Source organism: Lampris incognitus, chromosome 13 (genome assembly GCF_029633865.1).
Source record: "Lampris incognitus isolate fLamInc1 chromosome 13, fLamInc1.hap2, whole genome shotgun sequence".
Classification (NCBI taxonomy): Eukaryota; Metazoa; Chordata; class Actinopteri; order Lampriformes; family Lampridae; genus Lampris; species Lampris incognitus.
Window position 1 is genome coordinate 37,840,261 of NC_079223.1, and position 60,948 is coordinate 37,901,208.

General features: G+C 45.2%; 3 protein-coding genes across 3 annotated transcripts; all 3 read left to right on the plus strand.

The window, feature by feature from the left end:
• The first annotated feature begins 3,831 nt into the window (after positions 1-3,831).
• Positions 3,832-43,241, plus strand: ablim1a (actin binding LIM protein 1a). Its single transcript, XM_056291966.1, has 24 exons — positions 3,832-4,042; positions 12,158-12,301; positions 17,440-17,623; positions 18,004-18,113; positions 21,215-21,341; positions 21,466-21,559; positions 25,075-25,162; positions 25,557-25,621; positions 26,875-26,952; positions 27,258-27,416; positions 28,197-28,241; positions 29,235-29,270; positions 29,413-29,542; positions 30,504-30,623; positions 31,495-31,599; positions 33,233-33,280; positions 36,180-36,265; positions 38,354-38,477; positions 38,894-38,955; positions 39,682-39,742; positions 39,988-39,995; positions 40,543-40,617; positions 41,763-41,843; positions 42,044-43,241. The coding sequence occupies exons 1-24, from the start codon at positions 4,021-4,023 to the stop codon at positions 42,155-42,157; spliced, it is 2,166 nt and encodes a 721-aa protein (XP_056147941.1). The 5' UTR covers positions 3,832-4,020; the 3' UTR covers positions 42,158-43,241.
• A 1,306-nt stretch (positions 43,242-44,547) lies between these two features.
• Positions 44,548-46,983, plus strand: LOC130123225 (E3 ubiquitin-protein ligase TRIM39). The gene is made up of 5 exons (XM_056292359.1): positions 44,548-44,630; positions 45,331-45,564; positions 45,700-45,722; positions 45,836-45,978; positions 46,086-46,983. The coding sequence occupies exons 2-5, from the start codon at positions 45,346-45,348 to the stop codon at positions 46,658-46,660; spliced, it is 960 nt and encodes a 319-aa protein (XP_056148334.1). The 5' UTR covers positions 44,548-44,630; positions 45,331-45,345; the 3' UTR covers positions 46,661-46,983.
• Positions 46,984-47,228: 245 nt separating this feature from the next.
• On the plus strand, positions 47,229-53,625 carry LOC130122910 (hyaluronan-binding protein 2-like). Its single transcript, XM_056291977.1, has 14 exons — positions 47,229-47,703; positions 47,782-47,864; positions 48,215-48,323; positions 48,569-48,661; positions 48,829-48,939; positions 49,070-49,186; positions 49,333-49,443; positions 49,527-49,698; positions 49,796-49,893; positions 49,981-50,350; positions 50,912-51,054; positions 51,689-51,823; positions 52,331-52,476; positions 53,128-53,625. Exons 2-14 carry the CDS (start codon positions 47,805-47,807, stop codon positions 53,293-53,295), a joined length of 1,833 nt encoding a protein of 610 aa, XP_056147952.1. The 5' UTR covers positions 47,229-47,703; positions 47,782-47,804; the 3' UTR covers positions 53,296-53,625.
• The last annotated feature ends 7,323 nt before the right edge of the window (positions 53,626-60,948 follow it).

Genomic DNA, 60,948 nt, shown 5'->3' on the forward strand with positions numbered 1-60,948 from the left:
TGATATTTGATGCTTATCTTAGCATCAGTTCCAGTTTATATAACGGTTAAGGATTTACTCTGGTTAAAAAAAAAGCTATTATATGAATACCCCAAAGTTAGAGTGAGGAATACAAATGAGAAATTGTGCTTTTTAATTCTGTACAGTGGTCAAGTGAATTGTTCTGAATAATTATAATAGCAAATAGAATACATTTAAAATCAAATTAATGTGTTACCGGGCTCAAAGCTGCATTAAAAGACTTGGTCAGAATAGTTTATACGGTATTTTACATTACCGATAAACATGGATGAAATACACTTGAAACACTGGATTCACTGCAGTTGCTCAACACTTTCTTTTCTAAAGAAACTCGCTGTTTTATAACCGACTTTAAAATAGCAACAAGCCGGTCGAGTGCTTGTCATTATCCAAAGACAGAAAGGCTGGTCTGTCCACGCTCTGCTGTAACACGTCCCACTTTATGTTTTGTTACTCTACTGCTATCTGTCTATAGGACTCGGTGTGTGTGTGTGTGTGTGTGTGTGTGTGTGTGGGTGGGTGGGTGGGTGGGTGTGTGTGTGTGGGTGGGTGGGTGTGTGTGTGTGTGTGTCTAGCCGCCTGCACCTATAATGCTCTGTTATTTCAAACCAACTGAAGAAATTTCATGCACAGACTATTGTTACTAAGATAACATTTGACCTTTTGTACTGCTGAAGGTCCATTTACCCGGGCCACTATCTTCAGCTTACATTTACATTACTTGTATTATATGTATCGTACACAGTCTGCGATGATGGTGCCTGAACTGCATTTGCTGGTCAGTTTGGCACGGACAAACGCATGTATTACCCCAGCCAGGTTATTAAGGGACGCACAGACATGGATCATCCTAGCTTTAGGTGAACCATATAGCAACCTTTCATCCATGGATAATAGGCTTTGGTGCTCAGGAACTGCTCTTGGCATGCCCCATGTAGATAAAATGCCCAACTACTCTAGAGAGATTATAAAGGTAGACGAGAGAACAAAGGTCATCGTGAAGAAACAGTTGTCTTGTTGCCACAGTATCGGCCTCTGGATTTCGTCGGGGGGGGGGGGGTTCACCAACCTACGTGGGAAAACGATTTCCACAGAAAAGCCATGCCAAGGATAGGTCATCACAGACATATTACATATTTTGCCACACTTTAAATAAAATAGGGTGGAGCGCAGAAGGAACAGCCACAATCTATTTTTACTGGTTGCTTTACTGGCAGGCCTCCGTTGGCCTACGCGGAAAACTCCCCCCTTCAAACATTGGTGCACGGTCCAGAGTTTCCAGCAGGTGGAGTAGTTGACCTTGCAAGAGATGGATGCCTCTGGGACGCATAATGGACTGTCCATCAGCATTTATAAAGGTGGTGTTAATGCGTAACTATTCTTACCCCTCAGCTGCAGAAACATAAAGTAAGTCCACAGAATGGATGGATTAGTGTATGTGGGACCCTGATTGGTAGAAGTGTGACAGAGGTAAATTGCTTCTCAAATCCTATTTTCTCTGGCCATGTATTTAAAGGGCTCCAGATACTGGACTGGATGTCCACCACAACTCTGTTGGGCCCTCATTGTTGGTGGTTTGTTTTGCCAGAGAACCAGGGTCTTGATACACCATACCATATAGTGAACTAGTTTATCTGAGACCTGAGGGGGGAAAAGGGTATATGCACGTAATTATATAACTGATTACTTTAGTATGTCTGTAATGTAAAACCGGGTGAAACTACAAAACAACATACTAGCAGATAGTAGAGAGATATGTTGTCTGTCACATGAAAGATATATTAACTTTCAAAAAGTCTTAAAGCTGCTATGATGAGCTTCTCATCTCTCATCATCAGCCGCTTCTCCAGGGTTGGATCGCGGTGGCAGCAAGCTAAGTAGGGCACTCCAGATGTCCCTCTCCCCAGCAACGCCCTCCAGCTCCTCCTGGAGGATCCCAAGGCGTTCCCAGACCAGAATGGACATGTAGTCCCTCCAGTGAGTTCTGGGTCTACCCCGGGGTCTCCTCCCATTTGGTCCTCCTGGACCAGTCTGGAAGTTGGCACGCCCCGGTTCCCAACTTTGCCTGCCGCCTGGCCTGCATTGCACCCTACCCCAGTGCTCATCCCCGCGGGTGGTGGGTCCACGGGGTGATGATGAGCTTTTCACTAATGATTTCTTAGTCTCAGTTTCATTTTGATGCCTCTATATGGCTATAACCAAATGAGCCCATCAGCAAGAAGATGTTGCTATGTAATGAGAGCAGATGCTTGTCCCGAGGTTGGATTCCCCACAAAATCTGAACAAAACCATTTATGGCACACAGATGGGTAACATCGCCACAATTAGAGATACATTTCTTCATTGCTGTATATTTTGCAAAACACCGCTACGTCAACAAAAACACAAAACCCCTGATTGCAGCTATAATGTTACTCATTGCATTTTCTTATGCGGCAAACCCCGCCCTCGTTGTCTTCCGAGGAGGCTAAAACAGATGTTAAATGTTAATTAGCATTTTCAATAACTATTTTGACCAGGTTTTAGATCTACATTTAAATTTCGTTTTCTATATGTCATCTTGTTTTGCCATTATTTTTTTCCTCCTAGTGTGTAAAATCCTTGCACGCTGTCTACAGTGACTACAAGATTTGGGCACAAGCCTTTTTGTCAGGCAACATACCTGACAAAAAGGCTTGTGGCCTTGGTTCTTATCATCAGGTTTTTGTACTCAGTGTAGTGTAGTGTTCAGTAGTGTAAATTCAGCTTTCTAAATGAGCACAGACAGTCCATATGACTCAAAGTAACTGGTATTGTCATCATAAGTGTTGTCGAGTTAGGCAGGAGGAAGCACAGCGAGGGCTCGGGAGACGAGTATAATACATCAAAGTGCCGAACCACGGCACAAACCAGCATCTCCCGTCTAACACCAGATGCTTATATTCACTGTTTACTTTTCATAGGTGTGTTCCAGAGTGGTCGGTTTGTCCACCTTTTGTGATTGCTAGGGTCAGCCAAGTACCTGCTCTACCGTGATCTCTGTAATTGGATTCCAGAGGATCCACCAGAGTTGTTAATGCAGGGCTTAGGCCAGAGATCACGGTAAGTCTGACCCTTCACCTTACGTTACCCCAAGTCGTCCTCCCACATCTGCGTCAGCTGTCTGAGGGAATGTGATCGTTGACAGATCAGGGCATCAGTTCAGGTGAGCCTGGCTGGGTTCAGCTCAAGGTTATCCGGACCACGGCCTCCGAGGACTGGTCATAGTGAATGCTTCCTCCGCCGTGGACCCCACCGTTTGGATGTATACATAAAGCATTATGTGGCTCTCCTCCGGTTGCGTAAGATCAAGCTCAAGATCTTTCCAGTTTAGCGAACCAGGAATAAGTCTCGGGTGATTTTAAGTTCTGTATAATCCTCGGCTATCGACAACTGAGCTAAACTAGCAGCAATTAGTTCGTTCACATAATGATCTAACCAAATCAATTGCTGTTGTGCTTGGCTTAGGAGTGTGTTTGCCTGTGGTTATGGGTGGCGTGTGCACGTGCGCGTGCGTGTGTGTGTGTGTGTTTGTGTGTGTGTGTGAGGTGGACATGTGGGGGCCTAGATGAAGGGCTAGTTTTGGAGGGTCTAGTCTAGGGGTTCTGTGTTTGGTCACAAGGCAGGTTACTGCAATGAGGAGGCGGCTGACACAACAGAGGGGCTGAGAGGGGGAGGGGAGGAGGAGAGGGAGGGAGAGAGGGAGGGAGGGAGGGATGGATGGGAGGAAGGCAGGCAGTCAGGAGGCATACCCTACGCTTGTCGCGTTGGTTTCGGGAAGAGAGCCTGCTGCCTACACTCCTCTCTCGCTCTCTCTCGCTCTCTCTCTCTCTCTCTCTCTCTCCCCCTCTGTCTGTCTGTCTCTCTTTCTCTCAGCTCTCTTTCCGACGTTCGTTTGTCTTTTGAAAGGATTTGGCAGCACCCAGGATACCCGTGATCTTCACAAAGAGACATTTCTGGTCAGAATAACCTTGGATACCAATGGTCATGGTCAAAGAAAAAGGTATTGTTACAGTCCCGGGTGGGAGAGTGTGTGTGTGTGTGTCTCTCTGGGATTTGTTTTGCTTGTCACATTCACTCTCCGTAGTCTGGGCAGATGTGCTGCATATGTTTGTGTTTGTTGTGGGGTTTTTTGTGTGTGTGTTGGGATTGGAGTTATCCTGATTTATTACCAAGTATCTCCTTTGATTTGTTGCGGAGGTTTGTAAGTGTGAAATTGGTTGTGATTTCTGCATGTGTGTGTGTGTGTGTGTGTGTGTGAGTGTGTGTGAGTGTGTCCAGCATGGTGAAGCACGATGAGCGGCATGTTACAAAGTGTATTCTCTTATCTTCTGAGGAATCATATCAAGCGTGAACACATGGCAGTTAGCAACACCGCACGTTATGTGACGCTCGGGGTTGATTTGGCTTCGCCTGGCTTTTATACCGATGTGTCCGCAGAACAAATAAACCCTGATACAAAACGTCAAATGGGGAATTTAGCGGTGTTTGGATAGTTGGACGACTTCGAACTGTGATTTTCACCGTGTCTTAGCTATATCCACTGATCACATGTACTGTACTGTTACCGTGTGGCGAGGAGAAGTAGAGCACCGGTGTAGAGATCCACACTGCGCAGAGCAGTAGCAGACATGCAGTCGCTCTCTCTCTCTCCCTCATGCTGTCTCTCTCGCTCCTCCTCAGTCTGCAGCCGTTACCATAGCAACCAGCTAAAAGGTACACTCCATTGTTGTGAGCCGTGGCCTCGTTCACAGTGTCACATATAGACATGTATGTAAAAAGGTCGATTCATCGTGTGACCTGAAGCGACGTGGCTGTGTTGACGGCAATGACGCGTGGAGTCAACAGGCGTATTTCAGCCAAATTCACATTCCAGGGACTTACAACGGCATGTCGCTGTGAGCTCAGTCATTGTTTTATCAGCATGACTCACAGCAACCAGCACAACTACACACAATTGTCTTTTCTTTTTTAATAAAGACAACTACTATTGTATCAAAAAACACAGAAAAACCCCCCCACAAGAGTTAACCTGTTTGAGTTTACCAATTTAAAGGGGAAAATGTCGATGGAAATTAGTTTTAAACTCTTCAGTATCTCTGTTGCCTAAATCTTCGGACTAGAAATGGATGATGATGTTATTCGATGTTTGACTTGTTTCAGTGGCTCGGCGCTGGTTGTTGGAATCGGTTGACAGGCGGAACATATATGCGGCACGCTTTGTGTGCGTTTGCTTCATGTCCGTTTAGTGTGTTGTGTCCTTCAGATATTTATCAATGGATGTGTGTTTCGCTCAGAATCGGGGTACAGCATAGGAAGAGGTTTGCATTACACGCAGTACAGATTCGGGCACCAATTAATTCTGATCACATGTTCTAATCATACGTAATCGTATGTTCAGGTGGGAATGTGTGGGCCCTGTGATGGACGTGCGGCCTGTCCAGGGTGTCTCCCCGCCTGCCGCCCAACGACTGCTGAGATAGGCTCCAGCATCCCCGCGACCCCAGTTGGGATAAGCGGCTCAGATAATGGATGGATCGATGTATGTTTCCAATTTTTTGCAGATGTGATAACACGCAGATGCCTGAATATTTTGTGGATGCGGATTTCTGTTGCCACTGAAATGGCTGGCAGAAAAACCTCCGGCTCTCAGTTTTCCCCTGTAACTTTCACCCGCTATCTCCTCACCGACTCTGTTATCTGTCAATGATCAGAGTATCCCCATGTCCCCAGTATGAGCATTTACAGATTTGAACCTGTGAAAGTTAAATATACCAGTGCAGAGGCTCCCTAGTCTACATTCGGTGCTCGATTTCCCCTGGTTACGGTATTCTCTTGACCCAGAGGAGGGCCAGAGGTCAATAAACGGGTGTGGTGCAGGTAATAAGTCCGTCACGTGGCCTGCCTTAGACCAGGTGTGCTTCACACACCTGAGCTGCCGAGTGCAGGCGACACAGTCACGTACGCCGACCAAACACTGGGTAATAACGCACGCTGCAGAGAATGAATCACAACCCAGGGATCGCTGTGTTAGCGTTTGTCTGCTTGCCCTCGATGCACTTCGCAATTTACAGGAGACGTGTGTGTACCTATGGCAGCGTGGCGTTTTCATCTCGGTCCGCTTGTTCACTAATGAGTTCACAAATGAATGGCCTCCATCCCTTCCTTTCTCCCTCCTCTCGCCGCACATGTTTCCCGTCGATGTCAGCTTGTGATTACTCTCGGCGCATTCTTTGTATGTTGTGCAAGTACTTTATCAGCGCGGACTCTGGAAACTCAGATAATCTTGGTCACGTGTGCATCCCTCCCTCACGCCAGGGAAACACTGGCCCGCGCGGACGTACCGCCTGCTGCCGGGCTCGTCGCGCCGCGTGCAGCCGGGCTCGTGGAGGTACGGCGTCATGTGCCTCTCGCGATTTCGGATTTCGCAGAGTGCTGCAGACAACTGCAGTGGTGCCTCATCTCTGGGAGCGCGGCTGTCTCCAGCCCCTGAATGAGGAGCTAAACCCTTTCACAGACATCAATGCGCGCAGGCCCTCCCTCGTGCTCTCACAGACGCTCGCTGTTTGTACAGCTGGCACACAGGACCAGAATATACAGATGAGATAAGTGGTCGGATGGGAAGAGACTGCCACCGGCCTTTAAACACACAGCCTAAAACAACAAGACTGGCATGAGAACCCCCGTGCCATGAAAAAAAAAAGAAGACGTATGAATCCATACGTTGTTTCAGCGAACAAACCCGCTTGGTCGACGTGTCACAGCCGGTTTGACGTGCACAGGAAATAGGACACAAGGTCCAGCCTCTGAATATGCAGTATCATAGCTTATCGTTTCAGAGGCGAAGAGCCAAGGCTTTTATTGGCTCCACTTACACCAAGACAAAGCCTTGTGCAGTTCATGAGGCCAGCATTGTCTCCTTTCAAGCGGGCCGGACAGAACATCTCTCTCTCTCTTGTCTCTTTAGCGGGGTCGTGCTCTTATTTACCTGCTCCGGCTGGTGAAGTCCAAAAGACTTCCTTTTCTGTGGCGTTCAACCACTTAGAGGAGATCATTATTTTCAGTCCGGGTCCCCAAGGATTAGTTATTCTGGTTGGGGGGGCCTGGTGGAGGAAGATAGGGCCCCCCCCACCCCTCTGCAATTTGTGCCCACGTTTGAAGTGCTTTGTCTGGGATGCGGGTGCCGCGGTAGAGGGGCGGAGAGTCTGTGAATAGGCCCCATCCATATTTATAAGAGGGAGGGTTACGGGTTCCTTGTTATGCCTCTGTAATGCAAAGCTCTGCCTGCCCTCCCTCAAACACACTCACAGACACACACACACAGACACACACACAGACACACACACACACACACACACACACACACACACACACACACACACACACACACACACCCATCCTCTACAGGATGGAGGCTTAAACCTTGTGTGTGAGTGTGTGTGTGTGTGTGTGTGTGTGTGTCCCAGATATGTCTGCTTCACACACGCACACCAGAAACTTTTCTGTCTGTGAGTCCTACAGTGACTAACTAACATAGTGGGTATTTCTCGTCTTTTGTTTCGTTGAATTCCCCCTTTCCCAAAGCTTTTTCCACATTTCTACTATGTTGTTCTCTTTGCTTTGTTTTTGTTCCTATCCCTCGTCGTTCATTAACAGAGTGGAAATCAAACTAGCGAAATCTGAAGAGTACGCCTCCTCAGCAAAATGTGCCCAACTAGCCGTCGATGGCACATTCTATTGTTATTTACCAGCAAGGTCGGGACACGTGTGATGGCGAAATCTGTCCCTGGGGGGGAATCCAAGCTGGCCCTCTTCTGTTCCCCCTCTGTATCATCTGCAGCCTTTATTATTGCTAACGCAGCAGGGTTTCCCTGAAATGGGTGGGGGTGGGTTGGATATGGGGGTAGAGAGCAGCCCCCTTCCCCTGCATCAAGCATAGGGGTGTGCTACTGATTATTGTTCCCTCAGCACATTGTGTGACCGTGATTTGTGTGACCGTGATTTGTGTGCGTGTGTGTGTGTGTGTGTGTGTGTGTGTGTGTGTGTGTGTGTGTGTGTGTGTATGTGCGTGTGTGTGTGTGTACACATGCATGTTTATTGTTTGCTCTGGCTCATATTAGTTTCTCTATGCAGTGATGAATGAGGTACGACTGATAACGCAGTCAGCAAACACATCCAGCCACAGAAGTGGAAAAAATGGCCGCAGCAGTCTGAAAATTGTACTACTATAAAAGGTATTTCACAGTTGGCTGCACACTGCTGAGACTGCTTAATGTACTGCGTGCTTACTTATTCATAGGGTTATGTAATATACATCCGGAAGATCCGGCACCATTTTGCCCCTACCAGAAACCCTAAGCAAGGCTTGCATGTAGGTTCCACAGTTTTAGGTACAATAACATTTGGAGGCGTGAAATTGTTACATAGAAACTTCCAGTGGTTTTGAAACACACCTCCCTAACCGGTTTTAGACAGACTCCAAGGCCCTTTTTTATCCATCCATCCATCCTTTATCCAAACCGCTTATCCTACTCAGGGCTGTGGGGATGCTGGAGCCTATCCCAGCAGTCATTGGGCGGCAGGCGGGGAGACACCCTGGACAGGCTGCCAGGCCATCACAGGGCCAACACGCACACACACACACACACACACACACACACACACACACACACACACACACACACACACACACACACACACACACACACACACACACACCTAGGGACAATTTAGTACAGCCGATTCACCTGACCTACATGTCTTTGGACTGTGGGAGGAAACCAGGGCACCCGGAAGAAACCCACGCAGACACGGAGAGAACATGCCAACTCCACACAGAGGATGACCCCGGACAACCCCCAAGGTTGGACTACCCCGGGGCTCGAACCCAGGACCTTCTTGCTGTGGTGAGGCGACTGTGCTAACCACTGCTCCACCCTTTTTTTATGTTGAAACTAAAAAGCTGTTGAGGCACGGACTAGGTGACAACAAAAAAAAACAAAAAAAACAAAACAGTAACTTTGTGTATGGTATTCATCTCCTGCTTGTAGATTCCCATTTAAACCACACAAAAAAAGGACTGCATTTATACAGCGCTTTTCTAGTCTACTGAGCACTCAAAGCGCCTTACAGTGTACGCCTCACATTCACCCATTCACACACACATTCATACACTGATGGTGGAGGCTGCCATGCAAGGCGCCAACCTGCCCATCAGGAGAAGTTAAGGGTTCAGTGTCTTGCTCAAGGGCACTTCGACACACTCTCTAGAGGAGCCAGGGCAGCCACCTTCCGATTATTAGATGACCCAGTCTACCTCCTGACCCATGCCGCCCTGTCCCCCAAATTACAGGGTTTTTTTTGTCAATGGTGATTTAAAGCCAGCGGCACAGTGGCACAGTGGTTAGCATGGTCGCCTCACAGCAAGATGATCCTGGGGTCAAGCCCTGGGATAGTCCAACCTTGGGGGTCATCCTCTGTGTGGAGTTTGCACGTTCTACCCGTGTCTGCGTGGGTTTCCTCCCACAGTCCAAAGACATGTAAGTCAGGTGAATCGGAAATTGTTACTAGGTGTGAATGTGTGTGTGTGTGTGTGTGTGTGTGTGTGTGTGGGTCCTGTAATGGACTGTCGGCCTGTACAGGGTGTCTCCCCTCCTGCCGCCCAATGACCGCTGGGATAGGCTCCAGCATCCCATGACCCAGTTGGGACAAGTGGCTGGGATAATGGATGGATGGATGGATTTAAAACCAAATATCTATTTATCTTTTGGCTGCGTCTGCTGCTGGTACCAGCACGGTGTAAAGTAGTTAAAGATCGATAAACTTGTCACGGAGACGAGTCCTAGGAGAGACAGACCGGTAGCGACACCAGCAAGTAAGCTGCCCTTTACTCGGCACCTTCCCAAACGGCTCATGTGTACTTCCTCTGGATGCTGAACGTCACACAGCTTCAGCTCTCTGCCACTCTCGTGTGATTCACCAGATGACTCGGTGCCCCGCTGAGCGTGATCACACTGGAGGAAACGTGCAGAGAGGTTCTCTGCTCCCACCTCTCTCTTCCTCCGCCGCCACTGCATGTCCTAACCAACTTGCTCCTGGGCCGATACCTATGTACAGAGGATTTGTGTGATGGATATGCTGCGCCTGTCTGATAGCCACAAGAAATGCACTACAACGCTGGAAGACTCTTGCGGAGAGCGTAAAGAGGGGGTCCGCTCGATGCAGACGTTAGCCCCCTCCTGAATAGTGTTTCCTAAATAATGTAAGCTCTGTGTCTGCATGCAGCGGATTGGGTTTTGGTGTTTTCTGCTACCATATTCTCCCTGGATGGATGATCCGAACAGGGAAATCAGAGGCAGAGGTAGCACACGCGATAGGCCAAGTCATCAATAATGCAGAGTAATGTCTCTTTTTCTAGACCATCGATTGGTCACGATGCTATTTTTAGCACCCTCGGTTAACGTCTTATTTTAGCCTTGCAGTCTAATGATCCATCACTGTGGAGACAGAGCACCGATCCTTTCCAACCGGATCCTTTCACACATATGTATGCTAAATATGTGTGTCTATGGCACATAAAAACGTGTGTGTGCATGTGTGTGTGTGTGTGTGTGTGTGTGTGTGTGTGTGTGTGTGTGTGTGTGTGTGTGTGTGTGTGTGTGTGTGTGTGTGTGTGTGTGTGTGACAGACAGTGAGAAGGGGAAGGGAGCGACGCTTGCTAACGTAACTGACGGTGAAGTAATCTACCGTGTCAGAGCAGCTGGTAAGCTGTGTGCAGTGCGACACTGCAGCAGCAGGGTGTACTTACTGTAAGGTGGTGCTGGGTAACACTCCCATCTTTTTCACTGGTGCCCCACCGTGTTTGCCCCGGCGCCCACGGTGCAGATTCGTCTTGTGCAAAGGGCGACTGACTGGTCGACTGAGATCACGAGGTATTTGCTTTGTATCGGTGAAACAAGTACATCATCAACTTGGCTGTGGAAACATCCCATAATAACCAAGCATCTCTCCTCAGACATAAGTGCTTCGTATCAACATAGACTACATTTAGTATGTTGCTGTTGTTTTAAGAGCTGTCACATGGGTTAAAAAGAGGGGAGGGGGCCTCTGGGTGGTGTAGCGGTCCATTCTGTTGCCTACCAATACGGGGATCGCCTGTTCGAATCCCCGTGTTACCTCCGGCTTGGTTGGGTGTCCCTATAGACACAATTGGCTGCGTCTGTGGGTGAGAAGCCGGATGTGGGTATGTGTCCTGGTCACTGCACTAGCGCCTCCTCTGGTCAGTCGGGGCGCCTGTTTGGGGAGAGGGGGAACTGAGTGATCTTCCCATGTGCTACGTCGACCTGGCAAAACTCATTGTCAGGCGAAAAGAAGCGGCTGGCGACAGCGCTATATAAAGTGCAACTTGATTGATTGACTGATTGACTCCACGTGTATTGGAGGAGGCATGTGGGAGTCTGCAGCCCTCCCCAGATCAGCAGAGGGGGTGGAGCAGCGACCGGGACTGCTTGGGAGAGTGTGGTAGTATGCCAAGTACAATTGGGGAGAAAAGGGGGGGAAAATCCCCCCCCCAACCCCAAAAATGATCACAGTTTAGGCTTTTATCGCGTTTCTTCTTTTAGTTGTATCTATTCATATTTACTTTTTTGCTGCCTTTTCATCTCTTTCAATGTCTTTATCGTTCAACACCCTTCTGTTTTCTCTCTACCGCGTTTTAGCATCGTTGGTCTTCTTGTTTTAACTTTATCTCGACTTTACCTTAGTTTTGTCTCACTTTTGTTTGGCCTTGCTGTTGTTATATTGCTTTCTGAGTATTCTGCTTTTGCTGTGTCTGTGTGTTTTTTAAAGGCGCTGCATAAATAAAGTTAAATGTTATCATTATTAATATTGTTATGATAGTTTAGTTTTTGGGCCCCACGTTGTTGGGTTCTGCTATGTGCTGTTCTCCTTTGTCCCTCCAGGGGGGGGGGCAGTTGCTTCCTGTCACACAGCACACGTGCTCAAAGAAATGCAAGTAAAGTCAACAGGCCAGCCGTAATACCCCCCCCCCCATTCCCCACAGCTCAACAACGGTAATGGCTCAGCAGTGACCCGTATCTCTCTCCTCTCTCCCTTGCAGTGGCTCATGCGCAGGACACACACACACACCACCACTCCACAGAGAAGCCCCTGATCCAGTGCTACAAGTGCGGAGAGCCATGTAAGGGGGAGGTCCTACGGGTGCAGAATAAACACTTCCATCTCAAGTGCTTCACCTGCAAAGGTACGCTGCTGCAACCACACTCTCAGATGAGATGCCCATGTCCTCTGCGCTTTGGGTGTTGAATGAGATTTATGACTCCATACAGGACAATTTAAGACCCCTCATTTCATGTGGAAAAAAAACTTAAAACGGGGCGCCCGGGTGGTGTGGTGGTCTATCCCGTTGCCTACCAGCACTCCCCCGTCGCTCAGAGGCCCCTGCTGCCGATCGACCCGGTCACGGCTCTTTTCTGTCCTGGCCCCACAGTGGTGGAATGAACTCCCCACTGATGTCAGGACAGCGGAGTTGCTGCCCATCTTTCGGCGCAGATTGAAAACTCACCTCTTCAAGAACTACTACCCTGTTACTTGCTCTTAGCACTTATTGTATTCACTCATTTAAAAAAAATAATAAAAAAATCTCATTCTTGCACTTTTACTTTAGCACTGGTTTTGCTCTTAGATGCTTGTTTAGATGCACTTATGACCTCTGATGACTAGTAGTTCTCCTGATTTCCTACGTTAAATTATGCACTTATTGTAAGTCGCTTTGGATAAAAGCGTCGGCTAAATGACTGTAATGTAATGTAATGTAACACGGGGATTGCCGGTTCGAATCCCCGTGTTACCTTCGGCTTGGTCAGGCATCGCTACAGATACAACTGGCCATGTCTGCGGGTGGGAAGCTGGATGTGGGTGTGTCCTGGCTGCTGCACTAGCGCCTCCTCTGGTCGGTCAGGGCACCTGTTCGGGGGAGAGGGGGAACTAGGGGGAATAGTGTGATCCTCTCACACGCTACATCCCCCTGGCAAAACTCCGCACTGTCAGGTGAAAAGAAGCGGCTGGTGACGCCACATGTATCGGAGCAGGCATGTGGTAGTCTGCAGCCCTCCCCGGGTCGGTGCAGCAGTGTAAAAACCCGGTCCAGAAAGTAAAAATCCTAACCATGTATTTGATTCACCCAAGTACTTAACCAGCAGATCGCACTGACTAGTTTCCCAAGTCAACTGATTTAATACATGGATGGAGTCAAGACACGGTTAGGGTTTTTATTTTCTGGACCTGGTTTTTACACCCCTGGGAGGGGGTAGAGCAGTGACCAGGACGTCTCAGAAGAGTGGGGTAAATGGCCAAGTACAACTGGGGAGAAAAAGGGGGAAAAGCCTACAAAAAAATAAATAAAAATCATTAGGTTTTTTCCTGGCAAGCCACCCAACAGGCCTGAAGGTCACTGCACCCTTCCCATTCTCCTCTATGTGGTGTCACCCAGGGATATACGTAAGGCATTTTTATCAAATCCAAACTGCTTAGCCATGCATACCTCAATTAAAGTGGCATCCAGACTGCTATGTGGACATTTCACAAGACTAAACTCGTTGACGGCGCAGATCCTGGTGTGCTAAGTCTTACTGTTGATGGATTTCTCACATTCTGGCGTGATTAGGCCTCTGCCGCCCACGGCCAGCCAAGCAGTCTGACTCCCGTAGGCTGAACCTGTACTGCTTAGGTCCTTATTGTTAATCTGTGACCAGAGTAGTGCTTTAGAGCTGGCATGGTGCAACAAGGGCCTAGAATAACACCAGCACACATTGAGATTACTATCTAATTCTGTCTCTGGCAAGTGCATGCCTCTGTGTGTGTGTGTGTGTGTGTGTTTGTGTGTAAATGCTCGCATGCTTGCAGTTGCCAATTGAAGATGTGGGAAAGGCTCTGAAAGCTAAAAGAGACATTGTCCCAGTCCTTGGTCTAAATTTATTTATGCTGTTGTTATTCTGGTCTGCAGCCTCTAGGCCCACTAGTGATTATTGTCAGGGCCAATCGTGCCAGGTTGACTGAGCTATATCGTCTTATTAACGCAAAGGTCCTTAACAGATGTCCCTGGTCGGACAGTTGTCACATATTGCCGCGATGGATGCGCTCAGAGGAAAAAAAGTCTCCTTGCATGCCATGTTCAAGGAAGACCTGAATCACAGTTCGTCCTTCATTTTTAAACCAGAACATAAATAAGTCTTCTTGATGGAAAAAGTTCTGGAAAAAAAAGAAGAAATTTTTGTGTAACCTAGACTAATATATTTCTCTGTCCATAAGCTAAGATGGAGTTAACAGAGGTGACTGAAGCCAGAAGAGCTGGAGGCCGACGATACCTCCAGTGTTGGTTTCTCTCAACTCGATTATGTCAAGAACTAATCTCATCATCCCTGAGCCCTAATGCAATTAAATCTGATTCTCTCCATTGTTCGGTCTCATTCATCCCCAGGATTGAGTGTGGCTCATTGCATAAGAATGATTAGAAGCTGTTGTCCTAAACATCAAAATATTCCCTCACTTAGCTGGGATTTTTCCAGCGTACCATCACCTTGCCAGGTTTACATTCCTTCTGCTGCTGGCACAACAGACTGCATGTCCAGTAGGGTATCTGTGGATAGGGCACATGTGATGTACCCAATCACTGAACACTGCTCAGCTAAACACCAAAAAATAATGGGGGACTGTAATTTCCAGTTAGTTTCAATATGACAGTCAGTGAGACTATATTCACTGTACTGTAAAACTTCATGTTGTGGAAATGCATCAGCGATACCTGCTAAGTGGGTTGCTGGTGTCGTGATTCCTGCCTCTCTGATAGGTTTCTTCAGAACTTGCCATCTTAAAATTAAATTATCATGCAGCAGTGCAGCAATGTTTTTAACAAGAGGTTTAACAGATGCAATGTTGAGCATCAGTACGACTCTTAGTAAGGAAGATGGGGGCAACGGGGTAGCGTAGCGGTCTATTCCGTTGCCTACAAACACGGGGATCCTGGTTTGAATCCCCGTGTTGCCTCCAGCTTGGTTGGGCATCCCTACAGACACAATTGGCTGTGTCTGCGGGTGGGAAGCCGGATGTGGGCATGTGTCCTGGTCACTGCACTAGCGCCTCCTCTGGTCGGTGATCCTCCCACGCGCTACATCCCCCTGGTGAAAGGCCTCACTGTCAGGTGAAAAGAAGTGGCTGGTGACTCCACATGTATCGGAGGAGGCGTGTGGTAGGTCGGCAGAGGGGGTGGAGCAGCGACTGGGACGGCGTGGAAGAGTGGGGTAATTGGATGGGTACAATTGAGGAAAAAAAGGGGAGAAAAGCCAAAAAAAAAAAAACCCAAAAAAACTTAATATTTTTGGAAATGTAGATGCATCAGCGAAACCTGCTAATTGCGTTGCTGGTGTTGTGATTCCTGCCCCTCTGATTGGTTTCCCAGAACGTGCCATCTTAAGATTATCTTCTCATGCTGCAGTGCAGGGACGTTCTTTAACAAGAGGTTTATCAGATGCAATGTTGAGCATCAGTACGACTCTTAGTAAGGATCATTAGTAGAGGAGGACGTTTTGATCTGAACTGGCTGAGACCATGTAAAGCAGGGGCGCTAATACATCATGTTATGACCCCCAGCCCCTTTTGGGAAACAAAGCAAAGAAAAAAAAATGATGGTCAAAGGTGAACATGTAAAGAGGTCAGAAGTTAATAACCGGCTCCTTACTGAAGAGCCAAAAAGTTAAAGGTCACATGTGTGGTCGTCCTAGTAGTATTTACTTTTTTTGTGTGACTACTTTATTGATCCCCGTCGGGAAATTATACTCTGCATTTAGCCCATCCTAGCTGTGTAGCTAGGAGCAGTGAGCAGCCGCCGTGCAGCACCTGGGGACCACCTCCAGTTCATCTAGCCATGCCTCAGCCAGGGGTACGGACAGGAGTACTAACCCTAACATGTATGTTTTTTTGATGGTGGGGGAAACCGGAGCACCCGGAGAAAACCCACCGCATATACAGGGAGAACATGCAAACTCCACACAGAAAGGACCTGGCATGACCCCGAAGGTTGGACAACCACCGGGTTCGAACCAAGGGGCTAACCACTGGGCCACTGTGCCTCCCGTTACCCGTTCCTAGATAACACAAAGGACAAAGCTGGCCCAATATAGCTTCAAGATGTAGTTTTTAGCATTCAAATCTAAGAATGGTGCACTTCTTCCAACAAAATCAATCCATCATCTTCAGTATTAAATATGAACCTGGCCCCACCAACATTATAGCAAAACCTCTCAATTGTTCTCCGTATTAGTTCGTACTTCTCTGTCATCCAGTACTTTATGTCTCTGTGGATGACAAGGTGATGTTTGAATTGAAGGAAGCCAGACAGGGCAATGGGGACTATTTAAAACCAGTTATCAGCACCAACAGAGAAAGGCTATTTCCTGGGCAAGACAATTGTAAAATTGTTATTGCGCTGAGCAATCAGTTTCCACGCTGACAATGAAAAGGCCTTGAAGTTCTGTCTTCAATCAGTGTATAAAACCTTTTCACAAGGCCAACACTACCTTTAACTGATGAAGACTGGTTACCAGACTTTTTACCTGTTAAAAGGATTTACCAGAACACCTTTTTTTCCTCTTTTTGGATCCCCCCCTTTTTTTCTCCTCAATTGTATCTGGCCAATTACCCCACTCTTCCGACCCATCCGGGTCACTGCTCCACCCCCTCTGCCAATCCGGGGAGGCTGCAGACTACCACATGTCTCCTTCGATATATGTGGAGTCACCAGCCACTTCTTTTCATCTGACAGTGAGGAGTTTCACCAGGGGGACGATGCATGTGGGAGGATCACGTTATTCCCTTCAGCCCTGACAACCAGAGGAGGCGCTAGTGCAGTGACCAGGACATATACTCACATCCAGCTTCTCACCCGCAGACACGGCCAACTGTGTTGGTAGGGACGCCCAACCAAGCCGGAGGTAACATGGGGATTCGAACCGGTGATCCCCGTGTTGGTAGGCAATGGAATAGACCGCCACGCTACCCGGATGTCCGTGTTAAAATTATTTACCATAACATCTTATTACACACAACTATGAAGAACTGCTCTGAGATCTTTTCACTTTCCTGATTTCACTCAGCACCCATCTCATGTGTTCAGTGAACCATCCAGCTCCGCCCAGATTAACAAGTCTTAACAAATGCGTTGATGCATGGAGGAACGGGTGACCTGATGGCGGGGGGGGGGGGACGCTTTAAGTGCAAAATGAAAAATATGTGCTACATGAAAAGAGTGCTAAATGGCCAGACTTGGACAGTGTTGATTATGTGTGTGTGTGTGTGTGTGTGTGTGTGTGTGTCCCATAATAACAGCATGCGGCTGTGACCTGGCCCAGGGGGGCTTCTTCATGAAGAATGGAGACTATCTGTGCACCCTGGACTACCAGCGCATGCACGGCACCCGCTGTAATGGCTGTGGGGACTTTGTAGAGGGGGAAGTGGTCACCGCCCTGGGCAAGACTTACCACCCTGCCTGTTTCGTCTGCACCATCTGCAAGTAAGACCCCCACCGGTACCCCAACCCCTCATTCCTTATCAGCCACTTCTTCACCTGTTCTCAAATAAAATTATTCCAGTCATTTATTTATGCTATGTATCATTAATCAGTACAAGAGCAAATGTTTTCTTTGTAAACTTCAACTATGTAGCCCGTGTTGTTGAACTTGTGCATTAGCATCAATGGGGGGGGGGCTATATTGTAGTGCACATTTTATCTCTGAATCATCCTACTGAATGAGTTCCTTGATCACACAATGCATATACACACAGTATGTTATTATGCGCTGTTGTGTCCACGGTGCATCAGCGTATGAGCTCTCCCTGCTGGGCTATGGTGTATGTGTCACTGCTGACTTGCTGTGATGTTCCACCCTGCAGAAGACCCTTCCCTGCTGGAGACAGAGTGACCTTCAATGGGAAGGACTGTCTGTGTCAGTATTGTGTACAGCCAATGTCTCCGGGACCCAAGGACATCCTGGGCTCCAGCAGTGAGTATGACCCATTGTTCCATGAGGCCATTACACAGAAGCTGTGTTCTTACACATTGCAAGGCATTAATGGCTTGGATATGCTTAAAGGAAAATTCAAACATTTATTTATTTATTTATGTTACAACCTAGTTCTTATTTTCTTAGTTTTTGCCATTGTGCAAAGGACAGGTTTAAGTCTCATGTTTAGTTGCTCCATAAGGTGTCATTGTAAAGCTGAATACTAGGCTGGTGCCATATGTAAAATCTCCATAATGATGCTGGTGATGAAAATGACATCATAACCCATATGGATGATGGCAAAAGTTACAAAAATAAGACCCAGGTTGTAAAAGAACAGAAATTTCCTTTAAGATCAGGGTTTCAACATGGATCTAGGAAGTGTTCAAAATGAACAAATCCCTTGATTTCCAGGTTTTCTGAAAAGATTAAGCAATATATATATATATATATATATATATATATATATGTTTTTCAGACTTTTTTTTTTCAATAACAATCCACGCATGACTATGTAGCTCATGTTACTGTAGACCAATTGTCGTTTCAACTGTATTCTGTAAATAATGATTGTCACTAATGTTAGCATGCATTAGACCAAACACTTCACAAAAATCTTTTCGTCTTGTCAAGAAATCAGTGGCTGGTTTAAGAATGGGATATTGAGATAGAAATCAGTGGCTGGTTTAAGGATGGGATATTGAGGTAGAAATCAGTGGCTGGTTTAAGGATGGGATATTGAGGTAGAAATCAGTGGCTGGTTTAAGGATGGGATATTGAGGTAGAAATCAGTGGCTGGTTAAGGATCGGATATTGAGGTAGAAATCAGTGGCTGGTTTAAGGATGGGATATTGAGGTAGAAATCAGTGGCTGGTTTAAGGATGGGATATTGAGATAGAAAATGGAGGAATCCTTTCAGGCTTGTGCATTCTGGGACACCAATATCTGGCCTGCTATTTTTCTGTTTACCTTGCATCTCTGTGAGTACTCATACCCCCTGTGCAGTCACAAACTGTGTTTTGTGAGGGGTACTCGTCTATCCCATGCTTATGGACTGAATCGTGGTCGGCCATCACTCAGGGAGTCGCCCCGCCCCACCCCTCTCCTCCTCTACCCAAGTAGGGACCAGCCATGCTCCTTTATGAATAACACAAGGACAAGTCCCGCTAAATTATGCATGACAGTGCATTTCCTTTCTTCCAGAGCAGGGAATGGGCAGCCCTCCTCCTCCTTCTCCCCTCATCCTTTCCCATCCTCACTCCTCTCTCTTCTCCTTCAAACTCACTTTTGCTCCCTCACTCGCTCTCACACACTCTCCCTTTCGCCCTTCCCTGTGTTCTCCTGGATGGTGACTGAGGAGCTTTTTAGACTAGGTCACCTATAAATAAGGCATGCTGATTTTCCTGGCGCCATCATGTCATCCTCGTTACGCCTTGCGTAGTTATCATCCCCGGCAGGCACAGCGGGCTCTGTTAATATCATCCTCTGGGGGATGACAGAAAGACTTAAAAACCAGCCTCCTGTGCCTGTAGAGCCTTAGCATGCCACTTGGATATGGATGATGCTTTTAGAGCCATCGCCAGGTTAGAATGGGGCAGGGTCACCGGTTACCCATTATTGCCATCTAGTGTCTTGGAAGTGAATTGTCACGTTGTCCACTCCCTTAGTGGCTTTGTGTGTGCAGGAAATGTCACTCAACCGTGCTCTGCATTAGGTGTGCCAAGTAAGACTAGCCATAACCGCATTTAATCGAAATGATGACTGAATAATTTTTGCTGGTATGTACACTACCGTTCAAAAGTTTGGGATCACCCAAACAATTTTGTGTTTTCCATGAAAAGTCACACTTATTCACCACCATATGTTGTGAAATGAATAGAAAATAGAGTCAAGACATTGACAAGGTTAGAAATAATGATTTGTATTTGAAATAAGATTTTTTTTACATCAAACTTTGCTTTCGTCAAAGAATCCTCCATTTGCAGCAATTACAGCATTGCAGACCTTTGGCATTCTAGCTGTTAATTTGTTGAGGTAATCTGGAGAAATTGCACCCCACGCTTCCAGAAGCAGCTCCCACAAGTTGGATTGGTTGGATGGGCACTTCTTTGAGCAGATTGAGTTTCTGGAGCATCACATTTGTGGGGTCAATTAAACGCTCAAAATGGCCAGAAAAAGAGAACTTTCATCTGAAACTCGACAGTCTATTCTTGTTCTTAGAAATGAAGGCTATTCCATGCGAGAAATTGCTAAGAAATTGAAGATTTCCTACACCGGTGTGTACTACTCCCTTCGGAGGACAGCACAAACAGGCTCTAACCAGAGTAGAAAAAGAAGTGGGAGGCCGCGTTGCACAACTGAGCAAGAAGATAAGTACATTAGAGTCTCTAGTTTGAGAAACAGACGCCTCACAGGTCCCCAACTGGCATCTTCATTAAATAGTACCTGTTAGAGCCTGTTTGTGCTGTCCTCTGAAGGGAGTAGTACACACCGGTGTAGGAAATCTTCAATTTCTTAGCAATTTCTCGCATGGAATAGCCTTCATTTCTAAGAACAAAAATAGACTGTCGAGTTTCAGATGAAAGTTCTCTTTTTCTGGCCATTTTGAGCGTTTAATTGACCCCACAAATGTGATGCTCCAGAAACTCAATCTGCTCAAAGAAGTGCCCATCCAACCAATCCAACTTGTGGGAGCTGCTTCTGGAAGCGTGGGGTGCAATTTCTCCAGATTACCTCAACAAATTAACAGCTAGAATGCCAAAGGTCTGCAATGCTGTAATTGCTGCAAATGGAGGATTCTTTGACGAAAGCAAAGTTTGATGTAAAAAAAATCTTATTTCAAATACAAATCATTATTTCTAACCTTGTCAATGTCTTGACTCTATTTTCTATTCATTTCACAACATATGGTGGTGAATAAGTGTGACTTTTCATGGAAAACACGAAATTGTTTGGGTGATCCCAAACTTTTGAACGGTAGTGTAGGTATTTTCCAGCCCGCTTGTTCATATATATATATATATATATATATATATATATATATATATATATATATATATGTGTATGTGTGTGTGTGTGTGTGTGTGTGTGTACACTTGCAGATTGTGCGGGCTGTGGTCGAGACATTAAGAATGGACAGGCACTCCTAGCCTTAGACCGACAGTGGCATCTGGGTTGCTTTAAGTGTAAGGCTTGCGGCAAAGTCCTGACTGGGGAGTACATCAGCAAGTAAGTAATATATTTACTGCAGCATCTGTCTTCTTTGTCAGATTCATGTGGAATTAAGAAAGGCAGACCCTGATATTTCATTGTAAACCCATCAGTATTTTGGTCTCGTCTCATCTTACTGTAGGGACGGCGCACCCTACTGTGAGAAAGACTACCAGATCCATTTTGGCGTCCAGTGTGAGGCGTGTCATCAGTTCATCACGGGGAAGGTGCTAGAGGTGAGCCAATCACCACACACAGAGATCACATTCGTATCCCCCCCCCCCCCCCCCCCACACACACACACACACCCAGCCAATGCAGTTCTCCGACTGGCTCTCTGTCATACAGGGCTTCCTCTCTATAACCAAATGCATATTGAAAAGATTTTAAAATTTATCTTTTAGAAAGACAAACAAATTTAAACACCTTCACTTAATGTGAATGCTGTGCATGGTAAGTCATACTTGAGGAAGAGGGCTAGACGAGCAATAGTTTTCATTTAAATGCTCATCGAAGTCTATTGCTTATGTTCTTCTAGATACAGTCACAAGAGATAATAATGATAATAATAATAATAATAATAATAATAATAATAGAATCTGTGGAATCTGTGGAATGGATCTGCAGAATGTGTGGCATGTATGAAGAAACCATTGGCCACATTGTCTCAGGCTGCCCGGAACTGGCAAAGACCGAGTACATATACAGGCACAACAAGGCAGCAGCATACCTGCACTGGAAGATCTGCAAGAGTTACGAGAGCAAGACAACTGAGAAGTGGTACGAACATCAGCCAAAAACGGTCACTGAGAACAATGACGTCTCCATCTTCTGGGACATGCTCATCCACACTGACAGAGAGATAAAAGCCAACAAGCCCGGCATCGTTATCAAGGACAGGAAGCAAAAGAGGTGCAAGCTCATGGACATGGCAATACCATCTGAAAAAAAACGCCTCAGTGAAAGTCACAGAGAAGCTGACCAAGTACCAAGACCTGGAGACTGAAATCAACAGGCTGTGGGGTATGAAGGCTGAAACAACACCAGTGGTCATCGGAGCTCTAGGACTCATGAAGAAGGGAATGGAAAAGTTCACCAACCGTATCCCAGGCAACATCAACATCCATGCAGTCCAGATGATCGCCCTACTCGGAACAGCTCACATATTACGACGAGTACTGTCAATCAAGTGACATCTGCCCTACATCTGCCTCAATCAAGTGACATCTGCCCTCAGGTTCATAGTTTGGACTCGGCTCTACATGATGTAAAACAGGAAACATGAAAGAAATAATAATAATAACAACAGTTTATTTATATAGCACTTTTCAAAACAAAGTTACAAAGTAATATACAAGACAAAGAAAACAATGGTAGACAATCAATGATAGAAAGAAATTAAAAACAGTTTAAAAGTTGAACGGCTTTGGGAAAGGACATGTAAAAGCAAAAGGAGCCACACATGAGGGAAATAAGATATGTAAAATAAAACAATGAAAGCAGTGGCAAGCGTGTACATTTTAAGCCATTATATTAACTTTCTTTTTCTACCGTGCATTAAAGCTCAAAATAAACAAATGTTACTGACGTAATATTTGAATTCGGCTCCCGACAGAGACACAGGATGCTGTTATACAGTGAAATTGTGAAATGTAGTTTGATAATCTGCTGTAATCTCTTTAGTTCAGAGCCAGATAGACTCAAATGGACTGAACATGAATTTATTCAACTAAAAAGATTACTTCCTAGCCACAAATAACCATAACTCTCTTTCCAAGTCTCCCTACCCTGCTGAAATATACATGCCTGCATACACCAATACAAGCTCGCCTTCGCAAATTGCAGAAATATTACACAAGATGCTCATTCATGTTGACGTAAGGACTTAATCATTATTCATGCATGTTCTGTGTAGCTGTTACGAAACCCTGCTTCAAATAATTTATTATGACATACACCAGAGTTTACAGAAGTGTTACCCACACTTCTGCCCTTGGTACAGAGTAGAGACCCTCTTCCCACAAACACACACACACACACACACACACACACACACAGACACACACAGAAATTGCTGCGATACAAATACTTGACGGTCTGCAGACAGTGATCTAATCAGACACAGAGTTATGTGTCCTTTAACCATACGATAATGTCAGTGCTGGCCAGTCAGGCTCACAGTAATCCAACACTAAGGCAGGTCTTTATGACAATAGGAAAAGGACTTGGCATATCACCCCTGAGTTGTAGCCAATGGATCAGCGGGGCTAAAGCCATCACGGTCTTTCTAATCACTGACCCAAGACCCAGGTCAAACACCCACTCTGTCCATCGCTGGCTTTGCATGTTGTCTGGTTGGGGTGTTGTTAACGTGGAGGTGTTGGAAATTTCAGCTTTTAGAGTGGGAGAAAAATAGCTAGCGAGTGTGTGTGGTCAACGACACACTTTGCATGCAGAAACAGACATCCGCTATGTCCAAGTCAAGACCCCCCTTTTCAGCCCTCGGAGGAAATTTCACTTTGTGATCATCTGTATCGAGAGCGTTTGGCATCAGGAGGTACAAGGACACTCTCTCTATGATCCGTGCATTGACATTTTGACATAGTAAAATGTGAAATGCAAATGTTAGACTGTGGTACATATCGCTGAGTGGCCACTTGTCAGCTGGAATGGAAGAGAGGACTGTAGGGTAGGCAGGATGATTTGGCTATTTATCAACCGCCCCAGTCTTAAAAGCCTTTATTTGATGGAGCACTCTGCATGCAAAGTACCAGCTTTAATGTAGATGGTAATTCAAGCACTCCAGATCTCTCTTCGTTTTCTGGTTCAGCGCTGTGCAAGAGAAATGCTTGAATATGCGAAGGCGGGTAGCCGACCGTATCAAAATGGCTTCATAGTGACCGCATTGGTGTTCATAGGAATGTCCAGTGTCGTATAGTTTGTGAAGTTTGCAATATTTGATCTGGAAGCACAGTCTGTATGTAGTGCACATGTTTCTTTCAACTTTTTCCCCTCTTTTTCTCCCCAATTGTACTTGGCCAATTAAACCTATTTTCTGAGCCATCCCAGTCTCTGCTCCACCCCCATCTGCCGACCTGGGGAGAGCTGCAGACTACCACATGCCTCCTCCGATACATGTGGAGTCGCCAGCCGCTTCTTTTCACCTGACAGTGAGGAGTTTCACCAGTAGCGCGTGGGAGGATCACGTTATTCCCTTCAGTCCCCCCCGAACAGGTGCCCCGACTGACCAGAGGAGACGCTAGTGCAGCGACCAGGACACTCACCCACATCCGGCTTCCCACCTGCAGACACGGCCAATTGTGTCTGTAGGGCACCTGACCAAGCCGGAGGTAACATGGGGATTCAAACCGGCAATCCCTGTGTTGGTAGGCAACGCAATAGACCACTACATTACCCGGACATCCCCAGTGCATGTATTTCTATCAGTGAAGAAGGAGATGCCCGATTTTGCTCACTATTTTAGAATAGTCGTCGATCTCAGCTTGAGACACGTAACTGTTATAGGTGTACACCTAGTCGTCGCTCAGTAAAAACTCCCTAAACCAAGGGAGCGTCAGCAATGGTTCTTGTTTTAGGGGGAAACGCCAGTCTTATTCATTCCCACCTCTAAGATTTGCCCACTTATCAGGAAAATTGAACTAATAAACTACAGGAAACAGTTTGGCTTCCTTATGCATTAGGCAACCATTGCCGTCGCGGTCACCATGATGTTGATTTTGCTGTTTTCTAGGCGGGTGATAAGCATTACCACCCTAGCTGTGCACGATGCAGCAGGTGCAACCAAATGTTCACGGAGGGAGAGGAGATGTACCTGCAAGGTGAGCAGCTCTGCACAGTGAAATATATTTCATACTCGTGTTTAAGAAAAAATACCCAACATGTATTTGCATGTGTTACTTTTAATTAAAGTGTATATATATATATTTAATTATGTATTACTTGCATATAACTCTTTAATTTTGAGCTAATTTCTGAATATATTTTTTTAACTTGACACGTATTCAAAATGACTAACTTAAAAAAAACTACATAAGAAATATTTTAGATGATATGTTGTAGTTTATTTTACTGTTTTGTAAGATAAAAAATAAGAATCTGAATTTATTTTTTTGGCATATATTGGGACATACACATATGTAGTCTGACAGGTTTGTGAGTTTCGGTGTTATTTTAGCCCTGTCGTAAACCCAACCATGCCCTCCTCCTCCTCAGGATCAACAGTCTGGCATCCTGGCTGTAAGAACACCACGAAATCAGAGGAGAGACACAGGGAGCGGGTAGGAATTTGGGCTCTCACGCCATTGTGCTTGATTTTGTCTTGACAAAGGTCCCCTGTCTGTCCATGCTCCATGCAAGATTTTACTGCTCAAACAAAACATTCAGGATATTTGACGGGGGGGGGGGAGTCTTCATGGGCTGCAACCAATCCCCTCAATGTTTACACCGTCTAAATGGATTTCTCTGTTGAAGCGACATAATGTGCGTGTGTGTGTGTTTGTATATCAGTGTGTGTGTGTGTGTATATGAGTATATGTGTGTGTGCACGTGTGAGCGTTAAGTCTTGTGTGGTGTGAGTCTGAGCTTCATGTATGCCTTTGTGCACCAGTTTATGTGTGTGTGTATGAACACGTGCATTTGTGGGTCAGACTGGAGAGGCAGAGCCCCTGTGTGATGTTCTGTGAACCCCCCTCCTCTCCCTTCTTCCACAGCTATTGCCTCCGTCCCTCTTACTCCTTCAAAAAACAGAAAGGCAGGTACTGTATTCGCTATTGGCTATGAGATGGCATCATCCTGTGTTCTGCCATGTACATAGGACATGATGCACTGTATGCTGCCATCTGCTGGAGAAAGCTTGCAGTGCCCTCTCATGGAACCATTGACTGTCTTCCATGTACATTCTGTCAAACATCCTTACCATAGTCATGCTAAAGGTGCATGGGACAGATACACACACACTACCCAGAGGAGACACTATATCTCAAAGAAAGTCACTTGAATTTACCGTCTTTTTGTTTTTTTTGTTTGTCTACTATCTACTACTATTATTATTATTATTATTTATTCGTATCATCATCATTGATATTATTATTATTATTATCGTCTACCATCTATTCAATAGCGCAAAACTCATTTTATTGAGCTGCATTTGAATGAATACGGGGCTACCGCTGCCATCCAGACTCTTCATTTTCCATAATTAGGCATGAAGTTTTTATGAACATAAAGTCACAATGCAAAGCACGCATCCACTTTACAATTTTGCAAATGAATGACGTGGTCATGAGGTTACACGCCACTATGTTTGGGTGCTTTATATGGCTGAGACACAAAAACGGGATCTTTCATTTCTTCTCGTTGCTCATCAACTGAACCAAAGGATGTACTGTATCGGTGTTGTTGATGATAAGGGTAATATGGTGACATGCAGATGGCGGGTGGATTTGTGGATCTTCACAAGTTGACTTTCTGACACACATCGATGTCACTTTTTTGGCTCATATCCGCTTCTGCATTTCTTTTTTTTTCACAGCCTACGAGGTCGTCATCCGAAAGTATTTGTTCCAGACCTGCTTCAAGCATACCTGGCTCACCGGGTCACACGATCTATGTAAGCTCTATGTCGCTGACCCCCAGCCGAGAACTGGAAAATATACCATAGATTGTTAATCTTTGTGTCGGTATTTTTCCTTACTGCCTTACATCCCTTACCAAATGTGAGATTACCTTCCCTATGTTCCTTTCTTTGCAACAGCAATGGCTATAAAGTGCCCTTAGTAGCTGCATGTGTCAAGATCATGGCAGTGTTAACCCTGATAGTGCATGCCCATACAGTAGCAATGCCCCTGTACTTTCCGTCTGTGTGTGTGTCTGTGTGTATATACAGTGTATGTTTGTCTCTATTTATCTCCTTAGGCAAAAGTAGACAATGAGATCCTTGATTACAGAGACCTTGCTGCCATTCCTAAAGTCAAAGCCATTTATGACATTGAGCGCCCTGACCTTATTACCTATGAACCTATGTATACCACCTCCCTGGATGAGAGAGAGGAGATACGAGAAAGTGTGGGAGAGGTAAACAAGATAAACTGCATGTGCATGCATACAATTTGTGCGCACCTTCTGCACTGCCCGAGCTGTGTTTCTATATAATGAATACTGGGTTTTGTCATATAAGGATGTCAAATGATATTAGAAGATTTACGGTAGGGCGTCCGGGTAGCATAGGCATCTATTCCATTGCCTACCAACATGGGGAACGCGGGTTTGAATCCCCGTGTTACCTCCGGCTTGGTCGGACATCTCTACAGACACAATTGGCTGTGTCTGCCGGTGGGAAGCCGTTTGTGGGTATGTGTCCTGGTCGCTGCACTAGCCCCTCCTCTGGTCGATTGGGGGCGCCTGTTTGGGGAGGAGGAGTGGCGTGATCCTCCCATGCGCCACATCCTCCTGGAGAAACTCCTCACTGTCAGGCGAAAAGAAGCGGCTGGCGACTCCACGTGTATCGGAGGAGGCATGTGGTAGTCTGCAGCCCTCCCCGGATCGGTAAGAGGAGGTGGAGCATCATCCGAGGCGGCTTGGAAAAGTGGGGTAATTGGCCGGATACAACTGGGGAGAAAAAGGGGGTAAAATTCCAAAGGAAAAAAAGAAAAAGCCTTACAGTAATGTGGTTCTATGGTCGTCTATCCATTGGATAATTACAGAAAGGACTGGGAATGATAGATGAATAGGATGACATGTTGTATACCGACTTGGCGGCATCATTTATTTAAGTGGTGAATCCATTTCTGTTCGGCCTCTCTTTCGTTGCTGGCAGGCTTCACACATTGCTTAATTTGTCCGTTTCCATCACAGCTCCACACCGCCAGGAGGGAGCGCTCCCCCATGCCAGATGACAAGGTACGATATATCGCCCTTTAAAGTTGATGATTGATGGCTTTGTGTCACACGGAGCAGAGTAAGACATGCACCGTACATAAAAGCGAGACCACCTCTCTCACAGAGGAGGTTTTTAAAAGATGTTGTTGGTCAGCTCTGAAACTGATTGGGCATCCAGGTACAGACCGTCTCTCTTAATATCTGTATGCAGCACGAAGTAATGACACTTACATTTGTCTTTTTGAACGAAATTAAATATCTATGATTGGATGGGGACAGTATTAAGTTGTGTCTTTGTTTTAGCTGTTTTTCTCCATTTATATTGCTGCACCTCTCTGTGTATTTAAAGAAATACATTGTGGTGGGTGATACTGTTGGTAAAATCGATGTCTGCCAGTTATGACTCTCTGCTAGCAGTCTTGCTAGACCTTACGATTTAGCCGAGTGCTAAAATACTATGTAAAATGGTTGTTTCGGGGGGGCATCCAGGTAGTGTAGCGACCTACTGTATTGCCTACCAACACGGGGATCTCCGGTTCGAATCCCCGTGTTACCCCCAGCTTGGTCGGGCATCCCTGAAGACACAATTTGCCGTGTCTGCGGGTGGGAAGTCGGATGTGGGTATGTGTCCTGGTCGCTGCACTAGCACCTCCTCTGGTTGGTCGGGGCGCCTGTTCGGGGGAGAGGGGGAACTGGGGGGGAATAGCGTGATCCTCCCATGCGCTACATCCCCCTGGTGAAACTCCTCACTGTCAGGTGAAAAGAAGCGGCTGGCGACTCCACATGTATCGGAGGAGGCATGTGGTAGTCTGCAGCCCTCTCCGGATCGGCAGGCAGAGCGGGTGGAGCAGTGACCGGGACGGCTCAGAAGAGTGGGGTAATTGGCCAAGTACAACTGGGGAGAAAACAGGGGGGAACCCCCCCCCCCCCAAAAAAAAAATTGTCGTTTTGGTTAGCGGTAAAACGTGTCCAAAATGTTGCCCCCTTTACCCAGACTTGTCTCGTCTTTTCCAGCCCTCGAGAAACATGTCGCCTACACCACCCAGTGAGGTGAGCATTTTACTAAGTCCTCTGTCTTACATGTGAGCATGTATCTACAATCTCCATCACCTCCACTGGTGATTTTAACAACCACCATTTGTATGTGTGTGTGTGTGTGTGTGTGTGTGTGTGTGTGTGTTTATCCCTTTAGGGCTCTTATGACAGGAGGGAACGCATCCTCCAGAGATCCACCAGTCAGGGCTCCATAGGATCACCCGTTTATAATCGCCATGGTTACACCCCCACGTTGTCACGGTCGCCACAGCATTTTCACAGGCCAGGTGAGCACTGCCCGGCACACTAATGCTGACAGAGAGGTGTTAGTATGGAAGTGCTGGTGTGGGTGTCGGTTTGTGTGTGTGTTTGTTTGTGCATGCACCTATAAATATATATATATACACACACACACACACACACACACACACACACACACACACAAACACGTATATATATACGTATATATATATAGACACACACGTATATATATATATATATATATATATATATATATATATATATATATATATATATATATATATATATATATATATATATATATTACACATGCAATTTCAGTGATTTATGGGCAAGAGCTCATGGGCGCCCCTCTAAGGTGATATCTGGCAGTGAGAGGAGTTTTGAAAGTAGTGTGCCAATAGACACAGCCTGTTATTTTGGTCAGGGCTTTACCATGAAAATGCTGTGTGCTACCTTTTGACATAACTCCTACTCTGAGCCACTTCGCCCTGAGCTGCCCACCTGACTGCCTCACGCCCATCCCCCTTAATGCACAAAAATCCCTCTGATTTGACTATTTGCTTGTTATGATTGCGGATGTTTTCTTGAAATTCTCCACCGTTCTTCAGCTGTGAATTTAGTATAGGTATTTATGGCACTGGTTCCAAAGATAGAGCCGCGGTCTATTTTTGTGGCGTAACAACCTGAAAGTCCGTTTTATACTTTTGATTAACAACACAACTTGCCTCTGAGTTTTCCACTCTTCCCTTTGAAAGGTATTAAATCATTTTCAAAGTTATATCTTGTAACGCCTCTCTTTCCCCCTTCTCCTTTAGTAGTCCTTACTTTTCACCTCTCTTCAATACTTGATTCCTGTATATCTCCCTCCCAATTCATTTTGTCCCTCATCTTTCCATCATCTGTCTCCTCCTACACTGCCCACCTGTGCCACCTGGCCTATGGGGTTTTTATCCCGTTCTCCCCCCCTCCCCCTCCCCCTTGCAGAAGCTCTGACAGGCATGCAGAAGCTCTGCTCCTCCTTGTGCAGTAACAGTGTTGGCTCCAGAAATAGTGACTCCCGCCCCACCTCCCCTTTCAGACACCACTTCCTCCCCCATAGCCAAGGTAAGGGCCCCATGCCACTCCTCTCTCCGACGCCCAGCGCAAGATGTCACCTCCATCCTCACCTCAGACGTCACCTCCCCCAATATCATCACCCCATCTGTCATTGTGGATCCGCACTTTTCTGCTCAGATGCAGGCGGAAGCTTGCACCGTAACGTCTGTGGAATAATTCATCCCTGTGAAAGAGACACGTAGCTAAGTTCACCTAACCCGCCACCCAACCAGGGCGTCAAGCCTGCATGTGCTAATTGGCATGTGCTAATTTAACCCTTTACTAACATCTGCCTGTGATACTGTGTGGCTCTTTAGTTTGGCAATGCTTTTGTGTTTTGCAGTTTTGACAGCTTTGCATGCACAATAGTAATTATATGAATCTCTGACTATTTGGAGGACAAATTACTTTTTGGCATGTTAGAATAAGCCTCCGGTTTCCAATGAAAATGAAGTTAGGAGGGTTTTGTGCCAAAAGAAACATTTTGAATGTCACCCTTTTCAAACCTTTTGAGCTTTGGCACCCATTTTTATCGCAATGCTGTTGCTTCGACGTTCTATCTGTGCATTATGCAGCGGGCTAACAGGCATCATATCACAGAAGTCATAACATGTAAACCATGCACACACTGTATGGTCTGCTCTGGCATATTTCTGCTACTTTACTTCTGCCTCTGCTCCTTTGCATATAAAACAAACCGGCTAACTCAATTTGTCAAAACTAAAAAAAAAAATCAGCTGAGACGAGAGCTCATCCCATTCTGTCAAAGTGATTTGAAAGTGGTCCTGCTGCTCCCTTGGTGTGGGGCATTGTCCCAGAACTACAGTGTCCCTTTTGGTCTCCCCCGCTCATGATTTGTTCTTGGTTTTTCTCACCGGAGGCACTGACCCGCCAAGCGGCCGGAACTCCCCCCTCCCCCTCAGGCCTGACAGCCGGCCAGTCACTCCGCCTCTCTCTCAGACCCCTAAACATTTCCACCTCCCAGGTAGGAGCCAGAGCGCACCCTGTCACCGCTCCCGCACAGCCTCTGGCCTTCTGTGACTCTCTCTCTCTCTGTCTGTCTCTGTCTCTCTCTCTGTCTGTCTCTCTGTCTCTTTCTGTCTCTGTCTCTCTCTCTCTCTGTCTGTCTCTATCTCTCTCTCTGTCTGTCTCTCTGTCTCTGTCTCTGTGTGTCTCTGTCTCTGTGTGGGTCTCTCTCTCTCTCTCTGTCTGTCTCTGTCTCTGTGTGGGTCTCTCTCTCTGTGTCTCTCTCACTCTCCGTGTCTCTGAGTGGGTCCCTCTGTCTCTGTGTCTCTCTCTGTCTATTTGTCTCTCTCTGTGTCCCTCTCTCTGTCTGTCTTTCTCTCTCTGTCTCTGTGTCGCTGTCTCTCTCTCTCTCTCTCTCTCTCTCTCTCTCTCTCTCTCTCTCTCTCTCTCTCTCTCTCTCTCTCTCTCTCTCTCTCTCTCTCTCTCTCTCTCTCTCTCTCTCTCTCTCTCTCTCTCTCTCTCTGTGTCCCTCTCTCTCACCCCGTTTACACTTGGTTTTAAAGGATTTTTTTTTGCGATCGGATCACAAGCGGACAGCGCTAAATACAAATGTAAACCAGTTACTCAAACCACTTGCCGGGGTGGTCTGGGACATATTTGACCACATATCTCTTGTAGTGTAAGCGCTAATGCGTCCTGATGCGTCCCCGGCAAGGACGTAACAGGAAAATACGCCATCAGTGCAGGATGTGGTGGTTGTTTTGGTAACAGCGCGCCAACTTTCGAAAAAAATGGAGCGAGAGGAGAGTGTAGGTGGTTGGAGCACAAGTGAAACGAGATGCCTAGTCTCCATCTGGACACGAAGAATCAGTCCTGTCCGTCCCAACAGCTGGAATAGTCCCTACATGTATATTAGTGCTTGAAACATTTTCACACATTAGCTATTGTTTTCACAGCTAGTCGGCAAATCTGGCGCTTGACTGAGGCCCTTTGACCTTGTAGCGGAAGTGACGTAGACAGTAGCGAACTCTTCTTCTTCTTCTTCTTCTTCTTCTTCTTTGGAGTAACGAAATCTGATCACACGTGGTCAGCAGGATGCATTTGGAGACGCGTGATAGACACTGGTGTAAACGGCGATGTGTCTCGTGGTCCACTTGTGATCCGATCGCCCAAAACGCATTTGAAAACCAAGTGTAAACAGACTGTCCGTGTCTCTCTCTCCCCTTTTACTTTCTGTCCATGCCGTTATGTCTCCTCTTTCCAACTTTACTTCAGCGTTTACTGTTTCCCTCTCTTGCCGTGATGTAGCCAAACATAGACAGGCACCAGCAGACAGGTGTGTGTGTGTGTGTGTGTGTTGTGTGTTTGTGTGTGTGTGTGTGTAAGTGAAGAGAGGGTTTGAGTGTATTTCCTGAGTGAGTAAAAGGTTTCGATGATGGGAAGGGTCGGCATTTTAGCACCTATACGGTGCACGCCCCCGCCTCCCTCACAACACATGATGATGTTGTGATGTTGCACTCTGACCTTTGGTCCACGCCGATGTTGAGAAAGCAGTGTTTCCAACAACAGATGTTTGGTGTTTATGCATAAACCCCCCCGGGGGACTGTTTTCTCTCTGAATATCTCTTATGGTTGTATTTGAATGTTTTCAGACCAAGGGAGCAACATCTACAGAAAGCCGCCGATCTACAAACAACACGGTACTTCACGCTTTAATTTATCATTTCCACTTCAAGTAGAGACGGCAGAGCTTCCTGGGCCGGGGCAAGCCCAGGTCGAGTTAGTAGAAACCGTATTTCACCTTAGTTACCTGGGCTCTTTGTTACTAAAGCTGTTTTGGTTCTCAGTTAAAGCTGTGTGTCTATGTATAGCTATGTACCCCGTCCCGGTGTCAGTGTACGAGCGCTGTTTGAAGTCTCTCTCCGACCCTCCTCTGTCTCACCGGCAGCTTGTACTACACTGCAACCATGTCCACCTGAACAAGTCATTCAAAACTATATTCAGCCATCAAATCTCAGCGTTCCTAAAACAGTTCGAGAAAGGTGCATGCAGGTAGCATAGCGGTCTATTCCATTGCCTACCAACACGGGCATCGCCGGTTCGAATCCCCTGTTACCTCTGGCTTGGTCGGGCGTCCCTACAGACACAATTGGCCGTGTCTGCGCGTGGGAGGTCGAATGTGGGTATGTGTCCTGGTCGCTGCACTAGCGCCTCCTCTGGTCGGCCGGGGTGCCTGTTAGGGGAGCAGGGGGAACTGGGGGGAATAGCGTGATCCTCCCATGCGCTATGTCCCCCTGGCAAAACTCCTCACTGTCAGTTGAAAAGAAGTGGCTGGCGACTCCACATGTATCGGAGGAGGCATGTGGTAGTCTGCAGCCCTCCCCGGATCGGCAGAGAGGGTGGAGCAGAGACCGGGACGGCTCGGAAGAGTGGGGTAATTGGCCGGATAAAATTGGGGAGAAAAAGGGGGGGGGGCAATTTGAGAAAAAAGTGTTAATATCATGAGAACATCTCACATTCTAATGCACGCCTGCTGCTGTTGGGAGATCTTTTTTGGTCACCTGACTTGATCATAAAACATTGTGGCACATTTTCAGTAATGTCACATTTGTCAAGAAAACACTTGGGAAAGCATACAGCCACCTTGTAATTCTGAGTCTCATCACACTTGCAGGTGATGAGACTCAAATCAGTCTGTTTTTTTTTTTTTATCCAATTTGTTTCACGATTAAGATATTTCGGGGGGTGTCCGGGTAGCATAGAGGTCTATTCCAGGGGTCCCCAATAGGTGGCCCGCGGGCCACGTCCGGCCCGTGACAGGTTGATTTATGGTCCGTGAGAATTTTTGGAGAAATGCCAGAAGGAAGATTTTTTTTTTATTTCCCTACCAAAAAAAATAAAATAATTAATTTCTTAGTGAAAGTAAGACTAGTAATATATCGAAAAAATAGATGAAAAATCTCTGTTTAAATTAAAATACCTGCAACGTATCGACACCAAAACAAACTAACGAACAACATGCTGCTGGAGGTTGAGTGGCCCGTGGTTTTAAAAGTGGCCCTAAAAGTGGCCCGCTATGAAAAGTAATTGGGGACCCCTGGTCTATTCCATTGCCTACCAACACGGGGATTGCCGGTTTGAATCCCCGCATTACCTTCAGCTTGGTCGGGCGTCCCTACAGACACAATTGGCCTTGCCTGTGGGTGGGAAGCAGGATGTGGGTATGTGTCCTGGTCACTGCACTAGCACCTCCTCTGGCCGTTCGGGCGGCAGGGGGAATGGGGGGGAATGGCGTGATCCTCCCACACGCTACGTCCCCCTGGTGAAACTCCACATGTATCAGAGGGAGCATGTGGTAGTCTGCAGCCCTCTCTGGATTGACAGAGGGGGTGGACCAGTGACCGGAATGGCTCAGAAGAGTGGGGTAATTGGCTGTATGCAATTAGGGAGAAAAAGGGGGAGAAGCTTTTTGGACTTCAGATTGATTGACTTGTTAGGATGGTCATCTTTTGCTCTATTGATGGCGTAAATCGAAAGCCACGAACGCTCCAGATTGATTGATCGCTGAGCGAGACGATCCGATGACGCTGAAATGTTTACCTGTGGTTTAGACCCTTATCCAGACACTGATAGATCAGTTCCCACGGTTACCAACCTAGATACAGCTGCCATAGCACCCCAAAGCAAGTCTGCTGATGACATCATCAGGTCCGCCACCTTCCCCGCCGCCCATGCTCCCTCGCTGGACGACAGCTCACAGAGCGAGGGCGACCTTTGGCCCTTCTCTCTCGCTGTGTTAGGTACAGTAGGCTCTTGATGGGCATGCTTGCACTGCTTCCCCCTAGTGGCACAATACACCATCACACCTCACCACATGCTAATCCCCACAACCTATTACTGCCCCCGCTGCTTAACCACTGTGCTTTCACACCAAAGACAGGCTGTGCGTCAGGTGCTGGGTTTTGTTACCGGGTTTTGCTTGTACATCACAGAGGCGCAATAACACTTTGAGTGGCTTCTGATTTTGGCATGTTTTGTTTTATGTTTTTTTTTTCCCATTTTGCTTGCGGCAGCCTCAGTTATACCATTTTTCTCTTATTTTTACTTGGGGCACAACCTATATGTTAGCTATACTCCAAAACTCCCGCAACTGACTTTGACAGAGAAAACAGAGACTGGCTTCAAACTGACTGTTGTCCGTCTGTCTTACATTGTGCTGTTCTGTGTATTTCAAACTCAATAAAATCTTGACCTGAACAGTCATAGCTGCCAGTGTGAACATTCATCATGTCAATATCTTGCCGACTACTCCAGTAAAGTCCCTCTGTTTGTCTGTCTAGTCAACTCTGTCTCATGTTTGTGTTCAGTAACCACATCCCTACATTGGTGTATTATACCGTGCCATAGGAGTTAGGCCAAATGATGCTGTTTTTTGTACAAAATTGAGTTAATGATGGAAGTATTTCATTGGGTTTCACAATGCAGCAGCTTTACATGTGGTATCCTTAGGAAGGATGCTTGTCTGGGTCTGTGTCTGTACATACGTGTATTTGTGTTGTGTTTTGTTTCATTTTTGTCGGCTGTGCATGGCGCCTGCAGGTTCAGAAGGGAGGAGACGATCCAGAGAGGAGGAGGAGGAAGAAGCCTTGAAAAAGAAGCAGCTCCAAGAGGAACACCTCAACAAGGTCAGCCACAAAACCTTCGTCCCCCAAGAGCATCACGACACGGACGTTGCTCCGCCGCATATAAGCAACACGTTCCCCAATTATTTGGATGCGAGAGTTGTTTGTAAAATGCAACGAGTAGCTCGTATCGCACACAGTACACCATCTCAGATACTGGACATGAGTTTCACGCTACATATGAGTTTCAAGTTCCAAGTTTATTTGCCATCCGTAACAGTTGCACACAACCCAGCTAGAGCAATGAAAGCTTACCTGTGGTTTGCTTGAAACAGTTAAATTTCAAAAGTGAATATATTCTAAAAAGATGTCTTGATGCATGCAGGACACAAAGTTTAGGGGGAGAAACGTTTCATCATTCATCTAAGTGACTTTGTCAGTCTCAGCTGACGGCAGGTATCCCCACCCTTATAAATGGTCACGGCAATTTGCATATGAAGCCAGTGTTAGATTGCCGGTTTTGGTCGTTATGCCGCTGAATTGTTTATAAGGGCGGGGATACCTGCAGTCAGCTGAGACTGAGGAATCAGGAATCAGGAACACTTTATTTGTCATTTCACTTCATGTACTTGTGTACATGAAATGAAATGTTGTTTCCTCCCAGCTCACAGCAGTGCAACACAAAGACAAAAACACCAAACTACAAGAACACATATATCCATCCATCCATTATCTGAACCGCTTATCCTGCTCTCAGGGTCGTGGGGATGCTGGAGCCTATTCCAGCAGTCATTGGGCGGCAGGCGGGGATACACCCTGGACAGGCCGCCAGGCCATCACACACACACACATTCAGACTTTGGGGCAATTTAGTATGGCTGATTCACCTGACCTACATGTCTTTGAACTGTGGGAGGAAACCGGAGTCCCCAGAGGAAACCCACGCAGACATGGGGAGAACATGCAAACTCCACACAGAGGATGACCCAGGATGACCCATCAAGGTTGGACTACCCTGGGGCTCAAAACACTGCGCCACCGTGCCACCACACATATATCCAAACTACAAAAAAAAAAACTACCAAACTACAGAAACACATATATCAGACATGTCCAAATAAAAAAAAAATTTTTTTTTCACTGTCCAAGAGAACAAACACCAGCCAGGATGACAGTTGGAACTGCTGGTCTGCATGGGCTAGCAGTTAGACTAGCCTGCCCTTCTTCCGCATCCTGTCAGATTGCCCTTGGTGCTTCCTCTTCGGGTTTAGCTCTGGACAGGGTTGTGGTCCTTGGGCCCACCGGACGCAGCAGACCAGACTCCTCCAGTCAATCCAACGCCAGCTCTCCCAGCCAGACACCCTCAACACACCTCCCTGCACACCTCCCCGCACTCCACTAAAAACACAGTTAACGCTTGGCGAGACCACCACCAGACCGCCCTAGGTGTTATCGGAACTGCCGGTCTGCATGGGCTAGCAGTTAGCTTAGCTCGCTCCACTTCCGCGTCCTGTCAGTCCGCCCTTGGTGTTTCCTCTTCGGGCGCAGCTCCGGGCAGGGCCATGGTCCCTGGGCCCACAGGATGCAGCAGACCAAGCTCTCCCAGCCAAGCCAGCGCCAGCTCTCCCAGCCATCAAACGAAGACACAAACTTAGATACAGAAGTGGACAAAGACACTGCATGGATGGTACTGGGTGAGGCCGCTGCAGACGTGAGTTCGCACCGCCATCTGTCACTTAAATGAGTGATGAAATATTTCTCCCACTAAACGTTGTTTCCAGATGAACCGATTCAACTCTCTGGGACATTAAAAAGATAATATGTATGATCAAGATAAAAAAAAAAAGCTGATGTAAAGTTCAAATATGAAAGCAAAATATGAAGGATAAAAGAACATACAGGGTAACACTTCTCCCTTAATATGAACCAAGTGCACACAATACATACAATACATGTTGTGTATCAGCAATAATTGTGTCTTGGGTTGCTGTTGATCTATGTGGACTTTGAAAATTATCTATTTTGACTCTTGGATGTGTGTGTGTGTGTGTGTGTGTGTGTGTGTGTGTGTGTGTGTGTGTGTGTGTGTGTGTGTGTGTGTGTCTGTGTGTGTGTGTGTCTGTGTGTCTGTGTGTGTGTACTTGTGGTTAGATCCAGTCTGGTTTAGGTAAACTCATTCTGAAGGAGGAGATGGAAAAGGAGCAGATCAGAGAGCGTCATGCTCGCAGTCTCTCCGCTCAGCGCTATGACCCAAAGCAGACCAACTGTGATGCGGGTAAAGCAACGATATCAAACCTTGGCATTACCCATGAGAAGACTAGGGCCCAGGTGGAAAAAATAGGGAAACTAAAAAAGCTCGTCTGTTTGGATGTTATGGCTGGTGCAATGCTGATGCAGTACGACATAGGCCTCTGCCAGAAGGTCTGGATAATTGCAGGGAAATGGTTTGAAAGTCACCGGGGCATACTTTTCCATGAACTTTTCCATCAAATATCAATATCTGGTTGTGGTTCACCCCAGGCTGCTGTTATTCCAGGGAGATTAAATTAAGCTATAGAGGATTGCCTAATAATGTTTGTTACAGTTTTGCACTAGATTTATTGGAAATGCAGAAGAAACTGATAGTGCAATGCTGTGTCCTGCCAAGTGGAGTCATTTTTCAAAACTCGATGATTTAATTTGATCTTTCAGATCCAGCTTCTCCAACCAAAACAAACTCCCTGCCCGGCTATGGAAGGAACGGACTGCATCGGGTAAAAGTTCACACATACTCACTAGAGACTTGGAAATTATGTAACAAACTTGTTTTTTTTAACGGCAAAGTACTGAAAGAAATGTGGACACAGACAATAGGAATGATCATTTTGTTGCCAAGTCACAGTCAGAGTGATTTACTTAGGGCGTCCGGATGGCGTGGTAGTCTATTCCATTGCCTACCAACACGGGGATCACTGGTTCAATTCCCCGTGTTACGTCCAGCTTAGTTAGGCGTCCCTACGGACACAATTTGCCGTGTCTGCGGGTGGGAAGCCGAATGTGGGTATGTGTCGTGGTCACCGCACTAGCGCCTCCTCTGGTCGGTCGGGGCACCTCTTCGGAGGGGAGGGAGAGGTGGGGGGAATAGAGTGATCCTCCCATGTAGTACGTCCCCCTGGTGAAACTCCTCACTGTCAGGTGAAAAGAAGTGGCTGGTGACTCCACATGTATCGGAGGAGGCATGCGGTAGTCTGCAGCCCTCCCTGGATCAGCAGAGGGGGTGGAGCAGAGACCGGGACGGCTCGGAAGAGTGGGGTAATTGGCCAAGTACAATTGGGAGAAAAGGGGGGAAAAATACCCCCCCAAAAAAAGAATGATTCACTTATTGATCACTGTAAAGTACAGTAACATGGTACATTTGAAAGCCGATTTTATGCCGATTCTTACTCAGCAGCAATATGTCCATGTCGTAATGGCCCGTAATGTTTTTTATATTTCTGCAGCCCCAGTCCACAGATTTCACCCAGTACAACAGCTACGGAGACATGTGCGGAGGAGGAAGAGGTGAGAGTGACCCCTGAAATAGAGACTCCGTATCTCACTGATAACAATCTCCAAGGGTTATTCAGCATCAGTATTCAGAAAACCCTCGACACATAGCTGCACACACATTTTCACATCTATGGATAATAGACCACAGAGAGTCATCAGCTACAGTAGTGCTAAAGACAGTAAGTTGCCTGGTAGGGGATTTGACAGGAAAACCATTAACTGTGAGTCTCATTTTTTTGTCCCATTTTGTCCTGCAGAGTTTCAGGTATGTCTCTCATCTGCTTATTTACATGGCATGCTACTCATCTTGCATAACATCTTTGCTTGCTCATGGGTTGCAAGAGACACCTTGCACCGAATGCACCTCACCCACTTGTGCTAAATGCTTGCGCCACTGTTTGATTATTGTCAACTACAGGGCATGCAGTGCAGTGATTTGGAAAGCTACTATGGGAAGCTAACATACACTGGCCAGTAGCTCTACAGTGGGTGGACACTCAAACACTGTACTGTACATGCAATGTACAATCATTGCCTCATTTCTTGTGTTATTTGTTGTTAGCCAATGTTGTTTACTACATCTTCCATCAGATTGTCACGTAGAATGCATTAAAAAAAAAAACTAAAGAGACATTAAGGGAAAAAAGTGTACAAACTCTGTCCATCTTCAGTACTTCTTCCCTGACTCAAGAATATCCAAATGACTTGCTCCATCTAATGAAGAGACTGCCCGCAATCATTAGTGGAGATATTCATATCATTGACACAGTCCCCTTCCACTATATTACATGTGTGTATGTTCTGTTCTTTAGCACATTAAGGATGGCCGTGCAGCACTTGCAAGGATGGACAGGGGAGTATCTATGCCTAATATGTTGGAACCAAAAGCAAGTATCTCCTTCTTTTTATATCGATGACAACCTTGTAATCTAAACTGAAGTAATCTAAAAAAAAATAAAATAATAATAATACATACTTGTCAGTGATCTTTAAGGTGCCCCAGAAAACCGTGGTTTTGCTCATGGCTATGAAGGCATTCTCAAATTTCAGAGTGCTGTAAAGATAATTTAATCTTCCAATTTACAAACAACCTCAGCAATTCATCAAATAGAGAGAGCTCAGCCTAAGTGTGTGAAGCAAAAATGAATGGCATTCTTTATTTAAACTTGTGATGTGGGAGCATTTGTCAAAAAAATAACAGGGATGTAATCTATGTTTATATGGGAGGTGAAAGACTCACAATAGCTGCGTTCCTGATTTAGCATGCTGCTTCAGGAGCTGCTTAGTCACCCTAGCGCTTAGCATGCTGGCTTCTCCATGCTCATCTGCACATAGCTTTGACCAACAATGGCTGGATACTGTATGCAGCATACAGTGGAAAATCCAACAGAGATTGTCATCCAAACAACTCATATCACTATATACTGCTTAGTATATAATGACATGTACATTTAAATGTGGATATGAGTTGATCAGGTTCCCCCTAAAAGAACTTCTAGTTGCTTATTATTGAGCATTTCAGTCAAATTTTGCAGTTTCTGAAAATCACGATTATCAGTAAAAGTAGTTCCATAATGGCTTTCCAGGACAATCATTTATTTCCATGAGGCGTCATACTGTGTAAACTAGTATTTCCCCTTTATAGTAAAGTGCGTTGTATTACTCAGAGGATACAGACCTTCCCATAACTTTGTTCTATTATTGTTTTCCCCCTTACCTAATCAGCTGCACGTTTTTACACCAAACCAGTATGCATACCTCAGCAGCACAGTGCCGCGCACTTCCCTCACAGCCTATTTAACTCCCCTTTTTTGCCGGTCAGCCTCCCCTCACTTACCTTTCTCCCACCCGGTGACCCTCATGTCTTAGTCAGTGTTACAATTGTAAAAGATCAAACTTTCACTTTTTTGTCTCATCAAAAAAAAAAAAAAAAAAAAGAAAAGAAACGAAACGAAAAGAAAAAAATGGTTTCTGAATCTTGACTCGGAGTTGCAGGTTTGATCTGCTCACTGACAAGTGTCTCCTTCCAAAGGTGTACCCCTATGAAATGCTCATGATAACCAGTAGAGGGAGAGCTAAACTGCCGAGGGAAGTGGACAGAACCAGACTGGAGGTATCCGTTTTCCACTTGACCTTCCGCAGTTGATACTGGATAGTCTGCTTTGTGTAAATATAATGTTACACAAATACTACACATAGCGAGGAATGTGCTGTGTCCATTGCTTCTTGTCATTTTGCAGTGACCCCTCTGTGGCTTCAATGCTAACCACAACCACCCCTCCCACCCTCCCCTCCTTTTGTTTTCGACTCTAGCGCCACTTAGCGCCCGAAACGTTCTTTGACATCTTTGGAATGGAGATCCAGGAGTTTGACAGGCTTCCCCTGTGGAAACGCAACGACATGAAAAAGAAGGCCAAGCTCTTCTAGCAGTCAGAGCAGCATGCATATTCTGTACATTCATTCAGATAGCACACCACCAACTGTAATGTAGTTGTAGGTTTTCTTTTTTTCTCTTTTTATTCTCTTTTTTCTTTTGACATAATCAAGGAAGCGATGAAATGAACTCTTTCTCTTATGCTTCCCAAAACTGTGAGCTGAATGATTTGTCCAGTTAGTATAGACTTGCAAAGCGAATGATGAATGGGAATCTCTTCCATGTTCAAAAATGACAAAGAATGACACTGAAGGAACGAGAGGGTCATGGTATTATTTTTCGGACTGCGCTTGTTTTACTTCCTGCTTTGCTTTGAATGGAACTGCTCTTCTCCTTTCTTGCTTGTTTCCTCCTACTATTTGTTGCTGTTGATTCCTGTGGAACTTTGTAAGTACAGTAGAAACTCATGGCGCCATTATGAAATGTCCATGCTCATAGTTTGAACATGAGTCAGCTTTTCCACACTTGGGCTGAAACGGTTTCAGCCCAACGATGGCACTGGATTGACTCAGTGAGTCTTCATTATAAAAGCCACTGCAGTTAGCTGACCTACTGTTTAACTGGATCTACAATATGAAAAATTACTTATTTAACACTTACTGTCAGTTGCCTCCCCCAGGCTACTGTACATACATCCATATTTGACTCTGCCTAAAAAAAAAATACAATCTCTCTCTCTCTCTCTTCTCAGGCTCTCATAAACATGGCCAGATACTTTCCCTTTCATTATATTGGAAAACCAAATCCTATGAACCGCATTTTAATGCGATATTCAACATACACAGAGTAACCTGCAGTAAACAAAACACCCGATGTAAGAAGTAACTGTATTTGAAATTACTGTTTTATAAATGAAACCCACACTGCCATTTGTTGTATTGAAATCTAAGCCAATAAAGCTTTAAATCACCCTGAACCATATGCTCCTGGGCTATACCAAAGGTATTCTGCACCTGTATTCTTTCTCTTTTTTTTAATTCTCTGCATTGTAATCCATAATAAACACCATGGTTCTGCAATGTTACACAGAAACAGTGTGGGAGGTCATTTGAGGGCTGTTTCACAGTCCTGAAAGTTGTTGGCTCTCATTACAGACCAACCAGGAGGCAGTTTACATGACTAACCTCCTGGAGAAACACCCATAACATTTGCTGTTGCTCAAAGCAAAAAGGTCTCTGTCCTTTTGCCTTTTCCTACTCTCTCTCTCTCTCTCTCTGTGTGATCCTATAAAACAGCCACGAGGCCTCAAACATGACATTTAATCTGGAGGCAGATATTCACGTGTTTAATGGAATTAGGAAAATTATTGAGATAATCTGCACAGTCAGAACTATACTGGGAACTTAGATTACCCCTGTCACCTTCCTTTACAGGAATGCATTGTGATCTCTTGAACATGCATATTGGCAGTAACCATTACCAGTTGTCCAACACGTTAAGATTTACAATTGACTTTACAATAACCTTTCAACAGAGCCAAGATGCCATTAATCTTCCTTGAAGGCAGTTAAAGAGAGTCTAGCCAGGATTTTCTCTGAGAGGTTGTCCCTTTTCTCAAACTGATGATCCCTGTGAACAGAAGGTCAAGGGAGAACATGTATGCGGTTGCACCATAATTACTGACTGCCTTAAATACCACAGCTGAAATATTAACCACTGAACAACTTGGCACATCCACTATGTGATGCGAACCAAACCAGTGAGGTGTTTCCATCCTTCTCTGTCAGGGATCAATTTACACAAAGCAAGCAAAGCAAAGGCGGACGTGTCCCTGGGAGAGAACAGCTGTGTGTCACCAGAACAAAAAACAAAAAAAAACAAAAAAAAACAAACAAAAAAAATCATAATTGTCCTCTCGGAGAGGACAGCACTGACACGTTGAAGTCGGAGGACAGATGGCTGCTTCTAAAATAACATCGGCCCATGTGATAGTCATTTGTTACAGTGTGGGAGTGGCTAAAGAGAATTAGTACCCAGTTTATAGCAACACTGAGGTCCACCATCCTGCAAGAGGTGGCTATACCAAGTCTTAAAATACCATAACAAGGGAAGTAATAGCATCACCTTCAACATAGAGTGGAAGAGGGAGACACCCCCCCTAAGAAAAACAAAAAACAAAACAAAAAAAACATGAACAAGACACTTACTAGGTCGTTCTTTCTGACAACGTCATTCATGTATCAGCAGACCACCTGAAGCCAGCCCTGCTGGGCAGGCTTTTTGTTGCTAGTGAGAGAAACAGACCCAGACGCAGATGGGGTCTGCTTCTGCTTCAGCTGCTACACTCCACCACAAAGTTATTCGACCGGGCCATCTTACCGGATGCTGACTTGAACAGTGTTGAATATTTTTTGCAACCCCTTTTTACAGGAGATGTTAGGAAAGCAACAAGAATGTCTGACAAGGCAAAGGGAAGTGGTGAAATACCGACTAAAGAAATTGGCTGCCCGGCAATCAGAAATAACAGTAAGTTGTTTTTGGACTGGTCAGTGTGTTGGGTATTTGACTAAATGCTAGAAGGTTTTATGTCTTGTTACACCTTCTGGTGACCCAGGGCTCATCAACAGATGCAGTGTGTCAGTGATAAACCTAATGATAGACACAGAATAGTGTACGATGGCAAATTTTAACTTGTTCACCATGTCTGTCTAATGGTATCACACCATACCGCACAACATTACATAAACAGGAGGGCGTGCTGGTAGTGTAGCGGTCTATTCCGTTGCCTACCAACATGGGGATCGCTGGTTCGAATCCCCGTGTTACCTCCGGCTTGGTCGGGCGTCCCTACAGACACAATTGGCCTTGTCTGCGGGTGGAAGGCCAGATGTGGGTATGTGTCCTGGATGCTGCACTAGCGCCTCCTCTGGTTGGTTGGGGTGCCTGTTCGGGGGGGGAACTGGGGGGAGTAACGTGATCTTCCCACGCGCTACGTCCCCCTGGCGAAACTCCTCACTGTCGGGTGAAAAGAAGCGGCTGGTGGTTCCACATGTATCGGAGGAGGCATGTGGTAGTCTGCAGCCCTCCCTGGATCGGCAGAGGGGGTGGAGCAGCGACCGAGATGGCTCGGAAAATAGGGTAATTGCCCAAGTACAATTGGGGAAAAACGGGGGGGGGGACTACATAAACAGTAATACATAGTAATACATACCTGTTCTTGACCCAGAAAAAGTCATCTGTCATGAGAGAGAACATCATAAAGAAGTATGAGCAGATTCAAAGGGTCCTGGAGGAGGACCTGAGGATAACTCTGGTCTACCTCGAAATGGAGGAAAGGGCTGCTATCTCAGCACTGGATGGGCTCATGGAGAAGAACTGCTCCCTCGTCCAGGAGATAGAGCAGGACTTGGCCAGACTCACAGTGCAGCTGGCCCAAAAGGACGTGCAGCCCAATATAACGGTGAATGGAACATTTTGTTGTGAAGCAACATCAAACTCGCGTCGTGATGCTGAAATATGTTTTCCTTTCAAGAGACCATATGATCCAGCTAGTTTATATGCCATCGATTAACCTTTCTTTTCTCACCCTGTGCAGGAGGACACAGACATAGCAGCCAGGTATGGTAAAAAGGACAGAGCAACATCTAAACCAATTACTATACACATTCTCCTGCACTCTATATAATAGTGCCATCATAACTGATGTTGTCTCTCTCTGCTGTCTACCCCAGGGTGAAGGATCTGCTTAAAAGGTCAGACCCAAGTAGCGTGAACCTGGATGAGGCCAAAGCCGACCAGATCCTAAGCCTCTCTAACAATTTGCTCCTGCTTATCCGCTCCCAGACCCCCATCACCAAGAAACTGATCAAGAGCTGTCAGTTCACACAATCAACTTTGCAATTTCTATAAACGCAACACAATACTTTGGGGGGTAAAATCTCGACGTTTGTGTTAAAATGAACCCTGGATATGTGTCCCCAGATTCCAGTGAGGTGTTTCTGGATCCAGAGACAGCCCATCCCAAGCTGATCATCTCCCCACAGGGTGACAGCGCCACCTACACAAACACCTGGCAGGAGCTACCCGACCTGCCTGGACGCTTTGACACCACCCTCAATGTCATCAGCCAGCAAAGCTTCAGCTTCGGTCGGCATTACTGGGAAATCGACGTGACTGGGAAGACCTACTGGGAGCTGGGTCTCACCTATCCCACCATCCCCCGTAAGGGCAACACCGAGGACTGCTGGCTGGGCCGAGGGAACGAGTCCTGGTGTGTGGAGTTCTTTGATGGGGAGTACACAGCCTGGCATGGTGGGGTGCCCCATCAGCTGCCTGTCACAAAACGTTTTGGTCGAATTGGGGTTTTGTGTAGTTTCCCTGCGGGGTTGGTAACATTCCTTGGGGCAGACAACATGACACCGCTGTTCTCATTTTGTGTAGGCACCTTCACAGACTGTGTCCACCTAGCTGTGTGCCCAGGCCATGACCACAACGGCACCAACGCCAAACCCATCGTGATCCATAACACCGCCTCAGCTACCTTTGCTCTGGAGTAGGCTTCACAGGAACCCCATATGCTGATATTGTTAACCTCACATTATTCATTTGAAATGAAACGAAGCTTTCATCAAACAATGAAATGTATTTCAAATGTCTAAAAACTACAACAACAAAAAAACAGGCCCAGGGTGCTTCTTTTTTGGATATGGGTATCTTATCTTTCTTTGTAATGGATTCTCATATTCTCATCTTTTTAGAATGACAAGAAAAGTTCAATTTTTATCTGATGCTATCAAAACTAACAGATTTAGATAAACATATGTATGATGTAATTTAGGATTTCCATTTTGGTCTTGCCAAGCGCACACAACACTGTTTATCCGGAGATGCACCCGGTGGATGCAACTCCAAAGTCTATATTCAAACAGATAAATTGGCTCTTTGCAAACATGCTCTTTGTGCCTTTGTGTTGCAACTGAATGCATGCTGCTACTTTACCCTTTTCATCAACACTGCGGCGCAGACCTTTTAGAGTGACTTATGGTTCACGTGGTCACAAAGAGGGATGAAACCAAACTTGATCCTGACTTGTTAGCACTGTCGCCTCACAGCTAGAACGTCCTGGGTTCGAACCCTGGGGTTGGCCAACCTTGGGGGGTCATCCCAGGTCGTCCTCTGTGTGGAGTTTGCATGTTCTCCCCGTGTCTGTGTGGGTTTCTTTCGGGGGCTCCGGTTTCCCCCATCATCAAAAAGACATGCATGTTAGGGTTTACACTCCTGTCTGTGCCCCTGACCAAGGTAATGGCAAGAAGAACTGGGGTTGGTCCCCGGGCGCTGCAGCTGCCCACTGCTCCTAGCTACACAGCGAGGATGGGTTAAATGCAGAGGGTGTTTTCCCTACGGGATCAATAAAGTATCTCCAAATTAAAAATAATAAAAAAATCGATTATAGGTGCTTCTCATTAACGTTTGTTATCTACAATCGTTTGTGGGTAGTGTCCTGGTTATTATAGCAAAACGTTTCTGAGAACATGGCCCAAATCAATAGAATGGACTGTGCAAAAAGGCACGGGTGCCAGAGAACCAACGCGATACAAAGGTCAGTTTACTTTCACGAATGTTTGGAGAAAAGTGTGAGCAATCTGTGAGATAGCTTCTCCCGATTTCACTTTCCCAGATGTCCACTGATCCACTGCCACCATGAACCTTAAGCTGCTCTTTTTCTGCCTCGTCTTGCTGGTGCTGGCGATTCCTGCAGAAGTATGTATTCTGGTATCTTCTTCTTTTCTCCCCAGGCATGCACTTCTGGCGTTAGGGGTAGCAGATTAAACAACTATCTTAGAGCAATGGTCAAACGTATCGGCTCTTGTTTACGATGCCTCAGTGTATGTCAGTGTATTTTGCTGTGAATAAAATGCTATAGAAACCATCTCGGATATTTCTTTGTAAAATGCTTGATTTGCTGAATTCTGTCCCCACGACCCTTACAAAAAAAAAAAACCTCACTGAGAAAGTGTTTAATTTTTACTACTTTTCCTTTTTTTTTTTGTTGTTGCTATAAATGTAATGCGGTTCTATCATTGGCGGTGATCCGCATTTTCTCTGATTAGCTGAAAAGAGAGAAAAGGCACATAAGACATGGTTGGCATGGACACGTACAAAGACATGGACATGCAAAACATATCAAAAAGTATGGACGGTATATGGACTTTATTCAAGGTAAGTCCTTTTCTTCCTTTTGCTCATTTATAGTACACATTGAGAGATGTTTGACGTCGTTTTCTCGAGAGTTAAGCTCCTAATAATGAGAGAAAGACAGGAAGATCTCCTGGTGAATCTGGTAATACATGATAGAGAGAGAGAGAGAGAGAGAGAGAGAGCGAGAGAGAGAGAGAGAGAGAGAGAGAGAGAGGTGACATTTGACAGGGTGTCATCTAACGCACGGCTTCTAATTCATGTGGTAGACTATTTTTTTCAGCTTGTAGACGTAGACGATGATGATGATGACGACGATGACAATAACCCAGACTGGATTTTAAAGATTCAAGGGCCAGCAGGTGAGAAGCAGAGCATTTCAGAGACCCATCCAACTGCTTTTATGACTCAAAATTAACAGTCAATGCCATCCGACATGCTCTCCCACATTATATACTGTATTGCATTCTGCACAGTGCCTATGGGGAGCTCACATGTCCCCCTTTGCCGGACTTTGCTCTTTCCCCAGGGCAGTGCAACCCAAACCCTTGCCTCAACAATGGGGTTTGTGAAGAACGTGGCTGGAGAATATTTAGATGTGACTGTCCAGAACCCTTCAAGGGCAGGAAGTGTGAGAGAGGTCTGAACGGATATTGCCGACTATCATCAAGGAATTTTGATTGTCTTTCAGCAAAATGTCTGCATGTAAATATTGTCAGTGAGAATATGCTTCGATAATGTCATGCTTATTGAAATTGTGATTCTTACAGTTCCCAAGATTTGTAAGAGGGGTCTATGCGGGCGTGGTGAGTGTGTGCTGACTTCTACTCCTCCTTTCTACGAATGCAAATGCAAGAAGCCCTTCGTACCTCCACACTGCGATTCGGGTGAGAGAATCCTTATCATTATTATTATTATTATTATTATTATTGTATACAATGGAAATATGTCTAGAATTTCTCTTTCTTTTTCTATGTGGGTCAGTCACAGTACGCAAAATAATGCCCTGTGTGCTTATTCCTCTCATCTAAAGTTATGGTGTGTAACCCTAATCCATGTGCAAATGGGGGGATATGCATCAGGGATGGCATGGATTTTGATTGCGAGTGCCCCCCAGGATTTACAGGCCGTTTCTGCCATGTTGGTAAATACCAAACTCATCATCTCACACCTTATTGTATGTGCCGTCGTTGCTCATATACTGATTGAATAAGATATATTTACCAGGCCCAAATGACTGTTATATCGGCGATGGAGAGTCATATCGTGGCAATGTGAGTGAGACAGATGACGGGGATGAGTGTCTGTACTGGAACTCTCACTTCATCCTGGAGGAAGGAATTGATCCATTCAGTTCCTATAAGAACAACGATGGACTGGGCCCTCACAATTTCTGCAGGTCAGGCTGAATTATTAACTTGATGCATCTCAATGAGCGACAGACACTGTCTACTGTCTATCCTGGGTACAAAAGGAGTTGCTTTTCCAAATTGTAGAAATCCAGATGGGGACTCGATGCCCTGGTGTTTCATCAGAAGAGGCCGTAAGCTGCTGTGGGACTACTGTGATGTGACAGAGTGCCGTGGGCCCACAGGTCAGCTCTAGCACTTCAAACTGCCTCCTAAGCGAGCGGGAAGGAAACAACAATGATGTCATTATTTCACTATCTTATTTTTTTCAGCTGTTCCACCACCTAAGGCACCAACTGAGGCACCAACCAAGGCACCAATTGTACCTCCTAGACCTCAGCCCACACAAGCTTCCTCGCGTCTTTCAACTGAGAAACCCACTGAGGCTTTGGCACCTTTGCCTAAGCCAACCGAAGTCACAGATCAGACCACCACTGAGCCCCAGCAGTTCTCCACCTGTGGGAAATCCCAGCCTAAGAAGTCTTTCAAACGAATCTTTGGGGGTCTGAAAGTTTCACCCGGGACTCACCCCTGGCAGGTGTCCGTCCAGACGAGAAAAAAAGGCAGCAACCACGGTTATAGCCACATCTGCGGAGGGGTGCTCATTGACAGCTGCTGGGTGCTGACAGCTGGTCACTGCATGTAAGAAAAATCATAATGAATGCATTTGTGGGGTGTCCGGGTGGCGTGGAGGTCTATTCCGTTGCCTACCAAGACGGACGGGGCTTGCAGGTTCGAATCCCTGTGTTACCTCCGACTTGGTCGGGCGTCCCTACAGACACAATTGGCCGTGTCTGCAGATGGAAAGCTGGATGTGGGTATGTGTCCTGGTCGCTGCACTAGTGCCTCCTCTGGTCGGTCGGGGCGCCTGTTCAGGGGGGAGGGGGAACCAGGCACGATCCTCTCAAGTGCTACGTCCCCCTGGTGAAACTCCTCACTGTCAGGTGAAAGGAAGCGGCTGGCGACTCCACATGTATTGGAGGAGGCATGTGGTAGTCTGCAGTCCTCCTCGGATTGGCAGAGGGGGCAGAGTAGCGACCGGGATGGCTCGGAAAAGTGGGGTAATTGGCCAAAGTAAATTGGGGAGACATGGGGGGTGCATTTTTTGGAAAATTTTTAAATATGATGATGGACATACCAAGTGTCACATTATTTATACGTGTGGATTATCCTCTTGCCTCACGTTTGTTTTTGTTTAAACAGCGATAACAATTATGACATGGAAGTGGTCACTGGCAGCGTGTCACTGGATTCAGACGAGCCCACAGAGCAAACCTTGCAAGTGGAGGATGCCATTATCCATGAAAACTACAGAGAAGCTCCTGATGCTGTTTACAATGACATAGGTTATTTACATATACTTATTTAAGTTATACTCACCTCTGTTACCATCGTTCACACGGCGCCTCATTTCACCTTACAGAATATTGATAGATAATGTAGCTAATGTAGAATATGTAGACTATAATGTAGATAATGCAGATATATTGATAGATAATGTAGAAAACGTAGAATATGTAGAATATAATGTAGATAATGCAGAATATTGATAGATAATGTAGATAATGCAGAGTATTGATAGCTAATGTAGATAATGTATAATATGTAGACTATAATGTAGAAAACGCAAAACATTGATAGATAATGTAGACAATGTAGAATATGTACAATATAATGTAGATAATGCAGATATATTGATAGATCATGTAAAATATGTAGAATATGTCGAATATAATGTAGATAATGCAGAATATTGATCGATAATGTAGTAATGCAGAATATTGATAGCTAATGTAGAATATGTAGAATATGTAGACTATAATGTAGAAAATGCAGAATATTGACAGATAATGTATATAATGCAGAATATTGATAGCTATTGTAGATAATGTAGATAATGTAGAATATAATGTAGATAATGCAAATATTGATAGATAATGTAGAGATGTTGCGAGTGAACATGAAAACATCTCCTTCAAGGTTTGTTGAAGCTGAAAGGTAGAGATGGAACCTGTGCCAATGAGACACAGTTTGTGAAAGCAGCCTGTTTGCCAGATATCACACTGCCTGATGGGATGGAGTGCACCATTTCTGGATGGGGCGCCACAGAGCAATGTAAGACTGCTTTCCCATTCCTTCCTCTGAAGCACAGCATGACGACAGCAGCTAGCGTTACCCAGATCACTGTGTTTCCAGGAGTCACGGTTCCTTTAGGCTCCCTGTCTCTGTAGTCATAAAGAGTTTTTATGTACCCTGCTGTTTCAAACAGTCAGCTTTTTTTTTTTTAGAAATATGCTTAAACAACTCTACATTTAGGACAGATATCTAATTTTAAAAAATTGTCCTGGGTTTAGGAAGGAGTTAACGGCACCATGGGTCAGAGAATAGATTTTATTTCTGTAGGATCATAATAACCTTGCAACTGTAACCCAGATGAAATTAAAACATGAAAACAGCTGAAAACCGAGTCAGGGATGTTGTTGTTGGGGTTTTTTTTTTGTTGCTGTTGTTGTTGTTGGTTTTTTTTGCTGTGTTTTTGTTTTCTATATTGACACCCTGGCAGTGTCCCCCAGTGTAGTGAACCATTTACTTCTTTGTTTGTCACTTGCTCCTTTGTTCCAGCTGCTTTCGGTTCCAACCACCTGCTGGATGCAAAGGTGATGCTGATCAACCATGAGAAATGCTCTGAAAAGAAGATTTATGGAAGTGTTCTGGATAACTCTATGTTATGTGCCGGCCACCTGCAGGGAGGTGTGGACTCCTGTCAGGTCAGTAGGTAGAAATGCTATGTATTTGGGGCGTCCGGGTGGCGTGGCGGTCTATTCCATTGCCTACCATCACGGGGATCGCCGGTTCGAATCCCCATGTTACCTCTGGCTTGGTCGAACGTCCCTACAGACACAATTGACCGTGTCTGTGGGTGGGAAGCCGGATGTGGGTACGTGTCCCGGTCACTGCACTAGCGCCTCCTCTGGTCGATCGGAGCGCCTGTTCGGGGGGAATTGAGGCGGAATAGCGTGATCCTCCCACGCGCTACATCACCCTGGCGAAACTCCTCGCTGTCAGGTGAAAAGAAGTGGCTGGTGACTCCACATGTATGGGGGGAGGCATGTGGTAGTCTGCAGCCCTCCCCGGATTGGCAGAGGGGGTGGAGCAGAGACCGGGACAGCTCAGAAGAGTGAGGTAATTGGCCAAGTACAATTGGCGAGAAAAGGGGACAAAAAAAAAGTGTGTGTGTGTGTGTGTGTGTGTGTGTGTGTGTGTGTGTGTGTGTGTGCGCGTATGAGTTGGAGAGAGACAGGAAGTTTTGATCATGTTGAGCTTTAACGCTGCATATCTGCAGCGTGTAGTGAATACCATGTTACCATGTCATATGAGTGAGTAGTGTGCATGGTAAAGTGCTCTCTGTGATGTTCCAGGGTGACTCTGGAGGACCATTAACATGTGACCAGCACGGTAGCCATGTCATTTATGGTCTGGTGAGCTGGGGAGACCAGTGCGGGAGGAAACTAAAACCAGGTGTCTACACACGAGTCACCAATTTCCTGGATTGGATAAAGGCAAAGAAACGTGCAATATCAACATAAGCAGCCTTCATTATCTGATCTCAGGCCAGCCAGTATGAAATGCTTCAGCTATGCTTGGAACAGGAGTTTTGCATCAGGATCCGTGCTGCGTATGTGCACCCTACCTCACTAACTGAGACAGATACAGAAACATTTGTTGAAACATGACAAATACACGTTTTGTATTAAGCAGCGGGCGAACATATGGTGGAAGTTAAGCTTGGAGTTTTCAAACAACTAGCTTGCCAGTGGTCATCAACGATTTGTGTTATGATTTTTATTCTTTATAAAGAAAGCTTCTTTAAAGTTGTAAGGTTCTCATTCTTAGGTCAGCAATAAATTACGTTATCAACACCACGAGTCTATAATTTGTCTAATTGTTACATCTGTAGCCTACACAGAGATGTGGAAACCTTTGACCATCCAAACGCATTCATCCAAACATATGACAAGCTAGAAAATGTTGGGAGGGGAAACATCACAGCAAATTCCAGTGCCACCAATGAACACCACCTAACATTTATGCATTTCCATGCATGAATGTAACCGTTCATTTACACAAACATATCACCGTTTGATTAATTGGATTCCACTAAACCAAATGTGATATAATATGCAATTTTCTTTTAATTAAGACAATGTGCAACATGTTGCACCTATCACAGAATTCCTGTCATTGGACTGTTGTCCTATGTGTATATATATATATATATATATATATATATATATATATATATATATATATATATATATATATAATCAAGTGATTCAAGTAGTTCTTTAATAGACAGACAGTACAAAAAAAGAATTACTTGAATCATTGGATTATTTTGCTACTTGTTTGTTGAGCACTTACCCTACTGTTGAGGGTTTAATATTATATGTATGTGTGTGTGTATATATATGTGTGTGTGTGTGTGTGTGTGTGTGTGTGTGTGTGTGTGTGTGTGTGTGTGTATGTACATCTTAGATACAAACGTGTGGAGTTTATTGTTACATAATTAGAAAAGAAAATATTCTCGAGTTATCAATCCGAACAGCAAAGGCAGTATTTAAAAAGTAAATGGTGTTGAAAAAGAGATGATGAAGTATTCCACGGTAATGTGCCCTGAGCATTCACTTCGAGTGTGTGTGTGTGTGTGTGTGTGAGAGAGAGAGAGAGAGAGAGAGAGAGAGAGAGAGAGAGAGAGAGAGAGAGAGAGAGAGAGAGAGAGAGAGAGAGAGAGAGAGAGAGAGAGAGAGTTTGAGTGAGTGAGAGTGTTACTGGATTTTCAACTTCAACAGCCAAACAATATAACACTACCAGGAAATAATGTAGTGTAACGACCACGGGTGACTGGAGTCGCTAACCCTTGGCTAAGGGGTTGGACCCTTGAGTTGACTGGTTAGTCCGTGGTGCGGGCAACCTGGGTTCACGTCCTGGCTGTGATGGTTCCCGGCTGCCCGCTGAATTCGCTACAATATCGACCATTTGAACAGTTGGTTTTATTAAGAATAGATGTGTTGATTATAAGTAGTGATAAATCACTGTGAAATCACAAGTTAAGCTCATTAGTCATGAAAGCTGGGAACAAATATGTCCACATGGGTGTACAAGTTGCATTTAAAGATGTAATCTGCAATTTGTTCATGTTAAAAATGCCACAGCTTTTATAGCAACAGCTATTTAATGAGTTGGCCTTCTGTAATTGCTCCTCTAGATTGGTGCTGGTGGGGTCTGCCATGGCTGCCAAGTATTCAAATGTAAAGGTGTCCCCAAAGGAAATGCATCAAATCTACCACAAAAAGGGGAGAAGAAGAATGTCTTCTCAATGTGCTGCAATCACTGCTGTGCACAACCAAGCAAACCACCACAAATGTGTGAAAATTAGCCTTAATAAAACTGCATTTCCAACATTCTGGCATGGTAGGACACGGGATAAAATGAGTCTTCAGGTGGACTATAGATGCTTTTATTATCACAATTGCTGAATCAACGAGCCCAGTGCCCAGTTCAATCTAGCTGTTTTTGGTCAAGTCCATAGATAGATGCTTCATTGTCCTATGAGAGTTCTTTTCACCCTTTGTAAAGAGCTTCACATACAGTAAATAATGTACACATATACATACCACACTATATACAAGTGTGTGTGTGTGTGTGTGTGTGTGTGTGTGTGTGTGTGTGTGTGTGTGTGTGTGTGTGTGTGTGTGTGTGGATGCCAGGAACGTTACCTGCCTGACTGCACTGTGCCAACTGTACAGTTTGGTGGAGGAGGGATAATGGTATGGGGTTGTTCTTCAGGGGTTGGGCTAGGCCCCTTAGTTCCAGTGCAGGGGAATCTTAATGCTTCAGCATACCAAGACATTTAGGACAATTCTATGCTTCCAACTTTGTGGGAACAGTTTGGGGAGGGCCCTTTTCTGTTCCAGCATGACTCTGCCCCAGTGCACAAAGCAAGGTCCATTGAGACATAGTTGGGTGAGTTTGGTGCAGAAGAGCTTGACTGGCCCGCACAGAGCCCTGACCTCAACCCCATCAAACACCTTTGGGATGAACTAGAATGGAGATTGTGAGCCAGGTCTTCTCGTCCAACATCAGTGCCTGACCTCACAAATGCTCTTCTGGATGAATGGGCAAAAATTTCCACAGACACACTCCAAAAAGTTGTGGAAAGCCTTCCCAGAAGAGTGGAAGCTGTTATAGCTGCAGGGGGGGGGGGCAACTCCACATTAATGCCTATGGATTGAGAATGAGATGTCATAAAAGCTCCTGTAGGTGTAATGGCCAGGTGTCCCAGATACCTGGCCATTGGATAGATATAGATATATATATATATATCGTTTTTTTCTGAAACCGTCAATGGTGTTATAAGTGCTGAACTAATGAGGAACAGAATATCAACCACATTAGCAGCTGATGAGTGCATGGCGCACAAAACAGGCCTGTACTGCAATGCATTAAAACTTTTTTCCTGTATCTGTGTTGGTATATATATATCTATATACTATGTATGTGTGCGTGTGTGTGTGTGTGTGTGTGTGTGTGTGTGTGTGTGTGTGTGTGTGTGTGTGTATATATATATATATGTACACTACCGTTCAAAAGTTTGGGATCACCCAAACAATTTCGTGTTTTCCATGAAAAGTCACACTTATTCACCACCATATGTTGTGAAATGAATAGAAAATAGAGTCAAGACATTGACAAGGTTAGAAATAATGATTTGTATTTGAAATAAGATTTTTTTTACATCAAACTTTGCTTTCGTCAAAGAATCCTCCATTTGCAGCAATTACAGCATTGCAGACCTTTGGCATTCTAGCTGTTAATTTGTTGAGGTAATCTGGAGAAATTGCACCCCACGCTTCCAGAAGCAGCTCCCACAAGTTGGATTGGTTGGATGGGCACTTCTTTGAGCAGATTGAGTTTCTGGAGCATCACATTTGTGGGGTCAATTAAACGCTCAAAATGGCCAGAAAAAGAGAACTTTCATCTGAAACTCGACAGTCTATTCTTGTTCTTAGAAATGAAGGCTATTCCATGCGAGAAATTGCTAAGAAATTGAAGATTTCCTACACCGGTGTGTACTACTCCCTTCAGAGGACAGCACAAACAGGCTCTAACAGGTACTATTTAATGAAGATGCCAGTTGGGGACCTGTGAGGCGTCTGTTTCTCAAACTAGAGACTCTAATGTACTTATCTTCTTGCTCAGTTGTGCAACGCGGCCCCCCACTTCTTTTTCTACTCTGGTTAGAGCCTGTTTGTGCTGTCCTCTGAAGGGAGTAGTACACACCGGTGTAGGAAATCTTCAATTTCTTAGCAATTTCTCGCATGGAATAGCCTTCATTTCTAAGAACAAGAATAGACTGTCGAGTTTCAGATGAAAGTTCTCTTTTTCTGGCCATTTTGAGCGTTTAATTGACCCCACAAATGTGATGCTCCAGAAACTCAATCTGCTCAAAGAAGTGCCCATCCAACCAATCCAACTTGTGGGAGCTGCTTCTGGAAGCGTGGGGTGCAATTTCTCCAGATTACCTCAACAAATTAACAGCTAGAATGCCAAAGGTCTGCAATGCTGTAATTGCTGCAAATGGAGGATTCTTTGACGAAAGCAAAGTTTGATGTAAAAAAAATCTTATTTCAAATACAAATCATTATTTCTAACCTTGTCAATGTCTTGACTCTATTTTCTATTCATTTCACAACATATGGTGGTGAATAAGTGTGACTTTTCATGGAAAACACGAAATTGTTTGGGTGATCCCAAACTTTTGAACGGTAGTGTATATATATATATATATATAGTAGCGTATCATCTTTCTAATATGGGAACTAGGCGACCACTAGGGGTGGACTACCACTAGGGGTGGGCTTTTTAAGGGTTTTTAGGTGGGTGTGTGGCGGAAGTGGGGAGGGAGGTCTTGATGATTGGGACTGAGCGGTAAGCAACTAGTGCGGGTCATGGCTGTAGACAAAAAGAACAATTAACCTGACTGTCTCAACTGAGATTACGTGGTCCTGACCTTCCAATGGATCCAAACGCTTATATATATATATATATATATATATATATATATATATATATATATATATATATATACACTACCGTTCAAAAGTTTGGGATCACGCAAACAATTTTGTGTTTTCCATGAAAAGTCACACTTATTCACCACCATATGTTGTGAAATGAATAGAAAATAGAGTCAAGACATTGACAAGGTTAGAAATAATGATTTGTATTTGAAATAAGATTTTTTTTACATCAAACTTTGCTTTCGTCAAAGAATCCTCCATTTGCAGCAATTACAGCATTGCAGACCTTTGGCATTCTAGCTGTTAATTTGTTGAGGTAATCTGGAGAAATTGCACCCCACGCTTCCAGAAGCAGCTCCCACAAGTTGGATTGGTTGGATGGGCACTTCTTGCGTACCATACGGTCAAGCTGCTCCCACAACAGCTCAATGGGGTTCAGATCTGGTGACTGCGCTGGCCACTCCATTACCGATAGAATACCAGCTGCCTGCTTCTGCTCTAAATAGTTCTTGCACAATTTGGAGGTGTGTTTAGGGTCATTGTCCTGTTGTAGGATGAAATTGGCTCCAATCAAGCGCTGTCCACTGGGTATGGCATGGCGTTGCAAAATGGAGTGATAGCCTTCCTTATTCAGAATCCCTTTTACCCTGTACAAATCTCCCACCTTACCAGCACCAAAGCAACCCCAGACCATCACATTACCTCCACCATGCTTAACAGATGGCGTCAGGCATTCTTCCAGCATCTTTTCATTTGTTCTGCGTCTCACAAACGTTCTTCTTTGTGATCCAAACACCTCAAACTTGGATTCATCCGTCCACAACACTTTTTTCCAGTCTTCCTCTGTCCAATGTCTGTGTTCTTTTGCCCATCTTAATCTTTTTCTTTTATTGGTCAGTCTCAGATATGGCTTTTTCTTTGCCACTCTGCCCTGAAGCCCAGAATCCCGCAGCCGCCTCTTCACTGTAGATGTTGACACTGGCGTTTTGCGGGTACTATTTAATGAAGATGCCAGTTGGGGACCTGTGAGGCGTCTGTTTCTCAAACTAGAGACTCTAATGTACTTATCTTCTTGCTCAGTTGTGCAACGCGGCCTCCCACTTCTTTTTCTACTCTGGTTAGAGCCTGTTTGTGCTGTCCTCTGAAGGGAGTAGTACACACCGGTGTAGGAAATCTTCAATTTCTTAGCAATTTCTCGCATGGAATAGCCTTCATTTCTAAGAACAAGAATAGACTGTCGAGTTTCAGATGAAAGTTCTCTTTTTCTGGCCATTTTGAGCGTTTAATTGACCCCACAAATGTGATGCTCCAGAAACTCAATCTGCTCAAAGGAAGGTCAGTTTTGTAGCTTCTGTAACGAGCTAAACTGTTTTCAGATGTGTGAACATGATTGCACAAGGGTTTTCTAATCATCAATTAGCCTTCTGAGCCAATGAGCAAACACATTGTACCATTAGAACACTGGAGTGATAGTTGCTTGAAATGGGCCTCTATACACCTATGTAGATATTGCACCAAAAACCAGACATTTGCAGCTAGAATAGTCATTTACCACATTAGCAATGTATAGAGTGTATTTCTTTAAAGTTAAGACTAGTTTAAAGTTATCTTCATTGAAAAGTACAGTGCTTTTCCTTCAAAAATATGGACATTTCAATGTGATCCCAAACTTTTGAACGGTAGTGTATATATATATATATCCAGTGAGTCAAGTAAATTCTTTATGAGACAGTACAAGCCTGTTTCATGCCATAAGCAATCATCAGCTGTCAATAAAGCTACTCGAGGAAAGGACATACCATTTACTGCCTCGTCATGCACATCACGTGCACAATGTCCAATGGGGAAGGGGGAGGGGCAACATACAAAAATTTCAAAAACATGTGATCGCTAACGGTCCAATGGGGGCGGGGGGGTTTGATATTTGTCTATTGTCATGGTTAATTTATAATTACAAAATATGGTATGTCCTTTCCTCGAGTAGCGTTATTGACAGCTGATGATTACTTATGGCATGAAACAGGCTTGTACTGTCTCATAAAGAATTTACTTGACTCACTGGATTATTTTGCTCCTTATTTGTTGAGCACTTTTCCTACCGTTGAGTGTTTCTTTAAACAAAGTTATATATGTGTGTGTGTGTGTGTGTAATCAATAGATGTATATACATATACATCCACTGATTCCCCTTTTTTTCAGGGCCTTCGAAGAACAATTTAGTTTTATTTTCATTTTCTCCAGTCTCACCACACAGCCCAGTGTCCTGTCGAGCCAAACACACAAACAGGCAGAGGTTAATGAGGTACAGGCGGGTCCCCCATACCCTACCTTTGATCCACCTGTCTTAAAAACAGTGCATTAACTGACCCCCCCACTATGTTTTTAGATTTTATTTTATCTTATTCTAATGTCTTTTTATATTCAGATTCAGATTCAGGCAACTTTATTTATCCCAGAAGGGCAATTCAGTTCTGACAGTCTACCCAGACAACATATCTTACCCAAAGCACTTTGGATTGCCTTTGTGTATGAAATGTGAAATGTGTAGCCTACAAATAAACATGCCTTGCCTCTGTGAAGCTAACTCTGTCTGACACGCCACCTGCTGTTGGGGAAGGGCAAAATATCTGGATAGGGCAAATAAACAGATAACACAAGAGGAATACACCCTGCTTGTGCTTCCGCTCCCCGTCATCATACAAGCTGCATGTGACAAACAGAGATCACAATGTGAGTCACTCAACATAACATGCTTGAATCATCTATGCGTAACAAGCAGGCACCAGCTGCTCAGGTCTACTGTCATCATGGTGCCCTGCATAGGTTTCTCAAACCCACCACTCAAACATTCATAAATGGTTTATCTTTTCCCCTCTAGATGCTATCAGAGGCACTCGTCTGAAAGTATTCACGGGGACCAAATATTTCCCACAGGCTGCCATTCTCTGTAGTTTGTTTGTTTTTTGTTTTTTTTGTGAAAAATTTCCCCTGTTTCCCCCCCCCCCAGTTGTATCCGGCCAATTACCCCACTCTTCCGAGCCGTCCTGATCTCTGCTCCACCCCCTCTCTGCTGATCCGGGGAGGGCTGCAGACTACCACATGCCTCCTCCGATACATGTGGGGTCACCAGCCGCTTCTTTTCACCTGACAGTGAGGAGT

Excerpts from the sequence above, each read along its gene's own strand:
- LOC130122910 (XM_056291977.1), top strand. The coding sequence starts at position 47,805 with ATGAACCTTAAGCTGCTCTTTTTCTGCCTCGTCTTGCTGGTGCTGGCG. Across the intron at positions 47,865-48,214 it reads TGCTGGCGATTCCTGCAGAA|CTGAAAAGAGAGAAAAGGCA; the intron begins GTATGTATTCTG and ends TTCTCTGATTAG. Across the intron at positions 51,055-51,688 it reads TGCTGTTTACAATGACATAG|GTTTGTTGAAGCTGAAAGGT; the intron begins GTTATTTACATA and ends ATCTCCTTCAAG.
- ablim1a (XM_056291966.1), top strand. The coding sequence starts at position 4,021 with ATGGTCATGGTCAAAGAAAAAG. Across the intron at positions 21,560-25,074 it reads TCACGGGGAAGGTGCTAGAG|GCGGGTGATAAGCATTACCA; the intron begins GTGAGCCAATCA and ends GCTGTTTTCTAG. Across the intron at positions 26,953-27,257 it reads CACCGGGTCACACGATCTAT|GCAAAAGTAGACAATGAGAT; the intron begins GTAAGCTCTATG and ends TTATCTCCTTAG.
- LOC130123225 (XM_056292359.1), top strand. The coding sequence starts at position 45,346 with ATGAGAGAGAACATCATAAAGAAGTATGAGCAGATTCAAAGGGTCCTG. Across the intron at positions 45,565-45,699 it reads ACGTGCAGCCCAATATAACG|GAGGACACAGACATAGCAGC; the intron begins GTGAATGGAACA and ends CACCCTGTGCAG. Across the intron at positions 45,979-46,085 it reads CAAGAAACTGATCAAGAGCT|ATTCCAGTGAGGTGTTTCTG; the intron begins GTCAGTTCACAC and ends ATGTGTCCCCAG.